Genomic DNA, 66,467 nt, shown 5'->3' on the forward strand with positions numbered 1-66,467 from the left:
CTTAGGCTGATCGAGGCAGGCATATACAAAGCCACTGGACGTTGGAACGGGACTATTGTGTGATGGGGGGCATGTCTGGGGGTGGGGCGTGGGCTAGGAGCAATACCCTAACAAAGTAAGGACCCGGCTTAGTAGCTCTGGCCAATTTTTCTCCAACTACCGAAAGGGTCAAAAAAAAAAAAAAAAAAAAATGGGGCTAAGTGTTTCCTTGGCCGGACACTCTAAGAATGAGCCATAGATGGGCTTAGAGCACTGTGGGTTTGCTCCCTCTGCCAGTGTTACCCTGGGAGTGTCAGGGAAGGGCGGACTCATCTGTGTTCTCCTCACTCCACATTCTCTTGACTCCACATCAGATCACCAAAAAGCTAGGGTGATCCTAGACCCTGGATGGGTCCGGGTGCTCGAGAAAGACAACGTGACCCTCAGGTGCCAGGGCACCTACTCGCCTGAGGACAATTCTACAAAGTGGTTCCATAATGAAAGCCTCATCTCATACCAGGATGCCAACTATTTCATTGCAAGTGCCAGAGTTAATGACAGTGGAAAGTACAGGTGCCAGACAGCCCTCTCCACACTTAGCGACCCGCTGGAGCTAGAAGTCCATATGGGTAAGTTGAAGGGAGAGAAGGGCCCTGAATTACTTGGGGAGAGACAGTATGGTTTGGGCTAATAGAGATGAGATGTGGTCCATCAGATGGGAGCTGTAAGTTAGCAAAGCATCAGACTCTTTTTAAAAATTTTATTATTATGTATACAGTGTCCTGCCTGCATGTACACCTGCACGCCAGAAGAGAGCATCAGATCACATCATCACATTATAGATGGTTGTGACCTACTAGGTGGTTGCTCGGAATTGAACTCAGGACCTCTGGAGGAACAGCTCTTAATCTCTGAGCCATCTCTCCAGCTTCTCTTCCTCCTCTTCCTCCTCCTCCTTCTACTTATTTAAAGATTTAGCATCAAAACTCTTGCAGTGAGTACAGGATAGTGGTATTGGACGATTTCAGGAATTGGCATTTTCACAGGATTCATACAACATTGCTGTGTGCTCTGATGTCAGTGCATGCTCCATAATATTCATTAGTTAGACTGATGAATTTGTTCTTAGCATCTCAGTTTTCTCCTCATTCTCAGATGTTACCCTCAAGTTCATCTAAAAGGTCAAAGAGCGGTCCTCCTCAATCTCAGACCTTTTGTTTTGTGTTGTTTTTGTTTTTTGTTTTTTGTTTGTTTGTTTTTTGAGCCTGACTCTATTTGCATAGTGGTCCTATTTGTAAAATGTGTGGGACAGGCCTGGAGGGGTAGAAGGTGGCACAGAAGAGGCACTACATCAGGGTCCCATTGAACTGGGCCTATCAAGCTGGTTCCGGGGGGCCCTTTGCCTCTAGCTATCCAACTAGGCAACACATTCCTCACTCTGCAGAGGGACAAGAAGGAATATCAATTATCTTGTTGGATGAGAGGAAAGGAAGCAATAGAAAAATCACGTCTTGGGGCTGGGGGTAAAGATGCTTGCTGCTGGTAGGTGAGTTGCTGTGAGTTCGAGGCCAGCCTGGTGTACAAAGTGAGTCCAGGACAGTCAAGGTTACACAAGTCTCGAAAACCAAACAAAGAAACAAAAAGATGCTTGCTGCTAAGCCTGATAACCCGAGTTCAGAGCCCAGAAGCCACAGGGTGGAAGGAAAGAACCCATGCCTGTAAGTTGTCCTTTGATCTTTAGAAACATAATACGGCACATGAGTACACACAAACACACACACACACACACACACACACACACACACACACACACACACACACACTGCACACACCACACACTCACATACACCACGCACGCACACACACGTGCACACACATACACACAGGTACATTTTAAAAAACAGGGAACTGAAGGAACAGGCATGGTGGCTTGTTCCTTTAATCCCAGCACTCATGAGGCAGAGGTCAGCTTGGTCAGCATAGTGAGTTCCAGAAGAGCCAGAGCTACATAGTGAGATAAACAAAACCAGAGATGACAAGGGCAGCTACCATTCACCTCCTCCTTCCCCCACATCTTCCTCTGCCTTTCCTCCCTCCCTCCCTGCTTTCCCTACATCCAGTGCCTCCTTTTGGCTTTTATACTGAGGGCTCCTACACTATTGTCGTAACCGCTTCTATGAACACTCAGTCTCCTCAATCCTGACCACTGCAGACCCTCTCAGTAGCCCTATAACTGCCTATGTCTTTTGAAATCTAACTTTTGTTTTGTTTTGTTTTTTTTGAGACAAGGTTTCACTGTGTAGCCCAGGCTGTCCTGGAACCCACTCTGTAGACCAAGCTGACCTTAAATTTAGAGATTCGTCTGCCTCTACCACCCAAATGCTGGGATAAAAGGCATGTGCCACCAATGCCTGGCTTAGGAAACCATTTTTAAATGTAATTTTTACCCTTTGGCTTAAAATATTTGTGAGTCCTCATTACCTGCCAAATGTAAGCCCAGCACATAGGGACCCTGCAGTTATCCTCAGCCAGCTTCTCACCCTCCTCATTCTCAGTTCTTCAGTCTGTGTGTGTGTGTGTGTATGTATGTATGTATGCATGTGTGCGTATGTGCGCACGCGTGTGTGTATGCATGTGTGCACGTGTGTGCATGCTTATGTGTGTGTTCCTCTTCTCCTTTAGACAAAAGGTCATGGTGTGAGCCGAGGAGCTGTGAAGGACAATTCTCAGGCGGCATTTCCATTGAGCTGAGGGCGGAGTGGTGACTTTCCCCTGTAGAAGAGACCCACAGTCAGAATTTGGCTTCCCACTCCGAGACCTCTCTGTCTTCCAGGCTGGCTGGTGCTTCAGACCACTCAGTGGCATTTCTGGAAGGGCGACTTCATTCGGCTGAAATGCCACAGCTGGCAAAACAGACCTGTGTATAAGGTCACCTACCTGCAGAACGGCAGAGGCAGGAAGTATTTCCATAAGAATTCTGAGTTCAACATTTCAGAAGCTACCTACAGCCACAGTGGCTCCTACTTCTGCAGAGGCATTATTGGCCGCAACAACAAATCTTCAGAGACCCTGAATATCATTGTAGAAGGTAAGGATTCTTCAGGACCTTGTCCAGCGTGCTAGGACTTCATACTGCCATGATGATCATCATTATTATGTTTTTCAATTGTATGTGTGCATGCATGCCTTTGCATGTCTGTGTCCACGAGCCACAGCGAGCTTGTGGAGGTCAGAGGATAACTTTTGGAAGTCAGCTCTCTCACCTTCCATCTCACGAGTCCTGGGGATTGGACTAACTAAGGTGGTGAGGATTTGCAGCAAGAGCTTCTGCTGGCCTCTTTTCCAATTTTTTAAATCTTAATCTGGCACAGATATGGAGGACCTAGTGTATTCTCAAAGGGTGTCTTCATTATTTTTATATATTACTGTTAAGAGACACCATGACCAAAGCAATGGAAGAAAGCATTTAATTGGCAGTTTGCTTACAGTGTCAGAGGGTGAGTCCATGACCTTCGTGGTAGGGATCACGGCAGCAGGCAGGCACGGGAACTGGAGCAGTAGCTGGGTGCTCACATCTCCACAATGTTTCACATAGCAGGCAGAGAGAATGAGAGACTGGGCCTGGTGTGGGTGTTTTGAAGGCCACCCCAATGATATGCCTTCTGCAACAAGACCACGCCTACTAATCCGTCCCCCAAAACAGTTCCACCAACTAGGGGGCTTTGAGTGGGCCACCACTTCAAACCTCTGCTCTTGCGGAAGACCTGAGTTCAACTCCAAGCACCGACATGGTGACTCACAACCATCCTTCCATAACCCCAGCTTCAGGGATCTTATGCTTCTTCTCACCTGCCAGGGCACTACGTGAACATGGTACACATACATACATATGTACATACATACAAACATACACAAATAATTAAATAAATATTTTTAAATTAAAATTAAAACTAGGCCAGGCATGTGGCACATGCCTTTAATCCCAGCACTATGAGGCAGAGGCAGGTGGATCTCTGTAAATTGAAGGCCTGACAGGCTTAGCTGGGGCCACATAATAAGACCCTGTCCCAAGCAAAACAAAAAGCAAACAACAGCAACAACATCAAAAAACCCAAAACAATAGCAAAATGCAACTAGGGCTGGGGAGCTAGCTCAGTAGATCTTAAAGTGTTTGCCTCACAAGTATTGATGGCCTGAGTCAGAGCCCCAGAGCCACATAGCATGCCAGGCGTGGTGGCACACCACAATCCCAGTACCAGGGTGTAGTGACCAGGGATCCCGGGGCACTCCCATTTAGCTTAAGTGGTGAGCTCTAGATCAATGAGAGACCTTGTCTGTCTTAGCTTGCTTTCGGTTATGATAAATGCCATGGCAGAAAACACCTGCGGGGGGTCAGGGGGAGGGATTATTCCAGCTTACATGTCTAAGTCATACTCCATCACTGAGGGAAGTCAGGCAGAAACTGAAGCAGAAACCGTGCAAGCACACTGCTCACTGCCTGCTCTCTGGCTGATGCTCAGCTAGTTTTCTTCTGTAGCTTACCTGCCTAGGGATGGCGTTGCCCACAGTAGGCTGGCCTTCCCACATCAGTCATCTGTCAAGACCATTCCTCACAGATGGTCTAACTTGGGCAATTACCCAGCTGAGGCTCCGCCTTCCCTATGACCCTGGGTTGTGCAGTAATGTCAGTAAAAAATAACCAAAATACTGCCTAAAGGAAGTAAACAACATTTCTGAAAATGACGCCCAAGGTTGTTGCCTGATCTTCATATGCACTCAAGTGTGCACACACAAACACATACACACTTATACCCATACGTACATACACAAACACACACACAGAACTCAAGTATATGAGCACACAAGCACAAACACACCACATGCATAAAAGTTTTTAACTAAAAAAAAATGTTAAACCCAGCCGGGCATGGTGGCACAGTCCTTTAATCCCAGCACTTGGGGAGGCAGAGGCAGGCAGATCGCTGTGAGTTTGAGGCCAGCCTGGTCTACAAAGCAAGTCCAGGACAGCCAAGGTTATTACACAGAAAGACTCTGTCTCGGGGAAAAAAAAAAAAAGTTAAACACAGGGCTGGAGAGATCCCTCAGGGGTTAAGAGCTCTAGCTGCCCTTCCAAAGGACCTGGGTTTGATTCCCAATACCCACATAGTGGCTCGCAGTTGTAACTCCAGTTCCGAGGAATCTGACATTCTTTTCTGGCCTTTAGGGCACCAGACATGAACCTGATCCACAGACATACATGCAGGTAAAATGTCCATACATATAAAACTAAAATTTAAAAATGTTTAAATAAGAAAAATATTGAGTTGGGCTTGGTGTGCTCGCATCTGTAATAGCAGCACTTAGGAGGCAGAGGCAGGTGGATCTCTGAGTTTGGGGACAGTGTGGATTACATAGTGAACATAGTAGACCAGCCAGGCTACATAGTGAGACCCTGTCTTTACAAAACAACACAGAGAGGGGCTGAAGAGATAGCTCAGAGGTTAAGAGCACTGTGTGTTCTTCCAAAGGTCCTGAGTTCAATTCCCAGCAATGATATGGTGGCTCGTAACCATCTATAATGAGATCTGGTGCCCTCTTCTGGCATTCAGGCATACACTCAGACAGAACACTGAATACATAAGAAATAAGCATTTTTTAAAAATAAAATAAAATAAAAACAGAGGAGCAGGGCATGGTGGCGCACTTCGGAGGCAGAGGCAGCCATATTGATGTGACGTCGAGGCCAGCCTAATCTACAAAGACAGCCAAGGCTACACAGAGAAACTCTGTCTTTAAAAAAACCAAAAACACAAAACAAAACAGAAAACCCAAAAAAACAACAGCAACAACAAAGAGAGAATGAGAGTAAAGTGCACAAATTTGTCCATTTTATAGACAACAGTCACATGGCAATGCCACAACTGTCACAACTGTCATGTGACTCCTCTAGACAACTTGCTTTGCCAGACCCTCTCTGTTGCATCACCACCCAACAAGGAGAAGCTGTGTCTAAGCGGTTTGCCTGCTAAGCTCTGCTCAGGTTTCATAAGATGGTGAGTCAGTGTAAGGGAGCAAAGAACTGGCCCGGGCCCCTCCCATCTGTTGCTGATTCTCTTGGGCAGGTGTCAGGAGCACTGTCTGGTGGTGTTGACCTCACCGTTTACTCCAAGTCCCCGCCTCAATGACAGTCATCTTTCTCATGTCTCTATTTCTCCCACCAGACCGGACACCTTCATCCATCTTTCACCTGTGGCATCAAATCACTTTCTGCCTGCTGATAGTACTCCTGTTCGCAATAGACACGGTGCTGTATATCTCTGTGCAGCGGGGTCTTCGAAGTTCAACGGCAGACTATGAGGAACCCAACTTCCATTGGAGCAAGGAGCCTGAGGACAAGTGAGCCCTTCTCCCCTGGGGTGGTGAGAGCAGCGATGTGGCGTCTATGACCCTCTCTGCCGACTTGCAACCTTGTCATCTGCGTTGGGCACCATGCCTAGAGCAGCAGATATAATACAGAGAACGACCCCTCCCCCAACTCTGTTTTGTTTGTTTTATTGTCTCCAATAGACCATCTCAGGAGGAAGGAAAGGCCTGGGATCTTCAAGGACCAACAGGGAAGCAGCAGTGAGTATGTTGCTGCCCTCCCAAGAAGCGATGCTTCAGAGTTTTGTGCTTTCTCCGTTCCAAACATTCCCTTGTAAGCAAAGCCGCAGCACGGGCCCTTTCCATGCTTAACAATTGCTCCTAAATAAACTTATGTAGGAAAGCCAATGACTGGTTGAACTAGTGCGACAGTGGCCTGCATCTGTTCCCTCGGGCCTGGCTGCCTTCAGGGGACCAGGCTGCTTCCGGGAGTGTGGGAAATGCTGGGAACGTAGGCAGTGCAGCTGGATGGCTGAAGCTGGGGAGGGGAGGTCTCGCCCCTCCCTGAGCAGCCAGAGGCGGTTGATGATTGGTTGATGATTTCTCCGGGGAGGGGGGGACATTCCTTTCAGCCCTAGCCTACTACCTGCTCTCAGGCAAGTAACCCTAGTTCAGCTCCAGCGGAAAACAAAGAAACGTGAGTTGGAGACGTGAAACGAAGTTGGAGAGCGACTTGTTCAGAAGAGCGGCTTCAGCGGGAGTGGGAAGGGGTGAAGGAGGGTAAAAGAGGGTGAGAATTGTCATTACAAGGGTGTCCCCCATCCCCTGACAAAACTGCGACGCCCAGGCTGTGGTAAAGAGTGCAGAGATAAATGACTTCTGAACTGGTTTCAGAAGACAGCGTCTGCTTTATTGCATGCGAGCAACCGCTTATACAGTGAAAGTCTATCGCGTTTGATCGGTTAGCACAATACCTCGGATTGGACAGTGAGCACTTACACCACCCGGGTCTCTATGCGGAAGAAGCATTTTAAAGAAGACCCGAAGAGCCCAAACTCCCCCGTAGGCTGGCTCCTCAGGGTACTTCAGAATTCAGTGCTCTGACTCTGAGGCACAGGCTGGCTGCCATTCACAGCTGCACTTTCTCCTATGGAGAGTGACCAAAAGATACTGAATTCATGTATGAAACAGTCAAATACTTTTCAGATTTATTTAGTTTTATGTGTATGCGTGTCTTTCCTTCGTGTATGTATACACATCGTATGGGTGCCTGGTGTTTTCAGAGGTCGGAAGAGCGTGTCAGGTCCCCTAGAACTGGAGTTATAGATGGTTGTGAGCCAGCATGTAGGTGCTGGGAATTGAACCAGGGGTCTCTGGGGGGGGGGGGGAGCTCTTAACCACTGAGCCATCTCTCCAGTCCCAAGTCAAAAAATGGGGGGGGGGGGGCGGTTAATTGTAAAAAGCGGGGACGGGAGCTGGAGAGATGACTCCTCAATTAAGAGCATTTGCTGCTCTTGCAGAGGGTCTGGCTTTGATTCCCAGACCCCACGTGGTGGCTTACAACCATCTGTAACCCCAGTTCTAGGGGACCTGACACCCTCTTCTGACCTCCACTGGCACTGGGCACAAAGCACAAATGTGGTGTGCATATGTATGCAGGGGAAACACTCATACACATAAAATATGAGAGAGAGAGAGACAGACAGACAGACACTAGGTCAGATCAGGGGGCCATCACCACCCGAGCCTAGAGATAAGGCTATCTTCCTGGACCAGAAGCTGTGACTAAGGGCATTAATGGGAAGCTGTGTATGCGATGTCAGCTTGAGGTGTTCAGGGGAGTCTCCGTGGGCATTGGGATGGTCTGAAAGCACGTAACATGGAAATGTCTTAATGTGTGAGCCTAGGGCATTGGTCAATTCTCAGGGGTGGGGTTGGAAAGAAAGCAGCAGATGACCGTGTGGTGCTAAGCGAACAAATACAGCTAGCTCTGGACCCGAGCTGGGGGAAAAACGCGTTAAGAGACCACCACGAGTTCCCAGAAAGGAAAGGCCAGAGAGGAAAGACACTTCTGTTGACCAAAGTTGTAGTAGTAAGAATTGCAAGTCGGAGTGACATTGGGACTATAAAAACCAGCTTCTCTCTTTCCATGTTCTTTCTCTTAAGACATGTGATCCTAGCTCTATGCACTCCCCATTGTACCTAGGCATAAGATGGTAAGTAGGGAAATCTCTCTAAAAGGAGACTGGCATGTACCCCAAACCAATTCAAGCTGGGTCAGTTCTCCCTCCATCCCCAGGTGTAAGGGGCCACCCTTAGTGGCTCTTGGCCTAAAACATAGGCAGTTCCATCTTGCCTGTAGGCTCCATTTTCTACACCTCTGTTTGGCACGTAGCAAGCTGAGGGTCAGCCCGAGGCCACATCACCCAGTCCCGGTCCTGAGAAACTGCCTGTTCACCTCATCTCTGCAGCTGCACTCCTCAGAACTTATCTCCCTATGCTTGAAGTTTTTACTACTGAGATATATAGCAGAACACCTCCGTTAGCCCCCCGGAACCCGCTTGCTTATCACCTCTACAGCTACATTCTCTCAAAGTTTACTCCCTTATCGAAATTTTTTCTACCAGGCTAGAGAGCAGAATAACTGCCCTTGGGTTTCCATAGCAACCCTGCCCTTGCCTCTCTGAGACCCTATAAAAAACACTGTGAAATTTTCCAATAAACAGGGTTTGATCAGAATCCAGACTTGCCCTCATTTCTTCGTGTCTCCCTGTCTCTTCTTCAGTCCTGCACCCTCTTCCAGGTACTGTTTGAAGACCCCACGGGTGGGGGCACCCAGGTACATTGGAAGGACACTTGAGTAATAGAAACTATCTTGCCAGGCATGATGGAGCATGCCTTTAATCACAGCACTCTGTAGGCAGAGGCAAAAACCAAGACATAAAAAATAAAAAATAAAAAGAAAGAAAGAAAGAAACTATCTTGTAGAGGAATGTTCACTCAGAACATAGCTGTTCTGGCCAGAGATCACATGCAAACATCTTCTAGGTCTGTGTGATCTGGCTGTAACACAAACACACTTTTTTGATGCTTTGTTTTGTTTTTGTTTTTGTTTTTCGAGACCGGGTTTCTCTGTGTAGTTTTAACTGTCCTGGAATCACTTTGTAGACCAGGCTGGCCTCAAACTCACAGAGATCTGCCTGCCTCTACTAACACACCTGTAATCCAAGTGACAGAAGCAAACAGATCTGAGTTCAAGGCCAGCCTGCTAAAGAGAAAGTATCAGATAAAGAAAACCTGGGGTCCAGGCATGGTGGTAGACGCCTTTAATACCAAATGAAGGTAGAGTTAGTTTGTAGAAGGACGCACCTATGCTTGAAAGTGATGTCCAATTGAGTGGCAGAAAAGATTTGACAGAATAGGATACTCCCAGAAGAGAGAGGGAAGGGAAACTACTTAAGAGGTCATTTTACAGAGAGAAGAGGCTGTTTTAGCAGCACAGTAATAGAGATGGCTTCCAGAGAGAACTCAGGTGAAGACAGAACGAGCCAGAAAATGAGAAGAAGTCAGAAGATGAGAGCAGATTGCTGAACTAAATTGAGGCCAAAAAGAGCAAGCCCTGGCCGACAGAGAAGCCAGATTGTGTAAGTCAGCTGGAAGAGGAGTCTGAGCCAGAACGGCTGAGTTGGAGCAGCCAGCCCAGAGCTCAGAAAGAACAAGTAAGGGTGAGCTTATTCAGCAGTAAGTCTCAGAGGCTGAAAACATTCTAGGTCTAGGTTCGATTGTACAGTAGCTAGAAGCTTCCAGGACTAGGCCTAGGTTACTAGAGGAGGCAGTAAGCCTCCCAGACAACAACTGAGCCAGGAGGATAAAAGTTACTTTTACATTATCTAAATGTGTTTGTTGCCAGGGGTGGGGAGGCTTAACTTATTATTCAGAGATGGAGTGCAGGTTGTGGGTGGGAGGGTCGCATTGTTTGGAGAGAGTAAGTGTACCATAGTACATGCATGGGGAGGAACCAGGCTGTCTAGTGCATTATAGCAAGAGAGTGTGTGCATGCATAACCCAAAACCAAGTTGCTTTGCCAGGACTGTAAAATGTCTCCTGTGCTTGCCTTTCTCACGATACTCCCGCCTCTGCCTGCTTCAGCAAATCCTACAGGCGATGGCCACTACAACCTCACTTCAATATGCTAACAGTGCTGAAAAGATCACATGAACAGCTCAGTCTCATCCTTGATGGAGATGCTTTCCTTCTCGTGAGCAAAGCAGGCAGGTAGCAGGAGAGTGGAGAAAGACTGCAGAGAAAGTTCATTGTAAGAAAGGACCTGAAGGCGCGGAGGGAGGGCTGGAGCGGGAGGGGGCGGGGCACAGGCGGGGCGGGTTGCCAGGTAAAAAAGGAAGAAGTGGAAGTTCAGGGCGAAGATTCTAGAGTCAAACTGTGAGTTTCGGAGGTGTGGTTCTATCTATTGGATCTAAAAGAGTCGGTGAGGGAGAAGCGGGAAGTTCTGGAGCCACTTGCTGTAAGACACTGATATCTAAGCTAAAGAGATGACATCGGATACCTCCAGGTACTGAAGGAGTTGACGCTGATCGGGTTCAGCGTTAACGGATTCTGGGGCAGCTAATGAGAAGGGAACTCTCAGAACTGCCTTGCAGTACTAGGAGGCAATGCTGACGTTAAAGAGAAAGTAAGGGCTGGCAAGTGGAGGCTCCAAGAATTGGCAGTCAGGGAGGGGATTCAGGAGTCGCCAGGCACAGGTTCCTCCGGACAGATAAAGAAGTTGTCTTCGGATCATTAGCACTGCACGTCCAAACTCCCGTAGAGTATCAGTTTTCTGATGTAATTTAAGCAGTAAACCTGCAACCGCATTTGCGAAAACGGACTAGCTTTAAGAGACCTAGCAAAATGCCTGCGCCAAGGTATTTCAGACAATTGGGCTTCTGGCTGCTAGCTGAGAAAGTTAGCTTTGAATACTTGAAGTACAAATTTCAGGAATGCGAGGTTCAAAACATGTCTGCCCGTCCCTGGGTGGGCTCGAACCACCAACCTTTCGGTTAACAGCCGAACGCGCTAACCGATTGCGCCACAGAGACAGGTGCTGCTGGGTATTGCTGTCAGGTCATTTACTAAAGAATATATTGGTTGCTCCCGTCTGCCAAAAATTGTGATTGAATCTGACATAGAAACTGGCGACACGAGGAAGGACGCCAGCGCCTACTTCGTGAGAAAAAGGGAGCAGAAGAGCGAACCAAGACTCCGGAAAGTCCAAAAATGGATGCTCTCTGAGAGTTTGGGAATTCAGCCGGTTTTGCTCAGAAACGATGCTAGTCTAGATAATTTACCTATACCAATGTGCATGCGTGAGCACTGATTCACAAATCATTATTTTTAACATAACAACCACGTTTCCAGGGGTGTCTGGCAAAAAATACTAAGGATTCTTGTAACAAAGCCAGTCATATTAGCTGTTGTGAAGTCTAATGGCACATGAATCAGCAGACAAAACAGAAAAAATTTAAAAATCTTGTAACTTAACGACGTTAACAATGACACATCTGCAAACGAATATCAAAGGGCATAGCCCCCTTAGTCTACTGCCTTCAGCTTAAGCGTCCTCATCAGGGCTGGGGTCTAATGAGGCATTTTCTGTATTGCCCTGGTCTCAGGAGTTCTCTGGAGACTCCACACAACAGACCTCCTCGTGTCTGCTTCTGCAGCATGCCCCAATAATACAGAGATTCAGGTTAAGCGTAGGTCAATGCTTTCAAAGATTTCATACAAACATATCTATGTGCAGAAATTATATATACATATATTTATATTTTGTGTAATATATATACTTGCTTTACATATATAAAATATTATATATATGTATGTATATATATATATTTGCTACATGACCTTTACATTAAAATTGTTCTGCACTTGTGGTGATTTGATTGAGACTGACCCCATAGGCTCAGGTAATTGAACACACGGTCCCTAGTTGGTGGATTAGGAGATGTGGCCTTGTTGGAGGAGGCCTGTCATTGGTGGGTAGGGAGTGTTGAGGTTTCAAAAGGCCATTCCTGTTTATGAATCAGGATGTGAGCTCTCAGCTCCTGCTCCAGTGCCATACATGTCTGCCTGCCTCTGCCATGCTGCAAGAGAAGGAACGAAAAGGGAAGAAGTAAAAGAAAAGAAGCATTTAAAGACGACGACAACAACAACACAACAACAACAACACACCACAACAACAACACAACAACAACAACAAAAGAAGGGAACTGACAAAGAAAGCCAACTTAGGGGGAAACAGTATACCCCACAACTTAACTGCCGTGTTACACTGTTTCATTAAGCCTTAACCTAATTATAGGTGACATTACAATAAATGGTTTCTATATAATAAAGAAAACAGATGCTAAGTCGTCATATAATATTTTAAAGGCTGAAAGTTGAAGGAGGAAATCCCAGAAAGGAGAGTCATATGAGGAAAAGTCAAATGGTGGGGGTGGGGGGGATTGGGGGGGAGGGGGGAGGGGGGAGGATGGGGGGGACGACACACACTTAGAGGGGACACATGACTCAAATCCTTGCCTCCCTCCTGAGTTGGGCATGTGCTAGGGAGGGTTCTAGGGTAGCAAGTGAGCATAATACATGAAAGACTGAGAACAGTGAGCAGAGAGTCCAGTGCTCTCACCAGGGACAACAGAAAAGCACTAAAACAATGTAAATTTTCAAAACTAAGAGACTTTTAATCAAGAAACTATGATGTAGCCATATAGGATAACACAACAATTGAAAGAATGTTTTAGGCTAATATTTAATGACTTAAGAAATAAAAAGATTCTCCTCCCCCCCCCCCCAGACAGGGTTTCTCTGTGTAGCCTTGGCTGTCCTGGAGTCACTTTGTAGACCAGGCTGGCCTCAAACTCAAAGCAATACACCTGCCTCTGCCTCTTGAGTGCTGGGATTAAAGGCATGTGCCACCTAATATAGAACTCTTCTAAATAAAAGTCAAGTAGGATTTTTTTTTTAATGTCTAAATTCATGACATGTACAACACCAAATGAACTAAGAAATCTATCTTTTACATATATAATCATTTACACTCAAAACAACCATTCAAAACAGGTAAAATTAACACACACACACACACACACACACACACACACACACACAGAGGAGAGAAAGAGGGGGGCAGAGATTCCTCTGAGGAGCTGCGGGGGGGTGGCGGGAGGAGGAATCCACTGGAAATAATATAAATGCTCAGAAATAAGTTTGTTAACATAAGTATGGTGTAATGCTGTAGCTTAACACAAGGAAGCGATTAGAACAAATGCTGAAACTGGGGCTTTAGAAGATTGAACAATTTGAGGTCAAAGAGTTGAGAATCAAGATCGGTTTGACTGTACAAAGCGCAGAATTGTGAGTCCCAGGATTTTAACACTGCAAAGGGTCTTAAAGATCGCGGTCCAATTTATGATGGTAGAAAGCATAGTCCAGAGGAATCAAAAGCCGACTCTTCCTTAAAACAGCCAACAAGTAAACAAAAGTCAAACGTTCCCCTCTTCAGACCAGCGCTCCTGCTGTGCTCGGTTCAAATAGGACGAATTTGTCATTCTGTGTCGTCTCCTGCAGCGATGGCACTGGAAAGGGGTTCAAACTTGAAAACTTGACCCAGCCCCTGCTACCACTTCCCTATAGTACAGCCAAGATGGGAATCAAAGTGGGGTCCAGTGTTTTAAGCGTGCAAGAGTCAAAACCCTAGATACAGGTATGTTTAAGGTACTGCACTCACTGCTGCCCCTTTCCCACTAATTTGGTTAGAGAAAGGGAGGTTCTTGAAATCTAAACCTTGAGTTTTGTTTTTTAAAGTGATTTTTTTTTTTAAAGAGGACTAATCAAAAATATACATTATAAAAGGAATAAGGATAATTTAAAAAGAAAAAGGTCACTAGTCTCCCCGTCGGGGAATCGAACCCCGGTCTCCCGCGTGACAGGCGGGGATACTCACCACTATACTAACGAGGAGTACTACGGCCGGAGTCCTGACATAGCTGCTTAAGAAAGATACATCTAAGCTATTCCTGTTAGAAGTTGGCACAATTTTGTTTTTATTGTCTAAAACAACACACTAAAAAAAATAAAGGTAACATGGAATTTTTATCTATCTGCCGATTTTCTAACAGCTACATCGAAACAGTGGAAAGAAACAAGTTCCTAGTTAAAATCAGTGGGTCACAAAACAAAAAGACACGAAAGTGGAAAAAAGATTGAAAGGAGAAGGGAGGAATCACAGGATTGAGAGGGAATAAAAGAAGGCTCCAGGTGAACGTAGACAAATCATTATATACATGTGTGAAATTATCAAAGAACAAATTTAATCAATAACAGAGAGACGTGATAAGTTTACTATGTCCTAATACATCCAAAATATTATTTCAACATTAATCAATCTAAAAATTTATTAACTAGATTTTTTTTAGCCTTTAAAGTCTGTAATGTAGTTTACAATAAAAATTTAATAGGAAGAACAAATAGTATCTATATAAATTTCATAAAAATATATAAATAAGAAATACACACATGTCTGTTTCCTGCGTAAAAGTTTTTCAGTATCCGAAATGAGTAGGCATTTACATTTTTCTAGTTAGTAAATGGCTCCGTTAATTATTTGTTTCAATTAATTCGATTAAATTAAAGTTTGAAAATGCGGTTCTTACACGCGCCGGCCAATTTCAAACACTCAACAACTCCCGGCTGCTGTATGTGCCTCTTAGATACAGTCTGGGTCAAGGCTGAGATTCTGACAAAAATCCCAGACCCCAGGAGATTCCCAAATAGAAAAGATGAAATAAAAACCTTTAGGAGCCTAGTAAACACAACTTGGTAGTGGTGGTTTCATTCAAAGATGTAACATTCAAGATAGGGAAAAGAATGCGTTGGCCGGGAATCGAACCCGGGTCAACTGCTTGGAAGGCAGCTATGCTCACCACTATACCACCAACGCCATATACTTCTAGCTTCTTTTTTTCCCTCTTTCTAATAGAAGTGAAAATTTTGTGGCTTGTCCTGAGTCTGTCGTCTGTGAAACTAAAAGCCTGCCCAGTGAGAAAACGCGACGTACGCCTAGAGGAAGACATTTTCTCCGCTTCTCACCCTGCTCACAGCCGGACATTCCCAGCTCCGGGCTCCGCATACACTCAGCTCCGCCAAGCAGCTCCTAGAGTCCACGCGGCACGGGATCGGTTAGGGACTTAGGACGGAGGGTAGGGAGGAGAACTGGCCGGCAAGAGAACCTCCGTGGCCCGACTCGGCCCCTCTGGAGGGAAGGAGACAGAGGAATGGTCCCAGCAGAGATGGAGATGGGAAGTTTAAAGTGATGAGGACGTAAGAGATAAGAAAGACCTGTCAGCCACCTTCACTTTTTCTGCTTCGCGAAAGCGTTCCGGCAGAATTTGCGGGGTTTTTTTTTGTTTGTTTGTTTTGTTTTTTGTTTTTTAACAGAGGTAGAAGAGACACACATGAAACGTCATCAGTATTAATGATCGTATAAGAAAGTATGGAAGCAGCAGTCCTACATGTCAGGATGGCCGAGCGGTCTAAGGCGCTGCGTTCAGGTCGCAGTCTCCCCTGGAGGCGTGGGTTCGAATCCCACTTCTGACAAATGGTACCTTTTTTGTTAACTCTCCATCGCTGAACATTTATGGTATAACTTTTGGAAAAAAGAAAATAAAAAAAATTCTTCAACCCAGGATCTCTTAATTTGTTAAGGTTCAACGCTGAAACAATGTTATCAAAGCGTTGTAAACATAACATTCTCTATTCCCTTGCTCAAGCCCACCACCAATTAAGTAGAATTGTTATTTACATGAATGTGCTATTTCATTCACAGCAGAACCGAAAAACCTAAATTCTTCATGACATCTTTTTTTCTAGAAGATCGCAAAGAAAACACTTCCTGGTTTAATAGAAGCTCAGTAGGGGAAGGAGGGGACACGGAATTGTCTTTTTGACAAGAGGGAAAGTTGTTAAGAATTTGACCATAATTGTGAGTTTAGGAAATGCTTTAGACAGGTTAGTTAACTAGCCTGACTCTGAGAAATACATCTGATCTTTCTGAGTCTCAATTTTCTTCCTAGTAAAATGGATGTAAGAATCGTTCCTAGTACTGGAAATCTGGTTAAAGCCCATGCTTTAGGAGTCACAGGCCCTAAAGGAACCTACTTCTGCTGTTTACTAAGGGGAAGCATCAAATTGCCTTCTAAATATTTATGTTTATAAACCTAGATTAGAGCTGTTTTCAGCTTTGGCCAGAGAAGCTTAGGGGTTGCCAAAGGTGATGGGAGGGAAGTCTTCAGCAGGAACAGGATAAAGATACATTGTGTGCATGTATGCAATTCTCAAAATAAAGTTCTTTAAAAAAAAAAAAGAGAGAGAGAGAGACCACGTGGGTGGCAGATATCAAAATTCACTCTACAGGTATGTGAAATTGTCAAAGAATGTATTTGTTTATTTATTTATTTATTTTTATTTACAGAAGCTCACTCTATAGCTCTGCCTGGTTTAGAACTTGGTGGGTAGACCAGGCTGGCCTTGAAACCACAGGGGTCCTCCGGTCTGCCTCTTGAGTGCTGACGTGTCCTATAAAATAATAACTTAAATTTTTTAAATGTCTAAAATCAGACAGGTGAGGGCTGCAGACGTGGCTTAGCTGTTCAGAGCATTTGTTACTGTTCCGGTACCCATAACGGACCCCTCCCCAGCAGCTCTAAGGATGCAGCAGTACTCTCTTCTGGCCATAGCAAGGAACTTTTTTTTTTTTTTAATGAACTTCCAAGGAGTTTTCAGCAGCCACTCTGTCCTTCTGGATCTCATCCTCAGCCTTGTACTGTTCATCTCACAAATCACCTCTCCACCTCCTCCTTGCTGAGCTGGGCTGTCATTGATAATGGTGGTCTAGTCAGCACTCAGGATACCACTGGCATCTACGTGAACATTTGCTTCGATGTGGGGGACTCCTCATGGGGCAGGAGGGATGCCACTGGTCCCAAAGCCGCTCGGCAGGTTGTGGTCCTTTGTCACAACCCTCTCATCCTCATATGCTTGGGATCAGGAACCCAGGCTGGTTGTCAGAGCAAATAGTGAAGGCTTGGGTCTGTTTGTAGGGATGGTGGCATCCCACCAGATTAACGTGGTCACCGTTTCACCATCTCCAGCCCCAGAGACAGGGAAGCCACATTTAACAGTAGGAAATCCTGCACTTTCTCACACTCGTCTTCCATCAACACAGCCATCTGCACAGCAGCCCCATGGGCCATAGCCTCATCATGGCTGATGGTTTTGTTCAGCTCCTTGCCCGTTGAAGAAGTCTTATAGACGTTTCTGCACCTTAGAGGCAAAGGTAGAACCACCCACCAGGATGAACTCATGGCTTTGGGCCTTGGCCAGCTTGTATCAGTTAGCGCCTTCTCCACAGGTTCCAGGGGGGCTGCAGAAAAGGTCTGAGCACAGTTCCTGGAAGTGGGCATGAGTAACGGACGCATAGAAGCCCACACCTTCAAATAAAGTCCATCTCCAAGGTAGATTGGGTGCTGGAGAATAGTATGTGTTTGGTTCACTCACAGGCAGTGCCTTATCTGCGAAGGGCCGCCTTGTTTCTGTTCCGGTCCTCCCCATGTTTGCCCCGGAACTTCTCCATGAAATAGGTCAGCATCCGGTTGGGCAAGTCCCCTCCACCTGGATAAGTGTCTCCAGCTGCAGCCTTCACATCAAAGATACTATTGCCAATGCTAAGGACCGACAGGCATCAGAGGTGCCGCCACCCAGACCAAAATCAAGCACATTGCTCTCTCCAGCACTCTGCGGGTCCAGCTAGTAGGTGATGGTGGCTGCAGTAGGCTCTTTGAGTCCCATGGTGGTACCCACCCCACCCCATCCTTGGTGGCCTGGCGCTGCCAATCGTTGAAGTAGGCAGGCACCAGGATCACCTCGAGCCTCCCAGGCTGGCCCAAGTAACCCTATGCACTTTGAGCTTGCCTCCACCTGGAATGGCCAATGCTTCATGTCCGTGAACTTGCCTTTTGGCGTCGAACATCGTATTCTGTGAAGGCCTCGGAGCTGGCATGGTGCGGTTGCCCTGGTCACTGGCAAGGATATCCACCGGTCCCGCTGGAACACACCCACGCACGAGTACTTGGTGCCCAGCTCGATGCTGAAAGCCACTTCCCTAGGGACAAACTTGGCTATGGCTTCTCAGATGCTCGAGGTGGCAGGAAATGAACTTGGTCGTCTTTCAAGGCAACCTAGCTGGAATCCGCTTGGTTTCGGGCTACGGGGTTTTTATCCGGTTGTGGGAGCCTCTCCTCCGGCCCTCGCTGGAGAGAACCTTCCCGCGCCTTCCTCGCCCACCCGAGCCGAGCCGTTCCGACTCCGGCAGAAGATTCGGACCCAGCGACCCGGAGAGTGGCTGCGCCCCATCCTCCATTTTGATTTAGAGCTGCTGCAAAGAACCACACAGAAAATTCCAACTCTACCCGGCTGATTCTATAAATGCAAGGTGGTGACCGCCACAAGTCAAGGGCACTGCAGAAGAGGACAGTCCTGCGCACGCGCGAGCCCGAGACCTGGCCCTGCTGCCTTAAGAAGCCCGGCGCTTGGTGCCGCGCAAACAGAATCCTAGCTTCTAAGCTAGAAATGTAAATAGTGGTGAGGGGCTTGTTTTAAGAGAATGAATTCTTGAAACATGAGGGTCGAGTTTTCGAGACTGAGGCAAAGAAAATAATTACATAGGACATGCGTCTAGAATTAGGGATCAACTGAAATAAGAGTGTGGAAAGCCTTTCGCTTGTTCAGCATTGGTGGTTCAGTGGTAGAATTCTCGCCTGCCACGCGGGAGGCCCGGGTTCGATTCCCGGCCAATGCACGGAGTGTTTTATTTTTGCTTTTTTTCTTCCTCTTTTAGAGGTTTTATTCCAGTATTTTCTTCAGCCTTCCCAGGAACTTAGGGTTCTTTCGTTTTGACTCTTATTCTTTTACTGGTTTACCTCTGAGGAAGTCAAACTTAACACTGTGGCCTAAGGATTCGGAAACGACCAACCCATGAGAGAATGCTGCACCGGGAGAGCCGCATTTCACTCCTGTTTTTGAGAATAATCTTATAAAGTTCCTCTTCCAAAGAAGCATCGTCCCAGAACATTTTGGAAAGACTTTGTGGTGTTTTTGTTTTTGTTTTGTTTTGTTTTGTTTTTTCTCTGCGACCCTGTTTTTCCTTGGGTGGAAATGACCCTAGGATTCAGATGTAGCGTCAGCCTATCATATGCCCTAAAGCCGTGTTCTCGGCCTTCTGATGGGGCGACTCTTTAGTACAGTTCTTCATGCTGTGGTGACCCCAGATTATAAACTCCCTAACTGTAACTTTACTGCTGTTATGAATTTTAATGTAAAGGTCTGATATGCGGATATATGATAATGCGACTACTATGGGAGGGAAGGGGTCGCGACCCACAGGTTAAGAACCGCTGCCCTAAAGGCTGAGGTGGGTTGAAAGACCTAGCAATAAAACTGCATTGCTACCCTGCGGTTTTTTAAATTGAGTCTTTTTATTGTGTCTTTTTTTTTTTTTTTTTTTTCCCCTTAATTCAGAGCATCCCATTTCGACTTTCTGATGTTGGGCTTATATTAAATCCAAACGATTTCGAGCTGGACATGGTAGCGCACGCCTTTAATCTCAGCACACGGGAGGCAGAGGCAGGCATATCTCTGTGAGTTTGAGGCCAGTTCAGGACAGACAAGATAACATAGAGAAACCCTGTCTCAGGGGGGAAAAAATCCAAACAATTTCAAAAATCTCCTTGAAGAAGAGGCCAGACCACCGCGCACGCCCACACACCACCCCCCACACACCACTACCTCCTCATCAGGGAATACAAACTTGGGTTCCCCAAATTAATACAGTCTAGGGGTCTTGATCAAATTCGTTTTTTCTCTGCCAGTTAAAGAATTAAAAGGCAACAAAAAGCCAGGCTGTGGTGGCGCACGCCTTTAATCCCAGCACGCGGGAGGCAGAAGCAGGAGGATCGCTGTGAGTTCGAGGCCAGCCTGGTCAACAAAGTGAGTCTAGGACAGCCAAGGCTACACAGAGAAAACCTGTCTCAAAACAAAAAGGCAAAAAAAATCAGGAGAAGAAAGGAGTTTATTGGGGGTGAGAGCACATACTTGCTTCAGAAGCTCTGCGAAGCAGAGTGAGGGAGAGGTGCTCAGAAAGCTAGAAAACCCAGTCTTTTTTCAAGGGCTGAAGGTTTTAAAGCCTGGGGAGAGTTTTCCTCCTCCTACTTTGGGGCTGGTCAGTTGGAAGAACATGAGGATGGTTGACTGACCCAGAATGAACAGGCCTTGAGCTTCTTGAGCCAGACTGTCAGCAGGAGCTGGCTACTGGGAGCTAAAAGCCTACAAAGCTGTCGTTCTTAAGCTGCCAGGCTTTTGTTTTAAGGCAGGACGGTGAGAGAGGAGCTGCCCATCTTGGAAATTTGCCACCTTCGTTACCTAGCCACAGCCCCTCTCCCTGCCTGTCTGCCTACAGGGAGTCTGTCTAACTCCTGGTCTCTCAACACATCACCAGGCAGTCAGAGCTCCCTCTTGCAAGTTCTCAGTATCATCGATAAAAGAACCTAAAAGCAAATCAAAGACCGTTTTATTCGAATTTGAGGAGAAATCACAGAGGGGGCCCATGCAAATGCCAGAAGCCGGCAGGAGGAAGGAGAAGGAGACAGCCCTGCCTTCTGAGGTCAGCCATGGAGGTCTGTCTGCAAGCACCTATAAAAGGGCGCTAGAGGTCTTCAAGAAAACAGTAAGAAAGACAATCATCAAGGGCAAGCACACTTAGAATTCTGGTCAGCATCTCAAGAAGAGATAGAAAGGGGGAAGAGCTAGGCATGGTGGCACACGCCTTTCATCCCAGCACTCAGCAGGCAGTGGCTGCTTTCTCCCCAGAAAGATAACAACCCAGTTGGGTATCTTAAAATATTTAACCACTCTGAGATGGAGGGGCACCTATGATCCAACACTGACTATAAAATAAAGCCAAGCTATACAGTATGTTTTATAGCATGACCTCAAACTATATATAAAAGTCTGTCAGCTGACTAGCCATGTGTTGTTGATCAAGTGATTTCATCTATTTGAGGTATACCTTCCTCTATTTTAAAGCGAGGAGGTTGGACTACCTGTGTGTTTGTTTTTAAGAGAGGGGGTCAGTGGTTTTTTGTTTGTTTGTTTGTTTAGGGTTTCTGCTTTTTGAAACAGGGCTTCTCTGTGTAGCTCTGGCTGTCCTGAAACTCACGCTGTAGACCGGGCTGACCTCGAACTCAGAGATCCACCTGCCTCTGTCTCCCGAGTGCTGGGATTAAAGGCGTGCACCATGGATCACCTTTTATAAAGACGTTGCAGCCTGATGATTTCTGATTCCAGACACTAAAGAATGCAAACCAAGCTGGCCTCGAACTCACAGCAATTTGCCTGCCTCTGCCTCTGGAGTACTGGGATTAAAGGGGCACGCCACCACGCCCAGCTACTTTTAAAGGTTTATTTAGTTCAATTACAGAGACTTTGGTCCAAGTTCAGATGGCCATATTTGCGTGGCTTCTGATGAGCAAGGACACTGTGAGAGAGCAGCTAAACTGCAGGATGGCGAAGCTGTCCCTCCTGAAAAGCAGCAATCCACACATCTGTGGAGGCATGAGCTCGTCCTTTTAGGTCTGAATGCCTCCCGTTGCTATTGCTCCACCTCCCAGCAGCACTGCACTAGAATCAAGCCTCAGTATGGGTTTTGGTTGGAACAAGTCATATTTAAACCAAGGCCAAGTGAAACAGGATGTGGTCTCCTGTAAGCCAGAACATCCCTGAGACAGAAAATGTCGATAGATAGAGGTATAGCTGCTGTGTTCAAGGAAGAGCAAAAAATGACTAAGAGCAAGCAAGGAAAAGCAGAAGGAAATGAGATCAAACAGAGGAGATCATGTGGTGTCATCTTGGAGAACATTGCAAAGTCATTAGATTTCCTTCTAAGTACAAGAAAACACTTTTAAAATTTGTTGTTGTTGTTGTTGTTGTTTTGTTTGAGACAAGAGTTTCTCTGTGTTGCCCTGGCTGTCCTGGACTCACATTTTAGTCCAGGCTGGCCTCAAACTCACAGGGATCCACCTGCCTCTGCCTCTGGAGTGCTGGGATTAAAGGCGTGCGCCACCACCGCCAGGCCTTTTAAATGATTTTGAGCAAAGAAATCACAAAAAGAAGATGCTTAGTCCGAATTGATTTTTGTTTTATTGCTGAAGGACAAACCAAGGGCATCATGTATAGTGGATAACAGCTCTGCCAAGCCTCAGCCCTCCCCTGCTTCTTGTTTTAAAAAAAAAAAAAAAAAAAAAACCAGTGCATTTTAATGTATTTATTTTGTGTGCATTTAGAGAGAGAAGGTGCACCTGCCATGGTGGGTGTGTGGAGGTCAGAGGACAATTTTCAGGAACTTGTTCTCTCCTTCTGCCATACAGGTACCAGGGGTCTGGTCGGGTCGTGTTGGCAGGCTTAGCAACAGGTGGCCTTTCCACCACATACACCTACACAGCCCATGCTGACCTTCTTTTCTTGAAATAGGATCCCACTGAATTATCCAGGCTAGACTTGCACTCACTCTCTATATAACCCAGGCAGGCCTTGAAACTGGTGACCCTCCTGCCTCAGGCTCCTAAGCAATTGTAATCGCAGCACCAAACATCAGGCCTTGTAGTAAGCTGCTTTCAAAGGAACGTTGTTGGAGAAGCAACAACAAGGCTGAAAAGATGCTGCTGCCACTTCTGTTTTTTGTTGTTGTTGTTGTTGTTGTTTTTGTTTTTTTTCTTACAATGAGATGTCACTTGTCCTGAGGAGCCTCACTCTTTCTGACTGACAGGGTTTTCCTCCAGTACTCCCCAGAGGGTTGAAGTTTTCTCCGTACACAGAAGTAAAGGCCCGTGTCCACTGCAAACAGGAGGCACATCACTAGGCAGAAAGCAACATGGCACCAAAGAAGAAAGATGGTGGATGCACTTGCTGGACCTGGTAGGAGAGCCAGAAGAATTGAAAGAAATGAGCCATTAAGACAGAAATCCAGAATACACTGTGAGGTCCCTAGTGCAGAGCTTTTGTAAAGTCACCCACACCAAGTACTTAAAGGAAGGACAACAGTAGGTAATAAGTGGGAAGCCTTCAATGGACTTTTTATCTCTCAGGCTTCTCCAATATGTTGTAAAATCTGCATTTTCTAAAGGATGAACATGACTACATCTGTCTGAAGTTATAGAAGATAAAGACTTCTGTTTTTGTTTTTTGTTTGTTTGTTTGTTTGGTTGGTTGGTTGGTTGGTTTTGGTTTTGTTCGGTTTGGTTTTGGTTTTTTGAGACAAGGTTTCTCTCATAGCCCTGGCCATCCTGGACTTGCTTTGTAGACCAGCTGGTTGCTCTCGAACTCACAGAGATCCACCTGCCTCTGCCTCCCAATTGCACCACCACACCCAGCGAAGATGAAGACTTCTATACACAATTTTTGTTATCGCTTTGTATTGTTGAACCAGGACCTCTCTGTGGCTCTGGTTGGTCTAGAACTTGCTATGTAGAGCAGGTTGGGTTTAAACTCACAGAGATCCATCTGCCTCTGGCTCTCAGGTGGTGGGATTAAAGTTTTGTGCTACCATGCCTTAATGAAACACAACTTCTAAAGTTTTCCCTATAATAGGACTCCCATTTCTCTTTCCCTCTTCAAGATGACCTCTATTTATCATCCTCCTGCCTCAACTTTCCAAGTGCTGGGATTACCGAAATGCATTACCAGGGGTCCTTAAATGTATTTCATTGCACTATGAATACAGAGGACCAGAATGCACTTTGAATTCAGCCTGCCTCAGTTTGATCACAGAATCCTTCACTCTGAGAAGCCTGTAGAGAAGTTTCCTAACTAGAAAACAGCCTTTGGGCAACCATGAACTAGCAATCCATAGACCACTTCACCAGCTCTTCGCCAACTCCCTGTGACGGGGAGGTGCTCACTGACCAATTTTGGTCTGTCAAAGTAGGCTGCAATGCCTCCCGAAAGGCATAATTAGAATTTCACAGTGCAAACTTGAGTCCTATTTTCTTGTGAGTAGAGAAAGTCTCCCAGACCAATGTGGCTGCCCCAAGGTGGAGCTTAAGAGGTCAGTACACAGCCATACCTCTCAGAATCCTAGAATTAGGACAGGAGACAGGGTGGAGCATTTTGAAACAGAGTAGTGTGTTTGTTTTAAAGCTGGGCATATTGGCTCACCTTGCACAGTGATGGTCACAGGCTTGGAATTGTATGCTGGCTTTCCTAGATGTGCTTTGCAGTAGTAGTCACCACTGTGACTGTGGTTGGCATTTGAGATGGAGAAGGTATCATTGAAATGATGAAATTTCACAGCCTTTTCATTCTGGTAGAACACGACCTTGTTCAGGCGTTTGTTCATCCAGCTATGGCACCTTAACATGATGGTTTCACCTTCCTCAAACATCAATCGAGAGGTCTGGAGCACCAGCCAGTCTGAAAAATGGAAAGAATGTTTACTAAGAATAAGAAACAAGGCCGGGAGCTGGGCAGTGGTGGCACGCTTAGGAGGCAGAGGTAGGCAGATCGCTGTGTGTCAGATCAAGACCAACCTGATCTACAAAGGGAGTCCAGGACAGCCAGGCTACACACATAGAAACCCTGTCTCAAAAAACAAAAACAAACAAACAAACAAAAAAACCCCAACCAAACCAAAAAAGAAACAAGGCTGGCCTTGGTGGTACATGCCTTTAATTCCAGCACACGGGGAGGTAGAGGCAAGCAGGCTGTGAGTTCGAGGTCGGCCTGGTCTACAAATCGAGTCTAGGACAGCCAAGGCTACACAGAGAAACCCTGTCTCGAAAAACCAAATGAAACAAAAGGGCAGCTGGGCATTGGTGTCTCATGCCTTTAACCCTAGCATTTGGAAGGCACAGGAAAGTGAGTTTGAGGACAGTCTGGCCAGGACAACCAGGGCTACACAGAGAAATGTCTCCAAAAAACAAAACAAACAAACAACAAAAACCCCAAGGGGCTAGAGATAGCTGTCAGTGGGATGCATGCAAATAACCCTGGATCGAACCCCTAGGGTACAATGTGTATGGTACAATGACAGCATCTCAGAGGTGGAGGTGGAACATGCAGAACATTCAGAAATTCAGGGTCATCCTTAGCAAACCTGGGCTACAGAAAACCCTGTCTCAAAAAGGAAACCAACCAACCAACAAAAACCCAGACCCTTTGCCATACCCTCTCACACAGGGCCACATGATTCACACAGGGATAACATGGCATTTCATCTATGAGATATTAAAAGGAATTTTAAAACAATGTTATGGACTTAAAACACTATATTCATGAGGGAAATATATTGCTTTTAGGAACTATAGGACTTATAGAACAGAGCCTAGATCCTTCAGTTTATTATAAGTATAGTATCTGCTGGGCAGGGGTGGCGCACGCCTTTAATCCCAGCACTTGGGAGGCAGAGGCAGGTGGATCGCTGTGCATTCAAGGCCAGCCTGATATACAAAGTGAGTCTAGGCCAGTCAAGGCTACACAGAGAAAATGAGGTAAGTAGCCATTAATTGTATTTGCAGGAAGCACACAGCCTGAAGCATGCCAGCGTCCCTGTTGTGGTCTACTCAGGCTGCATTGACAAAGTACCATAAACTAACCACCAAGAGCAAGATGTGGTAGTGTATGTCCGCAGTTCCAGACCTGAATGTAGAGCAGAAGAATCAAGGGTTCAAGGTCATCTTCAGCTAACTAGTGAGCTGGAGACAAGCCTGGGTCACATGACACTCCGTCTTGGTAAACAAATGTTAAGCACAACCTTTGTGGCTTGTAAACACTACACATTTACTTCTCAAATTAATCCAAAACAAGATGCCAGAAGTGTTTACATCTAGTGAGAGCCTGCTTCCTTGTTTATAGAATTGAGGTTTATTGTCACACTCTTCAGACATTTTGTAGGTCTCCCTATTAAGGACTCTACTTTATGACCTAGTTCCCCTCACCCCCACCCCAAGGACCACCCCCTAATACTATCCCCTTGGTGGTAAGATTGCAATATCTCAGCCTTGGAATAGAAACATCTGAGAATACAACACACCCTGAGTGGAATCTTCCATCAATATTTAAAAAAAAAAAAGAATATGATCTTTTGCAGGTATGTAGAAGTCTGTGATGCTGAAGCTCAGCCTAGCCAGGAGCTCATTACATAACCGAGGCTGGCCCCACCCCTCCTTCCTCAGTGGATATTACATTCAGGTGTGAGCTATCATGCCTGGCAAGTCAGGTAAGATCTGTTTGTTTTGAGATGTGTTAGGTTTCACTATAGTAGCTCTGGCTGTCCTGGAACTCAAGATGTAGACTAGGCTAGCCTCCAACTCATAGAGCTCTGACTGTTCCTGCCTCCTAAGCACTGGGATTAAAAGTGTCTGTCACCACACCTGCTTTTTGATACGATCCTTTACATTCAGTGTTCTCTTGTGAAGCTGAACAAAAGAGGCAGAACATTTTAAACTGTAAAATTGCTTTTCTATCTTCATTAAGAACATTCTGATTACAATAGTCCCCAGCCTTCACTGATAGTGACACACACACACACACACACACACACACACACACACACACACACACACGCCTTTAATCCCAGCACTTGGGAGGCAAAGGCAAAAGGATCTCTGAGTTCGAGGCCAGATCCCAGCACTTGGGAGGCAAAGGCAAGAGGATCTCTGAGTTCGAGGCCAGCCTGGTCTACAAAGTGAGTTCAGGACAGCCAAGGCTGCACAGAGAAACCCTGTCTTGAAAAAACAAAAACAAAAACAAGCAAACAAAAAAAACAAAACAAAGGAAGAATAGTTCCTCAAGTACATCACAGGTGAGCAGAAGGCTGGGCAGTAACTAGAGTGCTACCTACAGCTTCTAAGGATTTTTAACTTTATAGGAAAATCAAGAAATACCATTAGGTGTTTCAGGGCAGGTGAGATGTAAAGAAAGGAAATGGGTAGCTATAGTAAAATTGGGAAGCTTTTTTGAAAGTTAGCGCAATATTTCTCAGAGCACTGTCAACAGAAAACACTAGATGCTTATGCGGTCCGTCTTCAGGGCTTATGCACCAAGGTATATCTGAAGTAAACTATAAGCACACTCATGTTTTCAGATATCGGAGTGGGATAGGAATAGTATCCAGGGGCATTTTCATTACGGATTCTATTAAACTGAACAGCATCACATATTCACACAAGCCTAAATCAGATCATGTGACTCTTTAAATTAAAACCATCTCGTGATGACGCAATGGAATACTATTCAGCTGTTAGAAGAAATCCTGTTTGCAACACAAGGGTTGACTAGGAAAGCTCTATGTTAAGAGAGTGAAGCCAGATGTAGAAAGACCAGTGTGCAATATCACACGTATGACAGTATTGAAAATAGTCCATCTTAGGGGCTGGAGAAATGGCTCAGAGATTAAGAGCACTGCCTCCTCTTCCAATGGTCCTGAGTTCAATTCCCAGCAACCAAATGATGTCTCACAACCATCTATAATGAGATCTGGTGCCCTCTTCTGGTGTACGTGCAGGCAAAACACTGTGTATATATGATAAATAAATAAATCTTTGAGGAAAAAAAAAAAAAGAAAATAGTCCATCTTACAGAAGTTGAAAGTAGAATGGAAGTTAACAGAGGCTAAGAAGCTCAGAGAGGAGGGGAGGATAGTGAAAGGTTGATTTATAGTCAGATAGGAGCAAGACATTTTGAAGTGCTATTGTATAGTAAGGTATCTATAAACAATCATACTGTATACTCAAAAAATGTACTGTACATTCAAAAGAAGAAGAATAAGAATCTGGGGGGGGGGCAGTGTTCAAGACAGGGTTTCTCTGTCAGCCTTGGCTGTCCTGGACTCACTTTGTGGACTAGGCTGGCTTCAAACTCACAACGATCCGCCTGCCTCTGCCTCCCGAGTGCTGGGGTTAAAGGCGTGTGCCACCATGCCCGGCTCAAAAACAAGAATGTATATTATAAAGAGATGATAGATATTTAAGGTGATAAATATGTTTAACCCAACTTAAGAACTAAACAATATACACACACAACAAAATGGCCCATGTTCTCCTCCATAAATATATTTTACGTATCAAACAAAAAAATACGTTTCAAGTTTTTAAAACTTGAAGTTCTATAGGCTTTCATCTCATTCAGGGATAAAAAATCTTCACACAGCCCATCTCCTTCTACCTGTTTGGTACAAATGCCTTCCCCTCTCACCTCCTTGCTCCTCATACTTGTCAGGGCTGCTCCTGTCCCACAGTCCTAACAGATCTAATTGCCTACCGTCTCCATCACACCCCCACACTACCATGACAGCGTTGATATTTATGAAGCAGGGACTTCCTTCTGTTCCCCTCACGGCGGCCTTTCTGTGGCCTTGAGCCCCTTGCTCACTCAGGACTGAGACAGATACAGCTGTCCCCTTCACACAATGCTAAACAGAGTAGGTGGAGAGGGAACAGAGGAAACAAACGTCTTTCGGAAAAGCTTCTGGTGATGCTTCCCAGAAATCAGGCCGTCCTCTTTCTTGTAAACTGTCCTGTAAGTAGATTCCCCAGCTCCTCCGTTCGCCTGCCCCTACTAACCGGAAATCACTCCCAGATGTACAGGGTCGCTGAGGCGCGTCTGCTCCATTTGGCACTGGTATTCTCCACTGTCGTTGACTGTGGCCTTAAATGTGTAGTTGGGCTGGACCTGGCTCGGGATGGACCTCCCATTGTGGAGCCACTGGGTAGAGTAGTTCCCAGGGTTGTGGGTCCCTTCGCACTTCAGTGTCACACTGTCATCCTTGAGCACCTGGATCCACGGGGGCTCAAGTTTCACCACAGCCTTCGGAAGATCGGCTGAGAGTCAGAGAGCAAAAGAGGAATATGGACAAGTCAAGCTTGAGGGACTGTGCATTCCACAGGGGAGCAAAGGGCCAGAGAGCCCCTATTATTGACCCAGTTAAAGACCTGTATTCTAAACCGGGCGTGGTAGCGCTCGCCTTTAATCCCAGCACTCCCACAGAGGCAGGAGGATCGCTGTGAGTTCGAGCCAAGCCTCGGCTACAAAGTGAGTCTAGGACAGACAGCCAAGGCTACACAGAGAAACCCTGTCTCGAAAAACCAACCAAACAAACAAAATAAAACCCTCTAATCTAGTGATGGGAAAAATGAAGCACTTAACACCGGATATCTGATTGTGATATATAATTAACCTCAAGACCACTTGTGGGCAGCTTAGCAAGTCTGTTTCAAAATACATTTCAAAAGGCTTATAACTCAATGGTAGACGCTTGTGCTGCACACTCCAGGCCCTGGGTCCAGTCTTTAGACCACTAAAAACCAAATAGTCTCTTTCCCTTGGGTCTTCGGAGAATCCAGTTGGAATTTTACCAAGAATTATATTCCAGGCCCTACTGTGAGAGAACAGTTCAATCTGACCCCAACAGACATTTCCCTACAAAGTAAACCTAGCATTTTATTGTAAAGAAGTAACACCGTGAAAACATGGAAAGCACAAACTTACCAGTCTGCCTGTCTGCAAAGGCTGTAAATAAGAAGTGAAAAGGTCAGTGTAGGATAGCGCCAGCCGATAAAAGCAAAGTCAGCATAGGCTTGGAGCCTCTTCCCCCACAAACCACCTCAAGAGTCTATTTCTAGTTTATCTTATCGGTGTCTATTTTATTTAGCTCTCATATCCTCCTCAGCTAATCCTGGCTAATGGATGACAAGGCTACAACGGAAGCACGAATGGTGGGTACAAGGCAGCCTTTCCGGGGACTGTATCGTACCTCTGAATTCTGACCTTCACAAACACTAGAACAGTAACAAGTTAGAATCCTCTGTTGTTGTTGTTGGAGACAAGGCAGCACCATATAACACTGCATGGCCTGAAACTCACTATATCAACCAAATTAACCACTTGCCTCTATCTCCTAAGTGCTGAGACTAAAGCATGTCTCACCCCACCCAGCTCTAGAATCCTCTTTTATGACAGGGTCCCACGAAGCAGGCTTGGCCAGGAATTGGAACTCACTATAGCTGAGGCTAGCCTTGAACTCCTGATTCTCCTGTGGTCACCCAAGCAAAGGCCGGGAATACAAGCAGATCCCACCAGACCTGTGTCTCTTGCCTTTTTCTCTCTCCTCGGTTTCTAAACCAGGCTCGCTTCTGAAATTACTGTTTTTCAAAAGGACTCTTTACTCACCAAACAGCAGCAAAATTGTCAGTGGTTGAAGCAGCCATTGGCTTCTGGAATGTGCATTCTGAAACATCTGGACTTCTAAAAGTCTTTCAAGAACCGATTCGGAGTCTGATGAGGATTAGGAGATAGCTATAAAAAGAGGAAGGAAATAAGCTCTTCCGTAACCGTCATGGGTCAGCAGACTGCTTCTGCTAACTTTACAATAACAGGTCAAACCATATGTGGACTCCACTTGAGAGACAACGCTGTCTGTACGTAGCTCCTTGTTATGCCCTTGGAGGGGGGGGAACCCCCAAGTTACTGTTTGCTGGTAAGGAAACTGGGGGAAACATTAGAAAGCAGGGGAGGGAGCCTCCGTTTGCTGTCTGGGAGCCTAGATTTCATGCTGTTTTCACAACTTCCTGTACTGTCACACAGCGCAGAAAGTCCTGTGGGAGCTTTGGCAAAGGAACTTTGACCTAGGTGAGATAAAGAGAACTTGTAAACAGATAACTGAAAGAATCAACATTAGACAAGTTGTTGTGGTTGTTGTTGAAGAAATTTATCCAAGAAGGTCTCCATCCTACACATTAAGAGTATGACTTGTCCTCCACACACATAGGAAAGTTGTCTGGGGGGTGTGGGGTTGTTTTGATTTTTGAGACACTGTCTCTCTATGTAATTCTGTACTGAAACTCACTGTATAGACCAGGCTAGCCTTGAACTCACAGAGATCAGCCTGCCTCAGCCATCTGAGTGCTGGGATTAAAGGCATGTGCCACCACACCTGGCTCAAAAACAAAGTTTTGGGGGTTTTTGTTTGTTTGTTTGTTTGCTTAGTTTTTTGAAACAGTGTTTCTGTGTCACCCTGGTTGTCCTGGACTCGCTCTGAAGACCAGGCTGGCCTTGAACTCATAGAGATCCACCTGCCTCTGTCTTCTGAGTGCTGGGATTACAGGCATGTGCCACCACACCTGGCTCAAAAACAAAGTTGTTGGTTTTTAAAAAATATGTATTTATTATTATGTATATAGTGCTCTGCCTGCATGTACATTTGCAGGCCAGAAGAGGACATTAGATCACATTATAGATGGTTGTGAGCCACTGTGTGGTTTCTGGGAATTGAACTCAGGACCTCTGGAAGAGCACTCAGTGCTCTTAACCTTTAAGCTACCTCTCCAGCCCCAAAACCAAAGTTTTTAAGGATAAGAAATAAATGTGTCAATAAAGAAATTGTAATAGCATAACTGCCATTCAAAAGAGGAAAATGGGCTGGGTGTGGTGGCACATGCCATTAATCCCAGCACTCGGGAGGCAGAGGCAGGTGAATTTCTGTGTGTTCGAGGCCAGCCTGGTCTACAAAGTGAGTCCAGGACAGCCAAGGCTGCACAAAGAAACCCTGTCTCGAAAAACCAAACCAAAACCAAAACAAAACAAAAGAGGAAAATGGGAGCTGGCAGGATGGCTCAGTAGGTAAAGGCACTTACAACCATGTCTGATGACCAAAGTTGCACCTCTAGAACCTACATGGTGGTTGTAAAGAACAGATTTCCTCTGTCCTCTGAACACAGACATACACTAAATGTTAGAAGAAGAAGAAAACATTTTTGGGGTCTATATACTCATTGTCTGCACATTCTGACACCAAGTGTGTGTGTGTGTGTGTGTGTGTGTGGTGAGGGAGTGGGGGTGGGGTGGGGTGAGGTGCTTCTATACCAAACAAGTCTACAATACCATCTGGGATTCCTACAATTCAACTCAGTTCTGACACTATCTAACTAAAATTAACATGGCTGTTTCATAGACTAGACATAATGAAAGACAGGAAACTTGAGCATGCATGTATACTTGTCATGTTAAATTAATAGAACCCTTTTACATGTGATGGTTGGCAATTTGGTAATCTTTCCTGAAACTGTGCCTTCCTTTTATCCTGCAGGTTAGTCTCTTCTTGCAGAATTGTTAATTCTTCATAACTTTAGTTACGATGTTTCAGTATTTCACACTTTCTAATTTTCAAAAGCCAACATAGATTGTTTTGCCTCCAACCTATTTCAATTTAGACTCAATTTTAAGTATTCCAATGGTGGTGGCTACTACATTTACTACATATCAACTGAGGAAAGGAAAAACGATTTAGAAAACTCCCAATTTCACAAAAAGATAAACAGTCTCAGCTCTGTGCACAGGACTAAACCCTCAAAGCACCCAGTACGCCTACAGCAACTGACTTCAGGCATTAAAGTAGATAGCATGCATAAGGCAACAGGAGGATTCTCCGGACCTTTAGCTTTGTTAATTGGGATTAACAAACCCAGAACTAGCTCATTCCTTATGCCTAATATCTGCTTACAGGGACCGAGAAGGGACCCTGGATGGCTACTGCGTTCTTCCTGTATGGCAACTCTCATCACTTCTCTGGTGTCTCCTTTCTTTCCTTCTTGTTTGGTTTGTTTTTGTTTGGTTTGGTTTCTCGAGACAGGCTTTCTCTGTGTAGCCTTGGCTGTCCTGGAACTCACTCTGTAGACCAGGCTGGCCTCAAACTCACAGAGCTCCACCTGCCTCTGCCTCCTGAGTGCTGGGATTAAAGACAGGGGCCACCACAGCCCAGCTCTCTGGTATTTTCTTATCTCTGTCTATTGCTTTTCTCATTTTATGGCAGTCAGCACAATAAGCAGCAGTCTCTTGATCCCACTTTTATTCCTCCTACAATCAAATCTCCAGGGGCGTACCACTCATTAAGTGGATGGAGAAGCAGTAGGCTTGAAGCTAGGATGTTCCCTTTACTCCACTTAATTCTGAAAAGAAAATTGAAAACAAACAAACAAACAAACAAACAAACAACTGGTTGTTTTCATAATGCTTATTTTAAAATGAGTTTTGTACGGGTGTCTGTGTGTGGGTACAGGTGCCAGGAGGTCTAGAAGAAAATGTTGGATCATTTGGAACTGGAGTTACAGGCAATTGTGAATTTCCATACATGGTCCTGGGAACTGAACTCTGGAAAAGCAGTATTAACTGCTGAGTTGTCTCTCCAACCACAAGACATTGGTTATTTTAAAACATTCAGTTCTTTCTTTCTTTCTTCTTCTTCTTCTTCTTCTTCTTCTTCTTCTTCTTCTTCTTCTTCTTCTTCTTCTCCTCCTCCTCCTCCTCCTCCTCCTCCTCCTCCTCCTCCTCCTCCTCCTTCTTCTTCTTCTTCTTCTTCTTCTTCTTCCTCTTCTTTGTTTGTTTATTTTCAGACAGGGTTTCTTTGTGCAGCCCTGGGTGTCCTAGAACTCACTTTATAGACCAAGCTGGCCTGGAACTCACAGAGATCAGCCTGTTTCTGCCTCTCCGGTGCTGGGGTCAATGGCATGTGCCCCCTCATCAAGCGCTCTTTTAAAATGGTACAATAACCAACAGTAAAATCTTGGGATCACACCCTCCCATTTCCTGTGTTACCATATCTAGTTTCTCAGGAAAGCTGTCATTCCTGGCAGTACTATTTACCTGTACTTTAACACCTTGAATCTACTGTATGTACAACGCTTGCACAGGCCTCTACCCTCTCGAACCCGGGCTGCTGCACTACCCCCTCCTCGCGGCCCCCTCCCGCCCCATTTCTCCCTTTTATCCTTGCTATACTCATGTCTGTTCTCAACACAGCACACAGAAGGAACCTTCTAAAACTCAAGCCAGGCCACGTCATTCCTACTCCCAAAAGCCCTTGTCTGTTTTCTCTTTCCTTTCAGAGTGAAAGCTAGCGCTTTCACAAAGTACACGTGATTTGGCTTACAACTTCTTCTGAATCCTTTCTTTACAGTTCTTTTTCTCAAATCAGTACGGTTTAGGAATATTTTTGTTTGTTTGTTTGGTTGGTTGGTTTGGTTTGGTTTTGCTATCACCACCACCCAGCCCAGTAATGGCAATTTAAAAAAATGAAAGAAAAAAAAAGATGTATTTACTTATTATGTATAGTGTTCTGCCTGCATGCGCGCCAGAAGAGGGCACCCGATCTCACTAAAAGATCTCACTAAAGATGGCACAATGTGGTGGCTGGGAGTAAAGCAAAGCAACTTTGGAAGAGCTCTTAACCTCTGAGCCATCTCTTCAGCCCCCTCGGGAGTATTCTTGAGAATTCCAGGCGGAGATCGCTTTTAAACCCTTGACTCATACTTATTACGGCTTACAGTATTCGTTCGCCCTGGAAAAGAGTCCACAGAACAAAAGTTGAGACACTCAGAGGCGCCAAAAATTGTTTTACAGCTCGGAACCTAACCAGGTCGCGATATTCCTAAAGAAACACACGTTAAGTCTGCCCAGATGTGTGGGACCGGCCACTCCGGATGCCACGGGCGAGGCCTGCAGCCACTTTTCACCTCTCTGAGCACGGCTCTCCAGCGACGCGGTGGTCACACAGGGCTGCGGCCCGGGTTCCTGGAGGGAGAGGTGGTCTGCTGGGCTGTCGAAACCGGAGGCTTCTGGGTTGGCTGCGGTGGTGGGCGGTGGATCGATCAGCAGGTGGCTGGTGAGCCTGCGGGTCGTTGGAGAGAGTCCTGCATCCCGGTGACAACACCGTTGTCGTCCTCGTTAGTATAGTGGTGAGTATCCCCGCCTGTCACGCGGGAGACCGGGGTTCGATTCCCCGACGGGGAGACCTCCTATCCTTTTTAGCCAGATGGTCTGCCCGGGAAGCGCTTGGCCCCAGACCAAGACCCGTGTCATCCGGCGCAGCAGCGGGGCTCGGGTGGTTGCCAGGTCCCTGTGCTCTTTAGCTTCATACCTGGCACGCTGCCCGGGGCTCTGGTGCCTGCGAACTCGCCGCCCCACGCCCCCCACCTCTCCTTTTCACTTAAGAGGTGGCGAATGTCAGAACAGGCTGCGTGCGACTCGCAGGGCCTGAGCACAGGTGTGCCTGCCAGGCAGGTTTGGGTGGTGAGCGGCCCCAAGTGGTCTCGGGCGCGCCCCGGTCCCTGGGGCCCTCCCTGGTCGCCTGGCCTGGCCTGACTCGCCTGGTCACAGTGGTGAGGAGGCGAGAGCGCCCCAGAGGACAGGCGTGTGCGTGCGAGAGGCGGGACGACATGGAAGAGCGCGCAGATGTTGGCGTCGGGGACGGGGACAGGACAGAGAAGCGCTAGGCGACCCGGAAGGCTCAGACCGCTCACTGGTGGCAGTCCCCAGTGTCATTTGGGTGACGTCCCGGCGGTGTGGCGTTGGTGGTATAGTGGTCAGCATAGCTGCCTTCCAAGCAGTTGACCCGGGTTCGATTCCCGGCCAACGCAGCGTGTCCATGTTTTGCCAAGGTTTGCCAAGGTCCCCAAGCCAAGAGGGCGCCCAGGGAAGAGCAAGAGTGGGGTCCTGACTGGAGGACGTCTCTCAGTTTATCCCGAGTTTGCACGACAGAGCCAAGGAGGCCTGAGACCTTTTGAGTTTGTGGCCTCCAGCGGGAGGAGAAGAGGCAGGGGCAGCCGTCTAGTCCGAGTGGTCGTCCAGAGGGCACAGGGCACAGAGACCAGGGCAGCTGGCAAGGTATTGCAGGGCAGGCTGGGGCCAGATGCCGGGGCGAGCATGAGCACCAGCCCTTTAACGATGGTCATTCCGTCTAGTTACCGGTGAGCGGGCCAGCGGCCTGGCTGGCACACAGGTTATCTGTCTAGCTCCAGGAGGCGAGAGCCAGTTTCTCTCAATTCGGCACTCCCTGGTGGTCTAGTGGTTAGGATTCGGCGCTCTCACCGCCGCGGCCCGGGTTCGATTCCCGGTCAGGGAAGCTTCTCTTCGTGTCTCCATCCTCTCTGCACCTTGGCCTTACTCCCCTCTCCCTCTTCTTTAACCTCGCTCTCCATTTGCAATAACAACCCCAGACTCTCACTCTATCCTTCTCTGCACACACATTATCCTTTTCCTACTTCCTCACAACCACACTCTCTGCCCGCCCACAACAGCTCTGCACCTTTCCTCACCTGCCTGCAGCCTGCAGCCTTCATCCTCACCACACAGACCACACACGCACTCAACACCCAGCGCTCTCAAGCACACTTCCGGGATCCCACACACTCAGCCACTGACGGGGCCCACAGCCTCTCCACCTGACTCCATCGCCTCATCGCCTGCTCTTGGGGCTGGAACGCATGCTCTGCCTAACATGCTCCACTTACCTCACCTGCGTCTCTTACCTCACCTGCATCCCAGGCTCCCTGGCAGCTTACCTGGACTCTTCACAGCCGAACCTCTGCTTCGAACAACTGGAGCCATTACTTTCACTTAAAATGCATACACACACACACACACACACACACACACACACACACACACACACACACACGATATATGTAAATATATGTATATATATGTAGGTATGTATGTGTGTAGGTATGTATATGTCTGAAGAACTCCAGGGGGTGCTGGTGCCCGTGGTGCTGGCGTTGTGGGCCCTAGACAGTGCGGGGGTCTGGTGAGGAGGGTAAGGGACACCTGTGGAGAGGTGTTGGTGCAGGCAAATGTCCCTGGCTGAGCTGAAAACCCCAGGTGTATTCACTGCTGTCTGGCAGAGACAGACAGTCCAGTCCACAGGAAGTCGCCAGGATTTCCCTGCAAGCCCCCAGAGAGCCTTGGGTGAGCTGAGGCCAAGTCAAGCAGTTGTTTCTCGGGATCCTAGGGTTTGGGGGAGAGAGGACACTGGCGACAGTTTGAGTTGGGAAATTGGAGCAGAACCTCTTGCCCACCGGTTGCGCCTCCTATCAGGGCCCATTGGCCCTGACCTTGTGAGCCAGTCGGAACACAGAGTCCCTTCCTGAGTGCTGACTGGTGGGTTGAGCTCCACCTCAGTCAGAGGCACAGTGGGAGCTTCTAGCAGATCCTGGGAACGCCCAGATTGTGCCTTACCCTCACCAGACTCCACCCCACCCTTGACCCTGAAGCCCTCCCAGTCCGGAGCACCAGGAAGCACCAGTAGGAACCCGCATCCCAGAACACTCTGACTTGCAGGCGCCCCCAGGGCAGCCCTGTGGGGAAGAGAAGACCTTGGGAAACAGACCCTGGGCAAGCCTAGGCTAACGGGTGTCCAAAGCAGGGGACGCTGCATGCCGACTGCAAGGATGCAGGTTCGGCTCTGTGCTAGATGGGTTTTGACAACTTGACACCTCTGCGAAGAGGGGCTCTGACTTGAGAAAATGTCTCCATAGTATGCGCCCGCAGGCAATGGTGTGGTCGGATAAGCAATTGCTGTCGGTCAGCCCACTGCAGGTAGGGATGTCGTTTGGATCCAGGGATTTGTGGCCAGGGCATGCCACCCCTGCCCAGGTGGTCCTGTGTACTGGAACCCCACTAGAAACACTACATCTGGGATAAGCTTTAGAGTGAGAGAGTTGGTTTCATTGTGTTTAGGGGAGACATCAGAATGAAGAGTTGTTGTCTAGAAGTTCTTTGAAGAAATCCTTGCAGAAAACCCAGACAGACTGTTTTCTGTCATCTAGTGGGTTGTTCTTCTAAAGGAGCGTTAGGGTCTTTGCATGAGTTTTGGTCACAAGACGGTCCTGGCACCACCTGAATGTCTTGCATTATTGAGTAAGGTCTGCAAACAGTATATTGCAAGGGCTTGGTTTTTTGCTTTATGTAACACAGAGTAGATTAGGTGCTTTTGTATGAGGAACTCCTTCCTGACCCTCAAGAAGGAGGAGGAGGAGGAGAAGGAAGAGGAACAGGAAGAAAAGGAGGAGATGGAGAAGAAGAATAAACACCTTCTCGTAACAAACAATAATATGCACAGCTGTTGCAGGAAGGTTCAGTTCCTTGAGGCCTGAAGGACTCCATTGGGGCCATTTGGTTGCTGTTTGTTGCAGTTGGCTGTGGTTTGATAAGTAGTCCCGAATAGGAGGACGGTTGAGGGGCATCTAGAGGAGTAGAAAGGAGAAAACAAAAAGCAGCAGCAAAAGAAGGGTTAGACAAATTGCAAGTGTAAGAAGAAAAATAAATAGAAGAAGGAGAGGGATAGGAAGGAGAAAAAGAAATAAAAGACGATGAAGTCTAAGAGAAGGAGAAACAGACAGAGAAGGGGAAAAAGACGAAGCAGCAGAACAAGAAGATTTAGAAGAACTAGAAGAATAAGGAAAAGAAGAGGAGTAGAAGAAGGATATGAAGAGGAAGAAGAAAAATAGAAGATGATGAGGAAATAAAAGTTAGGAGAAGAAGGAGAAATAAAAGCAGCAATCAGAAAAACAAACAAAGAAAACAATTGATTGGGAATAAACAGAATAAGGTAAAAAAGAATAAGAAGAGGAAGACTAGTAGCTGTAGCTGTAGCTGTAGCTGTAGCTGTAGCAGTGGCTGTAGCTGTAGCAGTGGCTGTAGCTGTAGCAGTGGCTGTAGCAGTAGCTGTAGCTGTAGCTGTAGCAGTAGCTGTAGCTGTAGCTGTAGCAGTGGCTGTAGCTGTAGCAGTGGCTGTAGCAGTAGCTGTAGCTGTAGCTGTAGCAGTAGCTGTAGCTGTAGCAGTAGCTGTAGCTGTAGCTGTAGCTGTAGCAGTGGCTGTAGCTGTAGCTGTAGCTGTAGCTGTAGCTGTAGCAGTAGCTGTAGCTGTAGCAGTGGCTGTAGCAGTGGCTGTAGCAGTAGCTGTAGCTGTAGCAGTGGCTGTAGCAGTAGCTGTAGCTGTAGCTGTAGCTGTAGCAGTAGCTGTAGCTGTAGCTGTAGCAGTAGCTGTAGCTGTAGCTGTAGCTGTAGCTGTAGCAGTGGCTGTAGCAGTAGCTGTAGCTGTAGCTGTAGCAGTAGCTGTAGCTGTAGCTGTAGCAGTAGCTGTAGCTGTAGCTGTAGCAGTGGCTGTAGCTGTAACTGTAGCAGTAGCTGTAGCTGTAGCTGTAGCAGTGGCTGTAGCTGTAACTGTAGCAGTAGCTGTAGCTGTAGCTGTAGCAGTGGCTGTGGCTGTAGCAGTGGCTGTAGCTGTAGCTGTAGCAGTAGCTGTAGCTGTAGCTGTAGCAGTGGCTGTAGCAGTAGCTGTAGCTGTAGCTGTAGCAGTAGCTGTAGCTGTAGCTGTAGCTGTAGCTGTAGCAGTAGCTGTAGCTGTAGCTGTAGCAGTAGCTGTAGCTGTAGCAGTAGCTGTAGCTGTAGCTGTAGCAGTAGCTGTAGCTGTAGCTGTAGCTGTAGCAGTGGCTGTAGCAGTAGCTGTAGCTGTAGCTGTAGCAGTAGCTGTAGCTGTAGCTGTAGCAGTGGCTGTAGCAGTAGCTGTAGCTGTAGCTGTAGCAGTAGCTGTAGCTGTAGCAGTGGCTGTAGCAGTAGCTGTAGCAGTAGCTGTAGCTGTAGCAGTGGCTGTAGCTGTAGCTGTAGCTGTAGCTGTAGCAGTGGCTGTAGCTGTAGCTGTAGCTGTGGCTGTAGCAGTGGCTGTAGCTGTAGCTGTAGCTGTAGCAGTGGCTGTAGCTGTAGCTGTAGCTGTAGCTGTAGCAGTAGCTGTAGCTGTAGCTGTAGCTGTAGCAGTGGCTGTAGCTGTAGCAGTAGCTGTAGCTGTAGCAGTGGCTGTAGCTGTAGCAGTAGCTGTAGCAGTGGCTGTAGCAGTAGCAGTAGCTGTAGCTGTAGCTGTAGCTGTAGCTGTAGCAGTGGCTGTGGCTGTAGCAGTGGCTGTAGCTGTAGCTGTAGCTGTAGCTGTAGCTGTAGCAGTGGCTGTGGCTGTAGCAGTGGCTGTAGCTGTAGCTGTAGCTGTAGCTGTAGCTGTAGTATTAGTTGTACCATGAGGACTGAAAGCAGCAGCAGGAGGAGGACAAGGAGCAAGAGGCTGAGTTGGTTTTCCTGATGGTGAAGATCAAACTTGCCCCAGGGACCTGGCAGCCCCTGATCAGCAGGAAGTGTTCTAACAAAGATGCCTCCTCCTTTCATCTCTGTGTGTTTTTCACTGCAATCTGGGGGTATGGAGTTGAAAGAGGAGAAGAAGAAGGGGTGGAGAAGGGAGGAAGAAAGAAGAAGCCACAGAAGTTGCAAAAGTCCACTTAGACAGTGTTGGGGAAGTGGGACCCACAAGACAGCCAGGGACCAGGCTTTGGCAGGGTCTCTGGGTGTTTTCAGAGACTGACCTTGAAGGTTTGCATTGTATAGACTGTGGAATAAAGTTCTCTCTGTTTTAAATGGTGATATTGGATTAAAATGAGCTCTTGGGATGAGCAAGAAAGAGAAGGTTATAGCTCAGTAAAAGACCTGTTTGTGAGCCAGATGGACAGAGTCTCTCTGGCTAGCTCCTAGGCTGCTTCTGCTTCTCTGTAGGCCTTTTGTCTGTCTCCACCTCTTGTCCCACCCCACTGCGGCCCTCACAGCAGAGGAGGACCTGGAGTAATGTCCCAAAGGGCCAGTGTCATAGCAGATACCCTACTGTGTGATGGCTTGGGATGAGCAAGCCAGATGCAAAGACTGGAGAAGTGGGGGTTGGCAGTAAACCACCGCCTTGCTGGGGATGCACGTACCCCTGGCTCCCGTGAGGAGCTGTGCAGTGCAGCCTGAGCTCTAGAGGGCCAAAAGGGACTGGTTTCTGCATGGGCCGGGAATCGAACCCGGGCCTCCCGCGTGGCAGGCGAGAATTCTACCACTGAACCACCCATGCTGTGACACAACTTGTTACTTGACCTTCTCATATCTTTAGCGCCCTGACAGCTCCAGGCCCGGCCAGCTGCTCTTTCCCTCACAGTCCCTGGGACCTGGATGCATGCACCTGGCAGGGGAGCGCAAAGGCCACGGAGAGTTCAGGCTCCTGACTGAGGTCTTGCGCTTTAACCCCTCTTCACCTCACCACCAGCCCTGCCACCCTGGACGCCTAGGCCACACCTCAGCCTCCCTAGTCCCCGCACTGAGCACCTTCAATGCCAATGCCACCTCCCTGGAGCCAGCGCCCTCCCAAGTTTGCGTTCCTGTGTGCACGCCTGTGCGAACGGGGGTCCGGGGGTCGGCGGGGGGGGGGGCTGTAGGTGGGGGCGGCAAGAGCAAGAGGAGAGAGGGTTCTAGAACGGGCACGGGGAGGGGGAACCTTTGAGGAGGCCTTGGGGGTGGTAGTTACAAGCTCAGGCGGACCCCAGACAGCGTCTCCTTCGTCAGCGCCTGCGGCTTCTCTGTTCGCACAAGGCGCTGGCACCTGGCTGGCTGGGCTGGGCTGCCGGCTTGCTCAGGACCGGCCGCTTACTCTCTCCACCTTCCCCCACGCGAAGCCACGCGACCACCACCACCACACGCTCCCCTCTTCGCTCAGTCCTACTCCGTCCCCAGACCCACGAGCTCCCTAGCAGAAAGAAGTTGGTGACTGTTCTAGGAAGAACTCTCTTGCAGGCACAGGGCTGGCAGGGAAGGTTGGAGGACGAGAGGAATGGCGGAGCTGCGTGGGGAAGTTGTGGAGGGAAGCAAGAGATACCGTCTCTGATACTGGGGTGCGGTTGTAGTGGGGATGTCCAAAAGGCGGACTTGTCAGGAGTGGGATTCGAACCCACGCCTCCAGGGGAGACTGCGACCTGAACGCAGCGCCTTAGACCGCTCGGCCATCCTGACACATGGTTGGGAACGAAGCCACCCATCTGGCTGACAGCCGGCGCCCAGCAGCGCTCCAAGCGGACTTGACACGGCGGGGCGCTCGGGCTCGTGGGTTCGTGTGCCCGTGGACTCTTGCGGGTTTGGGTGTGCAAACTGCGGGCCTCACCCGCCGAACTCAGCCTGCTCCGCCTCGCCCAGTGTCCACCTCGTCGACATCTTTACTCTCCTAGGCAGCCACTTTTCAGCTCTCAGAACACGGCTCTCGGCAGGGGCTGAGCGACGCGGTGGTCACACAGGGCTGCGGACCCAGGTTCCTGATGAGAGGGGTGTTCACATCTATACCTGACCCGGGAAGCTTCTGGGTTGGTTGTGGCGGTGATCCATCAGCTAGTCGGCTGGCGGGTCTGAGGGTCGTCGGAGAGGGTCCGGCATCCCAGTGAAGGTGTTATTGTCGTCCTCGTTAGTATAGTGGTGAGTATCCCCGCCTGTCACGCGGGAGGCCGGGGTCCGACTCCCCGACGGGGAGGCGTGCCACTTTTTTTAGCCAGATGGGCGGCCCGGGGAAGCCCTACCGCTTGACCCCACCCGAGACTAAGACCCAGACTCGTGTCTTCGGGTGCAGCCCCGGGATTCGGGTGGTTGCCAGGTCCCCGGACCATCGAGCTTCTTGCCTGGCATCTAGCCCGGCATCTAGCCCAGGGCTCTGGTGCCTGCGAACGCGCCGCCCCACAACCCCACTCCTTTTTTTCCCCTAAGAGGCGGCGACGGTCGGAACGGCCTGCATGCGACTCGCAGGGCCTGAGCATAGGTGTGCCTGCCAAGCACGTGTGTGTGGTGACCTGTCCGAAGCGGTCCCGGGAGCGCCGGGGTCCCTGGGGCCCTGGTGGCCAGACCTGGCCTGGCCTGACGCGCCTGGTTGCAGTGGCGAGGAGGCGAGAGCGCCCCAGAGGACAGGCGTGTGCGTGCGAGAGACACCCGCGGGAAGACGCTGAAAAGCGCGCAGAGGTTGGCGTCGGGGCGGGCACGGGGAAGCACTAGGTGACCCAGATGACTCAGGCCGATCGCTGGTGGCGTCCCCAGCGTCGTGTGTGTGCCATCCTATCGGTGTGGCGTTGGTGGTATAGTGGTGAGCATAGCTGCCTTCCAAGCAGTTGACCCGGGTTCGATTCCCGGCCAACGCAGTGTGTCTAGCTTTTGCCAAGGTTTGCCAAGGCCCTCATGAGCGGGCGCCCAGGGAAGCGCAAGAGAGCGGGGTCCTGCCTGGAGGACGCCTCTCAGCTTGTCCCCAGTCTGCGCGACAGAGCCAAAGAGGCCTGAGACTTTTGATTTTGCGACCGCCAGCAGGAGGAAAAGAGACAGGGCCAGCCGTCTAGTCCGAGTAGTCGCCCAGAGAGCACAGGGCAGCTGGCAGAGTAGGGCAAGGCAGGGCAGGGCCAGGCGTGAGCGCCAGCCTCTTAATACCAGGCGGTCCATCCCGCTTGCAGGCATACAGGCGGGCGGGCGGGCGGGCGGGCGGTCTGGCTAGTACACACGTTGTCTATCTGCCTGGCTCCAGGAGGAAGGAGCGGGTTGGGAGTCACAAGTGGTCCTCCCTGGTGGTCTAGTGGTTAGGATTCGGCGCTCTCACCGCCGCGGCCCGGGTTCGATTCCCGGTCAGGGAAGCCTCTCTTCTCTTTCTCCCTGCATCTTGCCCTTCCCACTCCCTCTCTTCCTTCACACCTTCTCCATTTTCAACAGCAGCTTCCCTCTGTGCACACACACCATCTTTTTCCTACCTACTTCAACACTGTCAACCACCCCCTCTGCCCTGCCTGCCCGATCACAACTCTGCACCTTCCCACACCTGCCTTCAGCCTTTACCCTCACCGTACAGAACACAGGCTCGATACACGCAGCGCTCTCAAGGACGCTTCCGGGATCACTCACACTCATCCACTGACAGAGCCCACAGCCTCTCCACCTGACTCCATCGCCTCCTCGCCTGCTCTTGGGGCTGGAACGCACCCTCTGCCTAACATGCTCCACTTACCTCACCTGCGTCTCTTACCTCACCTGCATCCCAGGCTCCCTGGCAGCTTCTCGGACTCTTCACAACTGAACTGCTTCAACTGCATCACAACTGCTTCAAACCCCTGGAGGAATTACTTCCACTTAATACACACGCACACACACACAGGCACACACGCACATGCACACGCACACGCACCACAATAAATGTAAATATGTATGTATGTGTATGTATGTATGTATGTGTGTGTGTGTGTGTGTATGTATGTTTATGTCTGGAGAATTCCAGGGGATGCTGGTGCCGGTGCTGCTGGAGGTGTTGGCTGTAGACCGTGAGGGAGGTGGGTGGGGGGCAAAAGGACACCTGGAGGGTGATGTTAGTGTGGGGCAGATGTCCCCGGCAGAGCCGAAAGCCCATGGTGTGGCTTCAGCAGGCAGCCTGGCAGAGACAGTCTGGTCCGCCAGGATTTCCCTGCAAGCCCCCAGAGAGGCTTGGGCGAGTTTGCTGGGCAGTTGTTTTCAGGAATCTTTGCATTTGGGGGAGGTGGGACGCTGGCACAAATGTGAATTGGGAAATTGGAGCAGAACGTCTTGCCCACCGGTTGTGCCCCTGGCACAGAGTCCCATCTTAAATGCTGACCCAAGAATAGAGGTCCAACTCAGTCAGAGGCACAGTGGGAGGTGCTAGTAGATTCTGGGAGCGCCCAGACTGTGTCTTACCCTCACCAGACCCCACGCTACTCCTGTCCCTGAACTCCTCCCAGTCCGGAGCAATGAGAGGTATCAGTAGGAACTCACAGCCAGGAAGGATCTGTCCTCTGGGCGATACCAGGGTAGCCCTGTGGGGAGAGACGACCTTGGGAAACAGACACCGGGCAAGCCTTGGCTAGCAGGTGTCCAAGCAGGGGACGTTGCATGTGACAACAAGGATCCAGGTTCTGCTCTGTGCTAGATGGGTTTTGACAACTTGACACCTTGGTAAAGAGGAACTCTGATTTGAGAAAAATGTCCCCATACAACGCACCCGCAGCAATGGTGTGGTCGGATTAGTGATGGCTGTGGGACAGCCCACTGTGGGTAGGGATGCGGTTCGGGCACTGATATCTGTGGCCAGGGCATGCCATCCCTGCCCAGGTGGTCCTGTGTACTGGAACCCCACTAGAAACATTAGACCCAGGGTAAGTGTTAGAGTGAAAGAGTTGGTTTTCACTGTCTTTAGGGTAGACATCAGAAGGAAGAGTTGTTGTCTAGAAATCCTTTGAAGAAATCCTTGCAGAAAACCCAGACACTGTTTTCTGTCATCTAGAGAGTTGTTCTTCTGAGGGAGCGTTAGGGCCTTTGCATGAGTTTTGGTCACAAGACAGTCCTGGCACCACTGGAATGTCTTGCAATATTTAGTAAGTTCTACAAACAGTACCTCACAGGGGCGTGATGTTTTTGCTTTAAGTAACACATAGAGTAGATTAGGTGCTTTGCTATGAGGAACTTCTTTTACCTCCCTGTCCTCGTCTATCAAAAAAAAAAAAAAAAAGTAATAGAAGATAAAACAGGGGCTGGAGAGATGGTGGCTCAGGTTAAGAACACTGGTTGTTCTTCCAAAGGTTCTGAGTTCAATTCCCAGCAACCACATGGTGGTTCACAACCATCTATACTGAGATCTGGTGTCCTCTTCTACTCGGTGTACATGAAGTCAGAGCATTGAATACTACCTAAATAAATCTTTTTAAAAGAAGAAGAAAGAAGGAGGAAGAAGAAGAAGAAGAAGAAGAAGAAGAAGAAGAAGAAGAAGAAGAAGAAGAAGAAGAAGAAGAAATGCCTTTTTTTTTTTTTTTTTTTGGACAATCAATTAATATTCTGTAGTATGCTGTTCAAGGGAGGTTCAGTTCCTTGAGGCCTGATGGAAACTGTTGAGTCCATTTGGTTGTTGTTGTTTGCAGTTGGCTGTGGTTTGGTAAGTAATCCTGAATAGAAGGTGAAGGAGGAGGAGGAGGAGGGGTTGAGGGGGATATACAGAGGAATAGAAAGAAGAAAACCAAGAAGCAGCAGCAGCAGAAGGTTTAGACGAACTACAAGGATAAGAAGAATAAATAGAAGAAGAAGAAGAGGGATGAAAAGAAGAAGAAATAGAAGACGATGACTGCTGAGAGAAGGAGGAACAGAAGAGATTGCACTGCCACCCTTCCCCGCTGCCCCACCCACCAGCATGGCGCTTATGAGCTGTAATGAGAAACAAACCATTCTTGCCCCAAGTTGCTTTGGGTCGCCATGTTTGATGACAGGAGCAACCCCAACAAAGCCTTGGTCCTGGTCGCTACTCAGAAATGAGTGGGAGCCCCAGGAGATGGTCCCAGCAGCCCAGCCTGAGATTGGGCTGCTTCAGCTCCTGGGCATTTCCCACTGCCTGTCACCCCTCCACTGCCTAGCATCCCTCCACCGCCGCCATACATCGACAGCAACACCACAACCACCATCTGTCTGTCTGTGTTTTGTCTGTCTCCTCCCCCTTTCGCCACCCCACCGTGCCCCTCACAGCAGAGGAGGACCTGGAGGGCCAAAGTCACACCGGATGCCTCATGGTGTGACAGCTTGGGATGAGCAAGCCAGAGGCAGAGACTGGAGAGGTGGGGGTTTGCACCACCACGTCACAGATGAGACCTGTTCCAATCCATGTACCCCTGGCTCCAGTTGGGAGCTGGGAAGCTATCAAGGGTCCTAGACAAGTTGACTTGGTGCGAAGGAGGCTAAGGGAAAGACGACACCCTGGTCCTCCTGGTGCCCACGCTGACTTTCCCGTGTTGGCATAGGAGGAACAAGGTCCTAGGTGAGTCACATGCTTCACAGAGAGGCAAGTGTCCCTAGGGAGAGAGCCAAGCTGTGTGTGCAAGGAACTCTAGGGTAGGAATGTGGAGGTGTGGCTGGTAGCAGGGTCAGGTTCTAGAGGGGCCTGTTAAGTGCTGGTGCTGGCCATAGTGTCCAGTGGTTTGGAGTGGAGTGCAAAGAGATTGGAGTGGCATGGGTCTTGGTTGGCTTCCCTGAGGAGCAGGCAGGAGCTGTGCGGTGCAGTCTGGTTTCCTGAGGACCAAAAGGGATGGGCCTTTGCATGGGCCGGGAATCGAACCCGGGCCTCCCGCGTGGCAGGCGAGAATTCTACCACTGAACCACCCATACTACGGTCTCAATTAGTAACCTGACCTTCCTACAGCCTGTGCGCCCCGACATCCCCAGGACTAGATAGCTGCTCGTTCCCTCACAGTCCCTAGGCCCTGCATGCATGGACTCTGCAGAGGAGCGCCAGGACCATGGAGAGTCCCGGTTCCGGACTGACTTTTGCAGGTTTACTCCGCTTCCCCGGATGCCTAAGCTGCCCCTCATCCTCCTGGTGCCCAGCATTCCGCGGACGACAACGCCACCTCCAACGCCACTGTCACCTCCCTGTAGCCTGCGACCTCTCAAGTTTGTGTTCCTGTGGGAACGCCTGTGCAAGTGAGGGGAGGGGGCTATGCGGAGGGGGGGGGCGGGGGAGGAGCAGAAGAGCAAGAGGAGAGGGAGCTTCTTGGACGGGCACGGGGACGGGGGGGGGGGGGGACGGGGGGGGGGGGCGGGACGGGGGGCGGGAACTTAAGGAGGCCAGGCCTTGAGGGTGGGAGATCCAAACTCAGGCGGGCCCCAAACAGCGTTTCCTTCGGCAGCGCCTGCGGGTTCTCTGTTGGCACAAGGCGCCGGCACCTGGCTGGCTGGCTCAAGACCGGCCTCTTACTCTCTCCACCTTCCCCCTCGAGAAGCAACGCTGGCCGCCCAGGTGTGTGGGAGCAGCGGCTTCTGGTGCCATGGGCGAGGCCCGCAGCCACTTTTCGGCTCTCAGAGCACGGCTCTTCTGCTTTCCGGCAGCCAGGCTGGGCCTGGGTCTGAGCGACGCGGTGGTCACACAGGGCTGCGGGCCCGGGCCTTTGGAGGAGGGAGCAGTGCTCTACTGGGCTGCGGACCGGGAGGCTTCTGGGTTGGGTGCGATGGTGAGCAGTGGATCGATGAGCGGGCGGCTGGCGGGTCGTCGGAGAGGGCCCGGCATCCCAGTAGCAGCGCCGCCGTCGTCCTCGTTAGTATAGTGGTGAGTATCCCCGCCTGTCACGCGGGAGACCGGGGTTCGATTCCCCGACGGGGAGACATACTATCTTTTTTAGTCAGATGGGCGGCCTAGGGGAGCGCTACCCCTTGGTCCCACCCGAGACACACAACCAGACTCGTGTCCTCTGGCGCAGCCTTGGGGCTCGGGCGGTTCCCAGGTCCCCGTCCGTGCCTTCGAGCTCCTTGCCTGGCACCTGGCCCGGGGATCTGGTGCCTGCGAACGCGCCACCCCAAGCCCCATATCCTTCCTTTTCCCCTAAGAGGCGGCGAGGGTCAGAATGGGCTGCGTGCGACTCGCAGGGCCTGAGCACAGGTGTGCCAGGCAGGTGTGGGTGGTGACCTGCCTGAAGTGGTCCCCGAGGCTCTGTTGGACTAGCCTGGAGCGCCTGGTTGCTTTGGCCAGAAGGCGAGAGCGCCCCAGAGGACAGGCGTGTGTTTGCAAGAGGCGCCCGCAGGACGACGCGGAAGAGCGCGCAGAGGTTGGCGTCGGGAGCGGGCGCAGGGAAGCGCTGGGCAACTTGGAAGATTCACTCCGCTCGCTGGTGGCAGTCCCCGGCGTCGTGTGGGTGCTATTCTGGTGGTGTGGCGTTGGTGGTATAGTGGTGAGCATAGCTGCCTTCCAAGCAGTTGACCCGGGTTCGATTCCCGGCCAACGCAGCGTGTTCACTTTTTGCCAAGGTTTGCCAAGGTCATCACCTCGAGAGGGCGCCCAGGAAAGAGCAAGAGCGGGGCCCTGCCTGGATGACGCCTCTCGGCTTGTCCCTAGTGTGCGCAACAGAGCCAATGTGGCCTGAGACCTTTTGATTTTGCGACCTCCAGCGGGAGGAGAAGAGACATGGGCAGCCGTCTAGTCTGAGTGGTCGCCCAGAGGGCACAAGGCAGCTGGCAGAGTAGGGCAAGGCGGAGCAGGACATGGTCAGGCGAAGGCGCCAGGCGCAAAGGTGAGCGCCAGCCCCTTAATGCCTGGCGGTCCATCTTGTTTGCAGGCATACGGGCGGTCTGGCTGGCACACGGGCTGACTGTCTGACTGGTTCCAGGAGGAGAGAGCCGGTGTGACTCTCCTGGCTTACTCTCCCTGGTGGTCTAGTGGTTAGGATTCGACGCTCTCACTGCCGCCGCCTAGGTTCGATTCCCGGTCAGGGAAGTATCTCTTGTCTTCTTCCTCTCTGAACCTTGCCTCCTTGCCTTTCTCCCTCTTCACACCTCAATCTCTTTCTCCCTTTGGAACAACAGCCTCCCTCTCTACACACACCATCCTTTTCCTACTTACTTCAACACTCACAGCAACCCTCTCTGCCCTGCCTGCCCGAGCTCAGCAACTGCACCTTTCTACACCTGCCTTCAGCCTTTACCGTCAACCGCACAAACCACACACGCTCGCCACACACAGCGCTCTCAAGGACGCTTCCGGGATCGCACACACTCATCTACTGATGGAGCCCACAGCCTCTCCATCTGACTTCATCGCCTCATCGCCTGCTCTTAGGGCTGAAACGCACCCTCTGCCTAACCCGCCCCACTTGTCTCACCTGCGTCCCAGGCTCCCTGGCAGCTTCTTGGACTCTTCACAACTGAACCGCTGGAGCGATTCACAAATGGCTGGAGCGTTTACTTTCGCTTAACACACACACACATACACAGACACAGACGCCCACCCCCACGATATATGTAAATATATATGTGTATGTATGTATGTTAACCTGGTGCAGGACAGATATCGATCATCTAAACTACCTCCCATAGTGGGGCAGGCTTGGGATCTCTGTCTCAATCCCATGCCATCTGCTTCTAATAACTTTTATCAAGCTACCTCTCATCTATAATCCCAAATACTTGTTAATGTTTTTCATCTGGCTTGGATTTTCCATCCACGACGCTGGCCATGTGCTTCTCCTCCAGCCAACCCATGGCGGCCTTCCTCTCCTCTCTTCAGGTCTCTCTCTTCTCCTCATGGCAGTCCTTCCTCCCCCCCCCCCCCCACCCCAGAATTCCTTCCTCTCTCCTAGCCCCACCTATCTCCTGCCCTGCCCAAGTGGGATGGCTTTTTATTAAGCAAAGGTGGGTCAGACAGCAAGCAGTAATTAGCATCAAAATACATCAGATTATCACCAACACCTCCCCTTTTCTGTCTAAATAAAAAAGGTCATTTTTATATACAGTAAGTACAATTATGAAAATTATAAAAAAAAGCAATAGGTAAGACTTATACACATAATTTTTAATCAAAATGTATTTGACAACCTTGTAGAAAATATTATCTATTTTATCTTGGTAAATCTGAAGTTTTTAACCTAAATCAACGTCTATTAAAGCTTAACTCTATCAACCTAAAAGTATCTATCTAGACTTAAAAGTATTTTTTTAACTTTTAAAACAACTAACCTTAATTTAAAAATTAACTATCTGGTCTTCAACCCCATCAGAGAATTGAGAAGGAATAAATTTAACTACCTGAGTAAACAGGAAGTGCAGGTTAGCAGCTTCCAAAATGAAAAAAATGACAGAGACAGTTTACTGCCTGAACAGTCACCCAAAACTCTATAACGATGGAGCATCATCTTCAGCCTTCTGGCCCAGTATATTTGACAGACATATTTGTGAGGCAGGAACCATTAAGGGCTTGTTTACCCTGTCTTGGCAGAGTCTGGCTGTCAACTCTGCCTGTATCCAAGCCTGCCCATTTTAGGCAAAAGTCTGTCTTTGTTAGAAACGAGGACATTTTTGTCCAGTGGCTGTTTTGTCACACTCAAAGCCATCTCCACAAGGAGGTTTTTTTAATGCTCATCATCTTCTGGGTTAGGCTGGGTACTGTCAGGAGTTAATTTGTCTTATTTTCAAAGAATTTTTATTTTTTTTTTTTTTTTTTTTTTTTTTTTTTTTTTTTGGTTTTTCGAGACAGGGTCTCTCTGTGTTAGCCTTGGCTGTCCTGGACTCACTTTGTAGACCAGGCTGGCCTCGAACTCACAGCGATCCGCCCGCCTCTGCCTCCCGAGTGCTGGGATTAAAGGTGTGCGCCACCACGCCCGGCTCAAAGAATTTTTAAAACAATAAAAATCTTTTTAAATGCCATATTTTGTAGGTCTCTGAGGTTTTTGAAGACCTTTTCTAACTATTTTACCACAAATATCTATCTATAGAATCATATCTGTTAAACCTAGCATGTATATTTTTATACTTGACATGACTATGAAGTAATGCGTTGACTTGTATTACTTAATTATTTTAAACAGTTTACAATAACATCATTAGACTATTGGAAGTAAACTATGTATTAATTGAACTGTATATGTACAATACCTCTACTAGAGTAGAAATATAATGTATGAAGAATACCAGATTTGAATTTTATTTCAATGTATCAAAATTAAACCTACTTTGTATCAATATACAAAATTCTTTATCAATGAATCAAAATTAACTTTATTTGTGAGTAACAATTAAGGCCTCAAGTTGAGGAGTAGATTCAATAATCTACTTTTTGTCCTGTCATCCCTACATATCTGTATACTCCCCTTTCTTTCTTTACCACCCCTATCTTTATACCTTTTAATGACAATATATATCTGTAGCCCAAGAAAGCAACCAAAAACCTACCCAACCCCCATTAAGGGAAAAGAGCGTCTTTCTCTTAAAGTTTTTTAAGTTGATTTGGGGTGGAGAATACCTATAGGGGGCAAAGAAAAAAAAAAAAAAAAAAAGGTTAAACAAACTGGGAACAGTATTTGTGGTCCAGTCTCTAAATGTTGAGAAATTTTAGGCTTAATATTAGTTTGGTGTGGCACAGTCTGAAATGCTGGACCAATTTGGATCAGGAGTCTTTTTTGAAGCTGTCTTTTTTTTGATGAGGAACAGCAACCAAAGCACTTGGGCCTGGAACATGAAGGATGCAGCGTGTCAGTGTCTCAGTATGCTGGAGGAATGAATCCTGTCAGGTCTGATCCAGTGTTAATGTCTGGTTCTTTCATTTTGAAAACATATAATGCTTTACAAGCATTATATAGTCTTAAAACTATGAAAGTATTAGGTGTGCAGGATGCACAGGTCTCAACCAGTCTTACAGCTATTCCCATGTAGTGGGATTAGCCATATAAATTGACTGCTTGTTTTGTAGTTTGAATTTATGTAAACATAGACTTTTTAAAGTTAGTAGTCTTTCTTTTATTTAAGTCTGTTTTATTTTGACCCCCTTTAAAGACAAAATATAACATCATCATTAATAATGATCATACAATTATCATATTGGAATCAAAGCAAGATTGTATAGTTTTAAATGTCCTTTTTTAGGCTTTGTGGCGCTTGATGTATAAGCTAGGCTGCAACCTATTTTTTGAGAAAATGTTTTTCGTCTTAGAAACAAGCCAGTTGCCCTGAGCAAGGGGGGGAAAAAGCCATTAAGTTTTAAATAAACATCAGATAGATTTTTATTTTATCTTAGGGTTTATGTATATAGTATGTATCTTGTACCTGCATAGGCAGCTTGTATGTGTGTGTGTGTTTTTAACCTTTTCTTAGGTCTTTATCTTGACCAACAAAATATATTTCTTAGGCCATAGGTATCTTGTACCTGGCTGTTTACATTTATTATGAGTGGCTTTGTCTCACCCCTTCTCTATGAGGGAGCCCTGTAGCTTCATCTCTGTCTCCTCATGTAACCTATGTCTTTACCTTGACTAACAAAACATATTTAAATCATTTTTATTACCTTTTTAAAAAACATATATCTATCCTTTAGATCAGTAAGTATATATAATTCAATGTTAAGAAAAAGGAACATACCAAAAAAATGTCACTTTAAATCCTAAGAGGTCTCTTGTAAACAACTTATTATATCAGTAGGGGGTCAAGCCTGCGGAGGCCAGGTTAGAACTCAGGAGTTGCACCTGGCTTTGTCTCTATTGTGTTGGGATTAAGGGATGGTGTTACCACCTCCCTCTTTAACTATTTAATCTCATTTTAGTCAAAATTTTTAGAAATCTCAGTAAAAAAATCGAACAAGGAAACCAGAAAAGTCTAAGCCTTGGATCATTTGTGCCAATTTAGACTTCAGTTAGTGAGATCTTGTTTACCATTTTTTGGAATTTAGTTACTGTTATCTCTCTTTGGTGGGCCTTTTTCAGAAAGCCCTGACAAACACCTTGTAGCTAAGGAGCTTAGAATACTAGCTGTTACCAACTTTATGGAGAAGAGTACAGTTCCTTCTCCCTTTCTAGTTGTTAGTAACTTAGTCTCACATTTCTCTCCTCTCTGTCTTTCTCTCTGAACTTTTTAAGAGAGGGTACAGAGAAGTGTGACTATGGCTAAGCTCATTGCAAACAAATTCATACATAAAAAAACAAAGCCAAAAAAGATCCAGGAGCTTTCTGTCATGGCACCTTAGAAAGGGAACATAGTAGCTTTTATGTTATTATTATCTTAGGCAGTTAACTCCATTCCTCAGGCTAGTTTAGAAGACTGTCAGTCTCTTAGGTCTGCCTCTCCAACTGGCCACTTGTATGTAGCCATCTTTGCTCTGGCCCATGGACGCTCTCTGGGAGCTATTTTCCCCTTTTAGACTATGACAAAATATGATCTTTAAGAGTGTGGCTACATGCCCCACGTTGGGCGCCACTTATTGTTTTAAGAAATTATCTGTATTACCTGTAGGCCTGGTTAGTGATCAATTAAGACACAGACACTAGTTATATTTTTAAATAACCTTAGTTAACCTGGGGCAGGGCAGATATCTATCCTCTAAACTACCTCCTATAGTGGGGCAGGCATGGGATCCCTGTCTCAATCCCGTGCCATCTGCTTCTAATAACTTCTATCAAGCTACCTCCCATCCATAATCCCAAATACTTGCAAATATTTTTCATCTCGCCTGGATTTTCCATCCAAGATGCCGGCCATGTGCTTCTCCTCCAGCTAACACATGGCGGCCTTCCTCCTTCTCTTCTCCTCTTAGCAGTCCTTTTCCCCCCAGAATTCCTCCCTCTCTCCTGCCCTGCCCAGGCAGGACGGCTTTTTATTAAGCAAAAGGTGGGTCAGAAAGCAAATAGTAATTAGCATAAAAATACATCAGTTTATCAGCCAACATATGTATGTATATGTCTGAAGAGCTCCAGGGGATGCTGGTGCCCATGGTGCTGGCGGTGTGGACTGTAGACAGTAAGGGGTTCCATTGGGGAGCCTAAGGAACACCTATTGGGAGGTGTTAGTGCTGGAGAGATGTCCCGGGCAAAGCAGAAAGCCCGTGGTGGGTTTACCACAGCCAGGCTGGCAGAGATAGATAGGCTAGTCCCTAGAAAGTTGCCACAATTTCCCTACAAGCCCCCAGAGAGCCTTGAGTGAGCTGAGGCCAAGCTGGGCAGTTGTTTCTCCGACATCCTTGGGTTTAGGGGAGGGAATCCATGGCTGGAGTGTGAGTCGGGACCAGATTGACTCTGTTGGGACCGTTTGGTTGCTGTTGGTTGTGGTTTGGTAAGTAGTCCCACAAATGTGGAGGACAAGGACAAGGAGGAAGTGGAGAACGAGGAAGAGGAAGGGGAGGAGAAGGGAGAATTGAGGGGCATTTAAAGAGGATTACAAAGGAGAAAACCAAGTAAGAGCAGCAGAAGAAGATTTAGATGAACTACAAATATAAGAAGAAGAAGAAATAGAAGAAGGAGAGGGATAGGAAAAAGGAAGAGAAATAGAAGATGATGAAGGCTAAGAGAAGGAGAAACAGAAGAGGAGAAAAGAAGAAGAAGCAGAAAAAGAAGAACTAGAAGAAGGCTAACACAGAGAGACCCTGTCTCAAAAAAAAAAAAAAAAAAAGAAGAAGAAGAAGAAGAAGAAGAAGAAGAAGAAGAACTAGAAGAAGGAAAAGAAGAGGAGCACAAGAATATGGAGAGGAAGAAGAAAAATAGAAGATGATGAGGAAATAAAAGTAAGGAGAAGGAGAAATAAAAGCAGCAACAGAAGGACAAAAAGAAGAAGATTGAAAAGAAACCCAATAAGAAAAAGAACAGGAAGAGGAAAACTAAGTAGTAACTGTAGCAGTGGCTGTAGCTGTAGCTGTAACTGTAGCAGTGGCTGTAACTGTAACTGTAGCTGTAGCTGTAGCTGTACCTGTAGCAGTAGCAGTAGCAATAGCTGTAGCTGTAGCTGTAGCTGTAGCTGTAGCTGTAGCTGTAGCAGTGGCTGTAACTGTAACTGTAGCTGTAGCTGTAGCTGTAGCTGTAGCAGTGGCTGTAGCTGTAACTGTAACTGTAGCTGTAGCTGTAGCTGTAGCTGTAGCAGTAACAGTAGCAGTAGCAGTAGCAATAGCTGTAGCTGTAGCTGTACCTGTAGCAGCCCTCACCCACAGCCTCTGCATCAGTTCCTGCCTCTGGGTCTCACCCTGCCCTCCACCATCAAGCCCACAAGCCCGACGCCACAACACCCATACCCTCTACCCCACACTTGACACCCTTCCCCACTCCCTCACTCACCAGTATGGCACTTATGAGCTGTAATGAGAAACAAATCATTCTCACCCTAAGTTGCTTTGGGTCACCATGTTTGATGTCAAGAACAACCCCAACAAAGCCTTGTTCTTGGTCTCTACTCAGAAATGGGTGTGGGCCCCAGGAGATGGTCCTAGAATCCTGCTGCCTGAGATTGGGCTGCTTCTTCCCTCCACTGCTGGTGTTCCCTCCTCTGGCGCCATACATCACCAGGAACACCACCACCACCATCACCAAGAGCAGCAGCAGCAGGACCAGTAAAAGCAGGAGGACGGCAGCCACAGAACCAGCAGCAGCCATAATAGAATCACACACACACACACCACCACCATCACCACCACCTCTCTCATTACCACAAGAAGCAGCTATAGCAGCAGCAGCAGGGGCAGAGGCTGGATCAGCAGCAGGAGTAGGGACCACCCCCACAACCCCCTCCTCCACTGCCATCAGAAGAGCAGTAGCAGCAGCAGCAGCAGCAGCAGCAGCAGCAGCAGCAGGGGTAAGGCCCTCATCCCCCCCAGCAGGGCCATCCTGTCTCTTGTGCTCTTCGTCAACTCTCCAGTTCAAGCTGTGGCTGCAGCCTAAAGTCAAGGGTAGAAGTCACCCTGTTGGGCACCTGGGCTCTCCTTACAGCAAAGCTGCGGTGGTCCCCACCTCTCCCACTCACCTTTCCTTCGTGGAAGGCATCCCAGTGCAGTCAGTGCAAAGATCAGAAGACAGGACACATGGTCCAGCTGCTGGGAGGCTGGAAAAGGTGTGGGGACAGAGTCTTTCTGCAGAGTGAACTCGCTAGAGAGGGTCAGCAGCCTGGCTCTTCATTCTGGCCTGGGCGGTGAGGAGACCTGCACAGCATAATAGCATCCTGAACCATGCCAGGTCTCAGAATGCCAAGGTCAGTGCCAGGACCTGCAAGTGAGGGCAGGAGGACCATCGACTAAGTTGTACATACTCGAGCCTCTCTGGCCAACTCCTCGCCAGCGACTGCTTCTGTTTATGTTTGCTGTCTGTCAGTCTGTCTCTGTCTTTTGTTTGTCTCCTCCCCCTGTCCCCACCGCACCACTCCCCTCACAGCAGGGGAGGACCCAGAATAGTGTTCCGAAGGGCCAAAGTCACAGCAGATGTCCCACTGTGTGATGGCTTGGGATGAGCAAGCCAGATACAGGGACATGAGAGGTCAGGGTTCGCATCACCACGTCACTGATGAGACCGGTAGGAACCGCCGCCCTGCTGGGGATCCACACGCCCCTGGCTCCAGTCAGGAGCTGGAAGCTATCAAGGGTCTAGAGAAGTTGCGTTGTGGTGATGCAGAGGAGGCTGGGGGAAAGAAGGCACCCTCGTCCCCACGCTGACTTTCCCGTGTTGGCATAGGAGGCACAAGGTCCTAGGTGAATCACGTGCTTCAGGCCCGGACACAGAGAGGCAAGTGTCCCTAGGGAGAGAGGCAGGCTGTGCGTGGTAGGGTAGGAGTGTGGAGGTGTGTCTGGTGTCGCGTTCGGGTTCTAAAGGGGTCTGTTGGGTGCTGGTGCTGGCCGTAGATGGTGTCCAGTGGTTAGAAGTGGAGTGCAAAGAGATTGAAGTGTGTAGCTGTTACTGAACGGTGCAGAGCCAAGGGGCTTGGTTGGCTCTAGTGAGGAGCTGTGTGGTGTAACAATGGGGTCCTGAAAACCAAAAGGGACACCTCTCTGCATGGGCCGGGAATCGAACCCGGGCCTCCCGCGTGGCAGGCGAGAATTCTACCACTGAACCACCCATGCTGACCTCTTATCTAGTCACCTGATCTTCCTACATCCTGTGCCCGGACAGCCCCAGGACCAGCTAGCTACTCTGTCCTTCATCATCCCTGGGTCCAGGATGCATGGGTTGGGCAGGGGAGCCCCAGGGCCACGGAGAGTCCCGGCTCCCAACTGACGTTCTGCGCGTTTACCCTGCTTCTCCTGAATACCTAGGCTGCCCTTCATCCTCCCGGTGCCCGGCACTCTGCGGACGACACTGCCACCTCCAACGACACTGCCGCCTCCCTATAGCCTGAGCCTTCAAGTTTGTGTTCTGTGTGCATGCCTGCGCGAATGGGGCAGGGTGGTGGTGGTGGTGGGCAGGGGGGGGGGGGCGGAACATGGGGGGGCCAGCAGAGGAGTAAGGGGAGAGGGGGTTCTAGGACGGGCACGGGGGCGGGGGGACCTTTGAGGAGGCCTTGGGGGTGATAAATCCAAGATCAGGCGGGCCCCTGACAGCGTTTTCTTCATCAGCGCCTGCGGCTTCTCTGTTCGCACAAGGCGCTGGCATCTGCCTGGCTGGCTGGCTGGGCTGCCGGCTTGCTCAGGACCGATCTCTTACTCTCTCCACCTTCCCCCACGCGAAGCAACGCGACCGCCACACGCTGCCCTCTTCGCTCAGTCCTACCCCGTCCCCAGACCCACGAGGTCCCCAGCAGAAAGAAGTTGGTGACTGTTCCTAGGAAGGACTCTCCTGCAGGCACAGGGCTGTCCCGGAAGGTTGGAGGGCGAGAGGAGTGGCGGCGCTGCGCGGGGAAGTTGTAGAAGGAAGCGAGAGATGCATGCGGTCTCTAGGGCTGGGGTGGAGTGGATGTCCAAAAGGTGAGCTTGTCAGGAGTGGGATTCGAACCCACGCCTCCAGGGGAGACTGCGACCTGAACGCAGCGCCTTAGACCGCTCGGCCATCCTGACGGTGTGCTTTAAAGCGAGGCAGCTCGCCTAGCTGACAGCCGGCGCCCTGCAGAGCGCACTTGACACGACGGGGCGCCCAGGCTCCTGGGCTCGTGTGCCCGTGGGCTCTTGCGGATCTGGGTGTGCAAGCTGCGGGTCTCGTCCGCCGACCCCAAGCCTGCTCCGCCTCGCCCAGTGTCCACCTCGTCGACATCTTTACTCTCCTAGGCGCCAAAGTCCCTCCAGGTCCCGATCCGGATCCCGATACCGACCCCACTGCACGCAGGGCCGCCCAGGTGTGTGGGAGCAGCGGCTTCTGGTGCCATGGGCGAGGCCCGCAGCCACTTTTCAGCTCTCAGACCACGGCTCTTCTGCTCTCGGGCAGCCGGCTGGACCTGGGTCTGAGCGACGCGGGGGGTCACACAGGGCTGCGGGCCCGGGCTCTTGGAGGAGGGAGCAGTGCTCTACTGGGCTGCGGACCCCGGAGGCTTCTGGGTTGGGTGCGATGGTGAGCAGTGGTTCGATGAGAGAGCTGCTGGCGGGCCTCCGGGTCGTCGGAGAGTATCCAGTGTCCTGGTGAAGGAGCTGTCGTCGTCCTCGTTAGTATAGTGGTGAGTATCCCCGCCTGTCACGCGGGAGACCGGGGTTCGATTCCCCGACGGGGAGACGTTATACCCTTTTTATCCTGATTGGCGGTCCGGGAAAGCGCTACCCGTTGGCCCCGCCCGAGACCCAGACCCAGACCGGTGTCCTCTGGAGCATCCTTGGGGCTCGGGTGGTTGATAGGTCTCCGAGCCCTCTAGCTTCTTTCCTGGCACCCGGCCCAGGAATCTTGTGCCTGCGAACGCCCCGCCCCACGCTCCCCACCCATCCTTCTCCCCTAAGAGGCGCCGAAAGTCAGAACCGGCTGCGTGCGACTCGCAGGGCCTGAGCACAGGAGTGCCTGCCAGGTAGGTTTGTGTAGTGACCTGCCCGCAGCGGTCCCGGGAGCTCCCCGGTCCCTGGTGACCTCCTCGCCTGGCCTGGCCTGGCGCCCCAGAGGACAGGCATACACCTGCAAGAGGCGCCCACTGGACGACGCGGAAGAGAGCGCAGAAGTTGGCGTCGGGGGCGGGCCCGGGGAAACGCTAGGCAACTCGGAAGACTCAGGCCGCTCGCTGGTGGCAGTCCCCAGCGTCGTGTGGGTGCCATCCTGGCCGTGTGGCGTTGGTGGTATAGTGGTGAGCATAGCTGCCTTCCAAGCAGTTGACCCGGGTTCGATTCCCGGCCAACGCAGCGTTTCCACGTTTTGCCAAGGTTTGCCCAGGGAAGAGCAATATCCGAGGGAGCCCTACCTTATGGAAGCCTCTTAGCTTGTCCCGAATCTGCGCGACAGAGCCAAGGAGACTTAAGACTTTTTGAGTTTGCCGCCGCCAGCGGGAGGAGAAGAGGCAGGAGCAGTCGTCTAGTCCGAATGGTTGCCCCAAGGGCCCATGGCACAGGACACAGGGCAACTTGTAGGGCAGAGTAGGGTCAGGCCCCGGGTTAAGCATGAGCACCAGCCCCTTAACGACGGCCATTCCAACTAGCTAGTCGGTAATCAGACAGGCCGGCGGTTTGGCTGGCACAGAGCTTATCTGTCTAGTTCCAGGAAGCGAAATCTTCCTTGCAGACGGTCCCTGGTGGTCTAGTGGTTAGGATTCGGCGCTCTCACCGCCGCGGCCCGGGTTCGATTCCCGGTCAGGGAAGCCTCTTTTCTTGTCTCCTTCCTCTCTGCACCTTTACTCCCCTCTCTCCCTTCTTTAACCTCGCTCTCCATTTGCAATAACAACCCCAGCCAGACTCTCACCCTATCCCTCCCTGCACACACATTATCCTTTTCCTACTTCCTCACTCACAACCACACTCTCTGCCCTACCTGCCCGCACACAACAGCTCTTCACCTTTCCTCACCTGCCTTCAGCCTTTACCCTCACCACACAGACCACACGCAAGCGCACTCGACATGCAGCGCTCTCAAGCACACTTCCGGTATCACACACCCTCAGCCACTGACGGAGCCCACAGCTTCTCCACCTGACTCCATCGCCTCGTCGTCTGCTTTTAAGGCTGGAACGCACCCTCTGCCTAACCCGCCCCACTTGCCTCACCTGTGTCTCTTACCTCACCTGCATCCCAGGCTCCCTGGCAGCTTACCTGGACTCTTCACAACGAAATGTCTGCTTCAAACAACCGGAGCAATAACTTTCACTTAATACACCACACACACACACACACACACACACACACACACACACACACACACACAATATAGTGTGATTAGTGATTGCTGTAGGACAGCCCACTAGGGGTAGGGATGCTGCTCTCCACCTCCAGTAGGGTCTGCGTGACAATGCTGTTCTGCAGACCTGAGGTGATGACCCAATAAGGCAGAGTCTCCTGGAAAAAGGCCATGGTGTTCTTTCTCTTGGAGTGTTGATAGCAACCTGCTTCCTGGTATTCCTTCCTATTTTTTCTTCTCACTCGTAGTCAAGGCAACAAGAAGGTGACCAGGGATATGGTGCCAGGAGGTGAATTGGACAAAGCACCAGCCTAGAAACTGCAGAATGAGATGCCTCTTCCAAATGTGCTTAATTTATTAGTAGTCATCCTGAAAGTTCTTAAGAATAATAAAACAATGGGGGACTTTTTCAATGAATTACAGCAAAAAGGAGGCGGCTAAAAAAATCCCCCCAATTAAATGAAGGGTCTTTACCAAAGGCAGAACCAATTCAAGGAAAAGGTGACTCCAGACAAGAGTGAAAGTAAAAGCGGAATTTTAATTCCTACAATACAAAACTCTATATGGCATGGCATATGTATAGAAGGGCAGTCTCTGGTGTCCTCCTACATATAGAGGACCCTATAGATTAACTACTACACCTCATCCACCTCTCCCCTATACAGGAGTGTGTGAGGGAGGGGGTGGATGGGTGGTCATCAATGGGAAAAAGGTGTCAGACATTGACCTACAGCAAAAAGTTAATCTTACTGAGGACTGTCTCCGGCCCCTGGCTCACCCTGAGAATGTACTATCTGCCTGTGCCAAGTTAATTACTTAGAAATAATGATGTTATTACTATGTACTTTCTACTGTGTATTCTTTATGCCTGATTGCTTCACTGACGCCCTTGAATCTACTCCATGGAAAATGTAACCAGAACGCACTCCCTGTTTCAAAATGTGTATGACAATCTAGACTGCTTGCCAGCAAAATACACTCAGATTCAAACTGCCTCTGTGTTTGTTTCTGTAACCGCCAAATCCTTGCCCACCAACTCTTTGAGGACCCTTGTCCCAGGGACCCCTATACCCGACTGGGGTGGTCTGTGGCAGGATGCCATTTGGGTGGGTGGGGGGTTGTGGCCAGGGCATGCCACCCCTGCCCAGGTGGTCCTGTGTACTGGAACCCCACTAGAAACATTAGATCTAGGGTAAGCGTTAGAGTGAAAGAGTTGGTTTCACTGTGTTTAGGGTATACAGCCAAATGAAGAGTTGTTGTCTAGAAGTTCTTTGAGGAAATCTTGCAGAAAACCCAGACAGACTGTTTCCTGTCATCTAGAGCGTTGTTCTTCTGAAGGAGCATTAGGGCCTTTGCATGAGTTTTGGTCACAAGACGGTCCTGGCACCACTATAATATCTTGCATTATTGAGTAAGGTCTACAAACAGCACATCACAGGGGCTTGGTGTTTTTGCTTTATGTAATACAGAGTAGGGTAGGTGCTTTGTTATGAAAAACTTCTTTTTTTCTCCCCGTCCTCCTCTCCCCCCTCCCCACCAGCTGGACCATGTGTCCCTTCTTTCAGAATCCATTTTAAAAAAGAAACTCCATTTTGTGTTACACCTGGCCAAGGGCTGAAACCAGATTCCAGGAAAAACCACAAAGTATTCTAGACAGAAAAATTCCCCCAGCAACACAATCAGCTCACCTTGAAAAAGCCACCCAAAGGCCAAATATATTCTCTGCTGGTCGCAGGTGGTCTGGCACATAGCAACAACCAATTAGGAGGAGCCAAAGTTCCTAACGCCCTCATGATGGTCAACCAATCTTTTCTATAGGTCAACTTGCCCCTACACCTATTACTCATCCAGGAAAAGCCTGCTTGCAGCTTTTCTGCCTAAATGTCATCTAATCATATACTATAAAACCCATTTCTTTGTCTAAAACCTACAAAAGAAAACCCCCTCTCAATTGTGACTTGGGGCCACTTCCCTACATCTGCTGTGTCAGTGCGTGGAAGGTATGGCCCAGGCTTGAGCTTCCAATGAAGACTTCCTTGAGATTGCACTTGGACTTGGCTCTTGGGGGGTGGTCTGTTTGGTGGTCTCTCATAATTTGGTCATAACATATGGTGCATTGACCTGGACCCCCACCCCGAAAGCTCCCAGGGCTTCCAAGCCAATGGGTGTCTAAGCTGATGGTAAGTGTTGTGTTTGCTGTTTGTCTGGCTCTCAGTCTTACTTTTACTTCACGGTCTGGAGACAAGTGTGTATAAGTAGTGATCATTTCATCTGAGTGGATGCACTAGAGGGCGGAGATCACAGGAGTCTGGAAGATGCTCCAGATTCCATGCGTGGGGATAGAGTTCCCCTATGTGAAGAACCTAAGGAGGTTTCCTGTACTGGCATGGGCCAATCAGTGTCCCACTTTCAGTATTGCTTCTGATCAAATCTTGGGCACGCTGTTCCTGTTACTCTTGTCTTTGTCTGGTGTTTATGTCTCTCTGTTGCTCTTTATCTGAGACTTGGATGGATGATGAGACAGACCACTTCTACCCCTCTAGACTTAATAACAGACCATGACAACCCCCTTTTTTCCCCATAATGGTGTGGAAAGGTGCAGGGTTGTTGTATGCAGGAAGGCAGGGCAGAGAGGGTGACTGTGAGTGGTGAAGTAGGTAGGAAAAGGATGGTGTGTGTGCAGAGAGCGAGGTTGAGGTGTAAAGTAAGAAAGAGAGGGGAGAAGGGGAAAGGTGCAGAGAGGAGATAGAGATACTTCCCTGACCGGGAATTGAACCTGGACAGCAGTGGTGAGAGCACCAAATCCTTACCACTAGACCACCAGGGAGTGTAGGCAAGGAAACCACACCACACTCTCATCCTGGAGCCAGACAGACAATCCTTGTGCCAGCCAGACCGCCCTCCCCATATGCCTGCAAGCTAGATGGATCGCCTGTATTAAGGGGCTGGAGCTCACATTCATGCCTGGCCCTGTCCTGTCCTGCCTTGCCCTATTCTGCCAGCTGCCCTGTGCCCTGTGCCTACTTGGACTAGACAGCTGCCCCTGCCTCTTCTCCCGCTGGCGGCCACAAGCTGTAAAGGTCTCAAGCCACATTGGCACTGTCTCACAGACTAAGGACAAGCTAAGAGGCGTCCTTCAGGCAGGTCCGGCTTTTGCTCTTTCCTGGACTTCCCCTCGGGGAGGGGTCCTTGGCAAACTTCGGCAAAACATGGACACACTGCGTTGGCCGGGAATCGAACCCGGGTCAACTGCTTGGAAGGCAGCTATGCTCACCCCTATACCACCAACGCCACACCGATAGGATAGCACGCACACGACGCCTGGGACGCCACCAGCGATCGGCCTGAGTCTTCCGAGTCACCTAGCGCTTCCCCGCGCCTGCCCCGACGCCAACCTCTGCGCGCTCTTCTGCGTCTTCCTGCGGGCCCCTATTGCACGCACATGCCTGTCCTCTGGGGCGCTCTCGTCTCCTCGCCACTGCAACCGGGCGCGTCAAGCCAGGGCCCCAGGGACCCGGGCGCTCCCGGGACCGCTTCGGACAGGCCACCACCCACACGTGCTTGGCAGGCACATCTGTGCTCAGGCCCTGCGAGTCGCGTGCAGGCCGTTCCGACCCTCGCCGCCTCTTAGGGGAAAAAAAAGAGTGGGGCTGTGGGGCGGCGCGTTCGCAGGCACCAGAGCCCTGGGCTAGATGCCAGGCAAGAAGCTCGATGGTCCAGGGACCTGCAACCACCCGAATCCCTGGGCTGCACCCGGAGACACGAGTCTGGGTCTTAGTTTCGGGTGGGGTCAAGCGGTAGCGCTTCCCCGGGCCGCCCATCTGGCTAAAAATTGTACCATGTCTCCCCGTCGGGGAATCGAACCACGGCCTCCAGCGTGACAGGCAGGGATACTCACCACTATACTAACGAGGACGACAATAACATCTTTACCGGGATACCGGACCCTCTCCGACGATCCGCAGGCCCTCCAGCCGACCAGCTGATGGATCCACGGCTCACCGCCACAATCAACCTCCCGGGTCAGGTATAGATGTGAACACCCCTCCCACCAGGAACCTGGGTCCGCAGCCCTGTGTGACCACCGCGTCGCTCAGCCCCTGCCCAGAGCCGTGCTCTGAGAGCTGAAAAGTGGCTGCCGGTCTCGCCCATGGCACCAGAAACCGCTGCTACCACACACCTGGGCGGCCCTGCATGCGGTGGGGTCCGTGCGGGGATCCGGATCGGGACCTGGAGGGATTATGGCGCCTAGGAGAGTAAAGATGTTGACGAGGTGGACACCGGGCGAGGCGGAGCAGGCTTGGGGTCGACTGGTGAGGCCCACAGCTTGCACACCGAGACCCGCAAGAACGCACGGGCCCACGAGCCCACGAGCGGGGACGCCCCGTCGCATCAAGCCCGCACTGCGGGGCGCCAGCTATCAGCCAGGCGAGGGGTCTCGCGACCAGATCTGCTGTCTGGATGGTCGAGGGGTCTAAGCCACCTGCGTTCTGGTTGCAGTCTCCCCTGGAGGCGTGGGTTCAAACTCACATTCCCCACCACAACCTCACCTGAGCCCCAGAGACCGCATCTCCCGCTTCCTTCCAGAACTTCCCCGCGCAGCGCCTCCATTCGCTCACCCTCCAACCTTCCTTGCCAGACCTGTGCCTGCAGGAAGAGTCCTTCCTGGGTACAGTCACCAACTTCTGCTGGGGAGCTGGTGGGGCTGGGGGCGAAGAGGTTGGGCGGGGCGAAGGGGAGGGAGCGTGTGGTGGTTGCGTTGCTTCTCGAGGGGGAAGGTGGAGAGAGTAAGAGGCCGGTCCTGAGCCAGGCAGCCAGGTGCCAGCGCCTTGTGCCAACAGAGAACTCGCAGGCGCTGCCGAAGGAAACGCTGTTTGGGGCCCGCCTGAGTTTGCAACTACCACCCCTAAGGCTTGGCCTCCTCAAAGGTCCCCCGCCCCCCCCTCGTGCCGGTCCAAGAAGCTCCCTTTCCTCTTGCTTTTCTGCCACCTCCCGCATAACCCCCAATTCCCCCCACTTCGCACAAGCGTTTCCACAGGAACAAAAACTTGAGAGGGTGCAGGCTACAGAGAGGTGGCAGTGGCGTTGGAGGTGGCGGTGTCGTCCGCGGCATGCTGGGCACCAGGAGGGTGAGGGGCAACCTAAGCATTCGGGGAAGCAGGGTAATCGCGCAGAACGTCAGTCCGGAGCCGGGACTCTCCATGGTCCTGGCGCCCCTCTGCAGAGTCCATGCATGCAGGGCCTAGGGACTGTGAGGGAAAGAGTTGCTAGCGGGTCCTGGAGTTGTGGAGCGCACAGACTGTAGGAAGGTCAGGTGACAAGCCAGGAGTCCAGCATGGGTGGTTCAGTGGTAGAATTCTCGCCTGCCACGCGGGAGGCCCGGGTTCGATTCCCGGCCCATGCAGAGGCCAGTCCCTTTTGGCCCTCAGGGGCCTATGCCCCATGCCACTGCAGAGCTCTGCAACAGCTACGCACTCCAATCTCTTTGCACTCCACTTCAAACCATTTGACACTACGTGGCGTTCCTACAGGTCTCATCTGTGATGTGGTGGTGCGAACCCCCACCTCTCCGGTCTCTGCCTCTGGCTTGCTCATCCCAAGCCATCACACCGTGGGGCATCCGGTGTGACTTTGGCTCTTCGTGACACTACTCCAGGTCCTCCTCTGCTGCGAGGGGGCATGGTGGGGTGGCGAAAGGGGGAGGAGACAGACAAAACACAGACAGGTGTTGGTAGTGACGTTGCTGGGGATGTATGGCGGAGGCGGAGGGATGCCAGGCAGTGGAGGGATGCCAGGCAGTGGAGGGATGCCAGGCAGTGGAGGGATGCCAGGCAG

The 66,467-nt window shown here is 49.4% G+C and overlaps 3 protein-coding genes and 23 non-coding genes across 27 annotated transcripts; 15 read left to right on the forward strand and 11 right to left on the reverse strand.

Annotated features, from left to right (window-relative positions):
- Positions 1 to 223: 223 nt before the first annotated feature.
- Positions 224 to 6,762, forward strand: LOC127190675 (low affinity immunoglobulin gamma Fc region receptor III-A-like). 2 transcript variants are annotated; one of them, XM_051147826.1, is made up of 4 exons: positions 224 to 608; positions 2,813 to 3,067; positions 6,201 to 6,375; positions 6,547 to 6,762. In XM_051147826.1, the coding sequence occupies exons 1-4, from the start codon at positions 239 to 241 to the stop codon at positions 6,605 to 6,607; spliced, it is 861 nt and encodes a 286-aa protein (XP_051003783.1). In that variant the 5' UTR covers positions 224 to 238; the 3' UTR covers positions 6,608 to 6,762. The 2 variants fall into 2 exon arrangements, with proteins under 2 accessions (XP_051003783.1, XP_051003784.1); XM_051147827.1 differs by lacking the exon at positions 6,547 to 6,762 and having other exon boundaries at positions 6,201 to 6,379.
- A 4,602-nt stretch (positions 6,763 to 11,364) lies between these two features.
- Positions 11,365 to 11,438, reverse strand: Trnan-guu (transfer RNA asparagine (anticodon GUU)). The gene has a single exon. It is a non-coding gene; the product is annotated as a tRNA-Asn (tRNA).
- Positions 11,439 to 14,289: 2,851 nt separating this feature from the next.
- On the reverse strand, positions 14,290 to 14,361 carry Trnad-guc (transfer RNA aspartic acid (anticodon GUC)). The gene has a single exon. It is a non-coding gene; the product is annotated as a tRNA-Asp (tRNA).
- A 907-nt stretch (positions 14,362 to 15,268) lies between these two features.
- Trnag-ucc (transfer RNA glycine (anticodon UCC)) lies at positions 15,269 to 15,340 on the reverse strand. Its single transcript has one exon. It is a non-coding gene; the product is annotated as a tRNA-Gly (tRNA).
- Positions 15,341 to 15,913: 573 nt separating this feature from the next.
- Trnal-cag (transfer RNA leucine (anticodon CAG)) lies at positions 15,914 to 15,996 on the forward strand. Its single transcript has one exon. It is a non-coding gene; the product is annotated as a tRNA-Leu (tRNA).
- A 1,159-nt stretch (positions 15,997 to 17,155) lies between these two features.
- Hspa6 (heat shock protein family A (Hsp70) member 6) lies at positions 17,156 to 18,810 on the reverse strand. The gene is given in 11 exon segments (XM_051148351.1): positions 17,156 to 17,228; positions 17,230 to 17,271; positions 17,273 to 17,439; positions 17,441 to 17,496; positions 17,499 to 17,543; positions 17,546 to 17,690; positions 17,692 to 17,899; positions 17,901 to 18,136; positions 18,139 to 18,266; positions 18,269 to 18,350; positions 18,742 to 18,810. Coding segments are annotated over 11 exon segments (1,251 nt in total).
- A 374-nt stretch (positions 18,811 to 19,184) lies between these two features.
- Positions 19,185 to 19,255, forward strand: Trnag-gcc (transfer RNA glycine (anticodon GCC)). The gene has a single exon. It is a non-coding gene; the product is annotated as a tRNA-Gly (tRNA).
- A 3,957-nt stretch (positions 19,256 to 23,212) lies between these two features.
- Positions 23,213 to 36,227, reverse strand: LOC127191131 (low affinity immunoglobulin gamma Fc region receptor III-like). The gene is made up of 8 exons (XM_051148352.1): positions 36,053 to 36,227; positions 35,414 to 35,764; positions 35,010 to 35,186; positions 30,673 to 30,783; positions 29,992 to 30,012; positions 29,067 to 29,324; positions 24,664 to 24,918; positions 23,213 to 23,421 (listed from the first exon to the last, which is right to left on the reverse strand). Exons 1-8 carry the CDS (start codon positions 36,225 to 36,227, stop codon positions 23,237 to 23,239), a joined length of 1,533 nt encoding a protein of 510 aa, XP_051004309.1. The 3' UTR covers positions 23,213 to 23,236.
- Positions 35,215 to 35,286, forward strand: Trnad-guc (transfer RNA aspartic acid (anticodon GUC)). The gene has a single exon. It is a non-coding gene; the product is annotated as a tRNA-Asp (tRNA).
- Trnag-ucc (transfer RNA glycine (anticodon UCC)) lies at positions 35,841 to 35,912 on the forward strand. The gene has a single exon. It is a non-coding gene; the product is annotated as a tRNA-Gly (tRNA).
- A 98-nt stretch (positions 36,228 to 36,325) lies between the features above and the next one.
- Positions 36,326 to 36,397, forward strand: Trnae-cuc (transfer RNA glutamic acid (anticodon CUC)). The gene has a single exon. It is a non-coding gene; the product is annotated as a tRNA-Glu (tRNA).
- A 4,732-nt stretch (positions 36,398 to 41,129) lies between these two features.
- Trnag-gcc (transfer RNA glycine (anticodon GCC)) lies at positions 41,130 to 41,200 on the reverse strand. Its single transcript has one exon. It is a non-coding gene; the product is annotated as a tRNA-Gly (tRNA).
- An 849-nt stretch (positions 41,201 to 42,049) lies between these two features.
- Positions 42,050 to 42,132, reverse strand: Trnal-cag (transfer RNA leucine (anticodon CAG)). The gene has a single exon. It is a non-coding gene; the product is annotated as a tRNA-Leu (tRNA).
- A 436-nt stretch (positions 42,133 to 42,568) lies between these two features.
- Trnad-guc (transfer RNA aspartic acid (anticodon GUC)) lies at positions 42,569 to 42,640 on the forward strand. Its single transcript has one exon. It is a non-coding gene; the product is annotated as a tRNA-Asp (tRNA).
- Positions 42,641 to 43,223: 583 nt separating this feature from the next.
- Trnag-ucc (transfer RNA glycine (anticodon UCC)) lies at positions 43,224 to 43,295 on the forward strand. The gene has a single exon. It is a non-coding gene; the product is annotated as a tRNA-Gly (tRNA).
- A 408-nt stretch (positions 43,296 to 43,703) lies between these two features.
- On the forward strand, positions 43,704 to 43,775 carry Trnae-cuc (transfer RNA glutamic acid (anticodon CUC)). The gene has a single exon. It is a non-coding gene; the product is annotated as a tRNA-Glu (tRNA).
- A 3,443-nt stretch (positions 43,776 to 47,218) lies between these two features.
- Trnag-gcc (transfer RNA glycine (anticodon GCC)) lies at positions 47,219 to 47,289 on the reverse strand. Its single transcript has one exon. It is a non-coding gene; the product is annotated as a tRNA-Gly (tRNA).
- A 920-nt stretch (positions 47,290 to 48,209) lies between these two features.
- Positions 48,210 to 48,281, forward strand: Trnad-guc (transfer RNA aspartic acid (anticodon GUC)). The gene has a single exon. It is a non-coding gene; the product is annotated as a tRNA-Asp (tRNA).
- A 547-nt stretch (positions 48,282 to 48,828) lies between these two features.
- On the forward strand, positions 48,829 to 48,900 carry Trnag-ucc (transfer RNA glycine (anticodon UCC)). Its single transcript has one exon. It is a non-coding gene; the product is annotated as a tRNA-Gly (tRNA).
- An 8,492-nt stretch (positions 48,901 to 57,392) lies between these two features.
- Trnag-gcc (transfer RNA glycine (anticodon GCC)) lies at positions 57,393 to 57,463 on the reverse strand. The gene has a single exon. It is a non-coding gene; the product is annotated as a tRNA-Gly (tRNA).
- An 847-nt stretch (positions 57,464 to 58,310) lies between these two features.
- On the reverse strand, positions 58,311 to 58,393 carry Trnal-cag (transfer RNA leucine (anticodon CAG)). The gene has a single exon. It is a non-coding gene; the product is annotated as a tRNA-Leu (tRNA).
- A 573-nt stretch (positions 58,394 to 58,966) lies between these two features.
- Positions 58,967 to 59,038, forward strand: Trnad-guc (transfer RNA aspartic acid (anticodon GUC)). Its single transcript has one exon. It is a non-coding gene; the product is annotated as a tRNA-Asp (tRNA).
- Positions 59,039 to 59,575: 537 nt separating this feature from the next.
- Positions 59,576 to 59,647, forward strand: Trnag-ucc (transfer RNA glycine (anticodon UCC)). The gene has a single exon. It is a non-coding gene; the product is annotated as a tRNA-Gly (tRNA).
- A 380-nt stretch (positions 59,648 to 60,027) lies between these two features.
- Positions 60,028 to 60,099, forward strand: Trnae-cuc (transfer RNA glutamic acid (anticodon CUC)). The gene has a single exon. It is a non-coding gene; the product is annotated as a tRNA-Glu (tRNA).
- Positions 60,100 to 63,851: 3,752 nt separating this feature from the next.
- Trnag-ucc (transfer RNA glycine (anticodon UCC)) lies at positions 63,852 to 63,923 on the reverse strand. The gene has a single exon. It is a non-coding gene; the product is annotated as a tRNA-Gly (tRNA).
- A 2,042-nt stretch (positions 63,924 to 65,965) lies between these two features.
- Trnag-gcc (transfer RNA glycine (anticodon GCC)) lies at positions 65,966 to 66,036 on the forward strand. The gene has a single exon. It is a non-coding gene; the product is annotated as a tRNA-Gly (tRNA).
- Positions 66,037 to 66,467: the final 431 nt, after the last annotated feature.

Source organism: Acomys russatus, chromosome 6 (assembly GCF_903995435.1).
Source record: "Acomys russatus chromosome 6, mAcoRus1.1, whole genome shotgun sequence".
NCBI classification, from domain to species: domain Eukaryota; kingdom Metazoa; phylum Chordata; class Mammalia; order Rodentia; family Muridae; genus Acomys; species Acomys russatus.

What these genes read in the sequence shown, in the direction of transcription:
- LOC127190675 (XM_051147826.1), top strand. Translation starts at nt 239, where the DNA reads ATGGGCTTAGAGCACTGTGGGTTTGCTCCCTCTGCCAGTGTTACCCTG. An exon ending in GGAGCTAGAAGTCCATATGG is followed by an intron (nt 609 to 2,812) that starts GTAAGTTGAAGG and finishes TCTGTCTTCCAG; the next exon opens with GCTGGCTGGTGCTTCAGACC. An exon ending in AGCAAGGAGCCTGAGGACAA is followed by an intron (nt 6,376 to 6,546) that starts GTGAGCCCTTCT and finishes TGTCTCCAATAG; the next exon opens with ACCATCTCAGGAGGAAGGAA.
- LOC127191131 (XM_051148352.1), bottom strand. Translation starts at nt 36,227, where the DNA reads ATGACCATCGTTAAAGGGCTGGTGCTCATGCTCGCCCCGGCATCTGGC. An exon ending in CTTTGCAGACAGGCAGACTG is followed by an intron (nt 29,325 to 29,991) that starts GTAAGTTTGTGC and finishes TCTGACTCTCAG; the next exon opens with CCGATCTTCCGAAGGCTGTG. An exon ending in ACATCTGGGAGTGATTTCCG is followed by an intron (nt 24,919 to 29,066) that starts GTTAGTAGGGGC and finishes TCCATTTTTCAG; the next exon opens with ACTGGCTGGTGCTCCAGACC.